Raw genomic sequence first — 72,089 nt, 5'->3', positions numbered from 1 at the left:
TAAATGAGATACATCATACCTCTACCTTCATGTCCCATACCATCAAGAGGTATAACACAATCCAATAGCATGTAGCTATAGTATGAAATGGTAGATGAGTAGATATGGACCTCTACACAAGAGACCATAGCATAAGCCTCCAAGCCCTCACATAAACTCATCGACCCAACCACCCCCAAGTCCAAGGGATGCACACATGAATTATAAATGAAATACATCATACCTCTACCTTGATGTCCCATACCATCAAGAGGTATAACACAATCCAATACCATGTAGCTATAGTGGGAAATTGTAAGTGAGTAGATATGAACCTCTACACAAGAGACCATAGCATAAGCCTCCAAGCCCTCAAGCCCCCCCTGAGTGTGTCCCATGCCCCTATTATATAGGAGACCCCTCAAGTGACTCTAACATAGCATAAGCCTCCAAGCCCTCAAGCCCCCCCTGAGTGTGTCCCATGCCCCTAAAGTGACTCTAACATAGCACACATAATGTACATATAAGATACTTCCCCTCTCTCAAAACATTGCACTCTTACAATGAAAAGAAGGAGAACTGCGCTGAACAATCTCAACCGACTCCCATGTCGAAACCTCTATTTTCCTATCTTTTGACCAAATTTAACCTCAGAGATTAGTCAACTACAAAGTTTCCTTTCCCTGAATTCTACCTTATCAGGTTCATGTGGAACATAGGATAATTTTTTGACTTCGACGAGTTCTTAAGGAGTAACTAGGTTATCCTCACCTCCCAGTTTCCCTTTCAATCTATTGATATGAAAGACTGGATGAACTCTAACATGTGGAGGTAGTTTTAAGTTCAAACGCAACCGTGCCAATTCGATATAATTCGAAAATGGACCACAATATCTATGAGATTAATTCGAGCATTTTTCTATTGACAAAGTTTGAGAATATTTAGGAACATTAAAATAAACCAACGCTCCTGGTTCAAAAGATCGAGATGAGCGTCCCCTATCAGTATAAAATCGTACTCTAGCCTGAGCACTCCTGATAGAATCCCGAGCTTCAGTCAGCATTTCCTGCATATCTCGCAAGAAATCCCTCGATGCATCAAGCTCGATGTCCTTAAGACCGACATCAATAGGTGCCTTGGGTTAATACCCATACATAAGTATGCACGGACTCACACCAATAGCCATATATTTAAAACTGGTATGGCAAATTCCATAATTGGAATATATTTTTTCCAATATGATGATTTTTTAGAGACATATGCACGAAGCATATGCTCTACAATCTGATTCATACGCTCTGTTTGCCCATCAGACTGTGGATGATCAGAGCAATTTAGATTCAAAGTAACTTCCTCGTTATAAACCATTTGGAATAAAGTAGGAAAACATGGCATTATAACAGCAGAAACCAAGGATTCATCGAGCGCCCCAACATACCCACATCTACATATGGAATAATCGACGTCCCGAGTTACCCATATCAACATAGAGAGTCATCAAGGTCTCGATGAGTCACATATGTCCATCCGTAAACCTATCAGGTTGATTGTATAAATCACCTAAAGTACAGAACTAGAGAAAGAAATGCCAACAAAGGAAGAATCCAAATTTCCTTATCCAAACACAACAAGATAAACTTGTTTGAACTCTAAAGAAAGAGATTTCAACAAGTGAATATGCCGACGAGATTACCCTTATCAAAACATGCAGGCTATAGATAAAAGAAGTTTATCTAGAGAATACTCACACTATAACTTCTAGTGAATTTAGAAAATGAGATTGTCTTTGAATGTTGAGGTCAACATAGTAAGTGATGTAAGCAAAGCAACAATCTTGAGCCCAAATTATCCCATAAAATAATATATGTGAGGGATCACTAGCGTCCCATCCCACCATGATACCACTCATACATACCTTAATAATTTGAAACTCCCTAGTATGCCGTTTAGGAAAATATGAATAAAATCTTGTATAAAAGGAATAAAATGGCCTTATCCAGACTTTCACATACTAAAACCTGTCTCTATATACCTAAGACTACATCAAGGAATAATCCTTATCGAGCACATCATTAGAAAAGAATTTTGAATTATTGGCGTCTTTCTAATGATAACTACCCAAAACACAATATAGTTAGGGTAGAAAAATAACTCACCTAGATACATAAGCAACTAGGTATTCGAGTTGGAATATGTACAAGAGTACAAGGAACATAGTCCAAAATTACGTGCAAAAAACGAAGGCAAATGCTACCTTCAAAGCACATGAAATTATCCACCAAAAGATCAAAAGATCTTATAAAACCATGGATAAAAGCATAGAAGCTCCTTGAATCTATAAAAACCATAGTTGATCATAAAAAAACAATGCATACCATCTAATGGACATTAATCATGCCAAAAGAAGCATTAAAATTGGTAGTCAACTCATCAATCCGGAGTATATGAACGTGGTATCATTCAAACAAAGCTCCAAAGTAAGCAAGTGAAACACATGTGTGTAGCACTCAATAAGAAACCCCTAGACACAAGTGATCTAGGCAGAACCTGATGAGTCCAAATAAAACTTGGAAAACATCCAATAAAATCCACCAAAACAAACCGATCAATTGACCCATGATAGAATTTATCTTAGGCTTAAGAAATTAAGCACAAACCACACTTAAGAAAGTGCAAAAAAAATTATCATGGAAAAGTGTCAAAGGTGAAACACACTTTGAACACAAATTACAGCCATCAAAAGAAATTAAGGAACATGTCCAAAAAGAATAGCTAAACAATGGTTAAAAATCATGAAAACATCGTTTAGAATTAATCCAAACAGATATAACTACTAATACGAGGTACAATCGTATAAATAATATGCGAATAACTCGCATCTATCTAATGTCAGCACTTGGAAATGTACTTCAACATTAAATAACTCTCGAAAATATTAAATTCTCAAGAAAAAGAATTATCAGGATTTTTTTCTAATTTTTCCTAATTTTCTAGAGCCTCAAAATATGATAATTTTGATCTCCACCAAACCTATCTTATGGCATTCTAATCCTATATTTTTCCAGAAAATTTTTAGCAATTAATTTTGCCAAAATACCATTGATATTTTAAAAATACCAATTTTTAGGATTTCTAAAAATAATTTCTGGAAAATTCCTAATTTTTTCTGAGAATCCCATCGTTCACGAAATTTCCAATTCCACCCAACAATTCTCAAACCCAAAGAAAATTTATAATTTTAATGGATTTTCTAATTTTTTGGGTCAGAAAATATATTTTTTAAGGAATTTGAATGGTCACGGGCACCCAAATGGACACATCACATGCCAAACACCAACCCCACATTTTTCCAAAATTTAAAATAACCTTTGTCTAATTTTCCACTAATTTTCATGAATTTTTTAAAATTTTTAAATCACCCCGAACGCATTTAGAATATGAACGTTCAAAAAAAATTCAGAATTCCAACGGTTTTCCCGGAATACGGAAAGCCAAAAATTTTCGGAAAATGAAGACAAAAAAAATCAGAATGTGAAAGGTCAAAAGTTTTCAGAATATGGAAGGTCAAAAGTTTTTTCGGAATTCGAAAAGCCAAAAGGTTTCCGGAAAACGGAAAGCCAAAGGTTTTCCGGAAGATGAAAAGCCAAAAGGTTTCAATAAGAAATTTTCAGAAATTTTTCAGAGAATTTTTATCTCAAATTTCACATTTTCTAGCTTTTTTCTAGCTTTTTTGAAAAAGATTTCAAAAGCTTTTTTTATAATAAAAACTTATTTTTAAAAAAATAAAAAAAATTAAATAAGCTTTAATTAAGCTTTGAGGGATTTGATTTTTTTAGGGGGGGCCGATTTTTTCGCGAGCTGGCTGCAGCGCAGCCCCCCCACCCTTGCGCCTGATGAATATGAGGGAGAGGGAGGATTCCCTCTCTCCTCTCCTTCTCCATTCAATTACACCTTCCTCCTCTCCCCTCTCTCCTCTCTTAACCAGGGAGATTAACTTTAATCTTTGGATAAAAGTTTTTAATTAAACATTACTTAAACATAATTAACATTGTTTATAATTAATGTTTAAAAAATCCTTTTTAAGAGAAATTCTCAAGGAAAAAAGAAGGAAAAATAAGAATTGAGAGGCGGAGAGGACCCCACGTACACGGGAGAGCATTTCATGCATTAACATGCTGTCCCCTACTGCATATCAGCAGAAAATTGACAAAAATTTGATCTCATACCCGCGGAAAAACCCGCAAAATTGTATTAAAAAATACATTTTTAATTAAAAAAATACTCAAAAAACTCCTTAAAAAATAGAAAAAAATTCCTAAAAGATCTAGAAATTTAGAGAATCCATTCTACCAAAAATATCCATCATAAAGTATGTGGTATTTTTGTAAAAATTTCTATTAATGCTTATTTTAAACTATCGAAAATAGAAAAAAATAGCATTAAACTCAAGTAATTCCCCCGCAATGTCGATTCGTCCATTGAATAGTAGTAACACGCGTTCCAATCGCCATATCGATGATACACATGCAAATCATCAATAAAAATCAACAAAATAACATTTTTATTAGTAAATATTAAAATTTACTTCAAAAAAACATCAATAACAATTAATTAGAGATTGCTCTGATACCACTGTTAAAACCCTAAGATCTCTCTAGATAAATGTTTTGCATAAACATGCATAAACTCATCCACCCAGCCACCCCCAAGCCCAAGGGATGCACACCCAACCACCCAACCACCCTCGAGCCCAAGAGGGATGCACACATGAATTATAAATGAGATACATCATACCTCTACCTTCATGTCCCATACCATCAAGAGCTATAACACAATCCAATAGCATGTAGCTATAGTATGAAATGGTAGATGAGTAGATATGGACCTCTATACAAGAGACCATAGCATAAGCCTCCAAGCCCTCACATAAACTCATCCACCCAACCACCCCCAAGCCCAAGGGATGCACACATGAATTATAAATGAAATACATCATACCTCTACCTTGATGTCCCATACCATCAAGAGGTATAACACAATCCAATACCATGTAGCTATAGTGGGAAATTGTAAGTGAGTAGATATGAACCTCTACACAAGAGACCATAGCATAAGCCTCCAAGCCCTCAAGCCCCCCCTGAGTGTGTCCCATGCCCCTATTATATAGGAGACCCCTCAAGTGACTCTAACATAGCATAAGCCTCCAAGCCCTCAAGCCCCCCCTGAGTGTGTCCCATGCCCCTAAAGTGACTCTAACATAGCACACATAATGTACATATAAGATACTTCCCCTCTCTCAAAACATTGCACTCTTACAATGAAAAGAAGGAGAACTGCGCTGAACAATCTCAACCGACTCCCATGTCGAAACCTCTATTTTCCTATCTTTTGACCAAATTTAACCTCAGAGATTAGTCAACTACAAAGTTTCCTTTCCCTGAATTCTACCTTATCAGGTTCATGTGGAACATAGGATAATTTTTTGACTTCGACGAGTTCTTAAGGAGTAACTAGGTTATCCTCACCTCCCAGTTTCCCTTTCAATCTATTGATATGAAAGACTGGATGAACTCTAACATGTGGAGGTAGTTTTAAGTTCAAACGCAACCGTGCCAATTCGATATAATTCGAAAATGGACCACAATATCTATGAGATTAATTCGAGCATTTTTCTATTGACAAAGTTTGAGAATATTTAGGAACATTAAAATAAACCAACGCTCCTGGTTCAAAAGATCGAGATGAGCGTCCCCTATCAGTATAAAATCGTACTCTAGCCTGAGCACTCCTGATAGAATCCCGAGCTTCAGTCAGCATTTCCTGCATATCTCGCAAGAAATCCCTCGATGCATCAAGCTCGATGTCCTTAAGACCGACATCAATAGGTGCCTTGGGTTAATACCCATACATAAGTATGCACGGACTCACACCAATAGCCATATATTTAAAACTGGTATGGCAAATTCCATAATTGGAATATATTTTTTCCAATATGATGATTTTTTAGAGACATATGCACGAAGTATATGCTCTACAATCTGATTCATACGCTCTGTTTGCCCATCAGACTGTGGATGATCAGAGCAATTTAGATTCAAAGTAACTTCCTCGTTGTAAACCATTTGGAATAAAGTAGGAAAACATGGCATTATAACAGCAAAAACCAAGGATTCATCGAGCGCCCCAACATACCCACATCTACATATGGAATAATCGACGTCCCGAGTTACCCATATCAACATAGAGAGTCATCAAGGTCTTGATGAGTCACATATGTCCATCCGTAAACCTATCAGGTTGATTGTATAAATCACCTAAAGTACAGAACTAGAGAAAGAAATGCCAACAAAGGAAGAATCCAAATTTCCTTATCCAAACACAACAAGATAAACTTGTTTGAACTCTAAAGAAAGAGATTTCAACAAGTGAATATGCCGATGAGATTACCCTTATCAAAACATGTAGGCTATAGATAAAAGAAGTTTATCTAGAGAATACTCACACTATAACTTCTAGTGAATTTAGAAAATGAGATTGTCTTTGAATGTTGAGGTCAACATACTAAGTGACATCTGTAAGCAAAGCAACAATCTTTAGCCCAAATTATCCCATAAAATAATATATGTGAGGGATCACTAGCGTCCCATCCCACCATGATACCACCCATACATACCTTAATAATTTGAAACTCCCTAGTATGCCGTCTAGGAAAATATGAATAAAATCTTGTATAAAAGGAATAAAATGGCCTTATCCAGACTTTCACGTACTAAAACCTGTCTCTATATACCTGAGACTACATCAAGGAATAATCCTTATCGAGCACATCATTAGAAAAGAATTTTGAATTATTGGCGCCTTTCTAATGATAACTACCCAAAATACAATAAAGTTAGGGTAGAAAAATAACTCACCTAGATACATAAGCAACTAGGTATCCGAGTTGGAATATGTACAAGAGTACAAGGAACATAGTCCAAAATTACGTGCAAAAAACGAAAGCAAATGCTACCTTCAAAGCACATGAAATTATCCACCAAAAGATCAAAAGATCCTTGTAAAACCATGGATAAAAGCATAGAAGCTCCTCGAATCCATAAAAACCATAGTTGATCATAAAAAAACAATGCATACCATCTAATGGACATTAATCATGCCAAAAGAAACATTAAAATTGGTGGTCAACTCATCAATTCGGAGTATATGAACGTGGTGTCGTTCAAACAAAGCTCCAAAGTAAGCAAGTGAAACACGTGTGTAGCACTCAATAAGAAACCCCTAGACACAAGTGATCTAGGCAGAACCTAATGAGTCCAAATAAAGTTGGTGGTCAACTCATCAATTCGGAGTATATGAACGTGGTGTCGTTCAAACAAAGCTCCAAAGTAAGCAAGTGAAACACGTGTGTAGCACTCAATAAGAAACCCCTAGACACAAGTGATCTAGGCAGAACCTAATGAGTCCAAATAAAACTTGGAAAGCTCAAAGTAAGCAAGTGAAACACGTGTGTAGCACTCAATAAGAAACCCCTAGACACAAGTGATCTAGGCAGAACCTAATGAGTCCAAATAAAACTTAGAAAACATCCAATAAAATCCACCAAAACAAATCGATAAACTGGCCCATGATAGAATTTGTCTTAGGCTTAAGAAATTAAGTACAAACCACACTTAAAAAAGTGCAAAATAAATTATCATGGAAAAGTGTCAAAGGTGAAACACACTTTGATCGCAAATTATAGCCATCAAAAGAAATTAAGGAACATGTCCAAAAAGAATGGTTAAACAATGGTAAAAAATCATGAAAACATCGTTTAGAATTAATCCAAACAGATATAACTACTAATACGAGGTACAATCGTATTAATAATATGTGAATAACCTGCATCTATCTAATGTCAGCACTTGGAAACGTACTTCAACATTAAATAACCCTCGAAAATATTAAATTCTCGAGAAAAAGAATTATCAAGAATTGTTTCTAATTTTCTAGGGCCTCAAAATATGATAATTTTGAATTCCATCAAACCTATCTTATGGCATTCCATACCTATATTTTTTCAAAAAAAATTTAGCAATTAATTTTGCCAAAATACCATTGATATTTTTAAAATACCAATTTTTAGGATTTTTAAAAATAATTTCTAAAAAATTCCTAATTTTTCTTGAGAATCCCATCATTCACGAAATTTCCAATTCCACTCGACAATTCTCAAATCCAAAGAAAATTTACAATTTTAATGGATTTTCTAATTTTTTGGGTCAAAAAATATATTTTTTAAGGAATTTGAATGGTCACAAGCGCCCAAATGGACACACCACATACCAAACACCAACCCCACATTTTCCCAAAATTTAAAATAACCTTTGTCTAATTTTCATAAAATTTTAAAAAAATTTAAATTACCCCGAACGCATTTAGAATACGAACGGTCAAAAAAAATTTGAAATTCCAATGCTTTTCACGGAATACAAAAAGCCAAAAATTTCGGGAAAATGAAGACAAAAAAATTCGGAATGTGAAAGGTCAAAAGTTTCCAGAATACGGAAGATCAAAAGTTTTTTCGGAATTCAGAAAGCCAAAAGTTTTTGGGAAAATGAAAAGCGTAAGGTTTTCCGGAAGATGAAAAGCCAAAAGGTTTCAATAAGAAATTTTGAGAAAATTTTCAGAGAATTTTTATCTCAAATTTCACATTTTTTGGCTTTTTTCCAAGCTTTTTTTGAAAAAGATTTCAAAAGCTTTTTTTTAATAATAAAAAAACTTGTTTTTTTTTAAAAAATAAAAAAAATTTAAATAAGCTTTGAGGGATTTGATTTTTTTAAGGTGGGGGCGATTTTTTTTGCGGGCTGGCTGCAGCGCAGCCCCCCCCCCTCCACGTTGCGCCTGATGAATATGAGGGAGAGAGAGGATTCCATCTCCCCGCTCTCCTCTCCTTCTCCATTCAATTGCTCCTTCCTCCTCTCCCCTCTCTCCTCTGTTAACCAGGGAGATTAACTTTAATCTTTGGATTAAAGTTTTTAATTAAACATTACTTAATCATAATTAACATTAATTATGATTAATATTTTAAAAAAATCCTTTTTAAGAGAAATTCTCACGGAAAAAAGAAGGAAAAATCAGAATTGAAAGGCGGAGAGGACCCCTCGCACACGGGAGAGCATTTCATGCATTAACATGCTGTCCCCTCTGCATTTTAGCACAAAATCGATAGAAATTTGATCGCATACCCGTTGAAAAACCCGCAAAAATGTATTAAAAATATATTTTTAATCATAAAAATGCTCAAAAAATTCCTTTAAAAATAGAAAAAAATTCCTAAAAATTATAGAAATTTAGGGAATCCATTCTATCAAAAATATCCATCATAAAATATGTGGTATTTTTGTAAAAATTTCTATTAATGCTTATTTTAAACTACCAAAAATACAAAAAAAGCATTAAACTCACGGAATCTCCCCGCAACATCGATTCGTCCATTGAATAGTAGTAACACGCATTCCAATTGCCATATCGACGATCCACGTGCGTGCAAATCATAAATACAAATCAACAAAATAACATTTGTATTAGTAAATATTAAAATTTACTTCAAAAAAAATCAACAACAATTAACTAGAGATTGCTCTGATACCACTGTTAAAACCCTAAGATCTCTCTAGATAATTGTTATGCATAAACATGCATAAATCAGGCATAAACTCATCCACCCAACCACCCCCGACGAGCCCAAGGGATGTACACATGAATTATAAATGAAATACATCAGATATGTTGAGTTCAAAGGTTAAATTGGTAGATCTTCTTGGGCTTACACATTTATGTTTGGGATCTAGCAGACATAGGAGATGCTGAGCTCAAAGGTTAAAATGGTAGATCTTCTTGGGCTTATGCATTTATATTTTGGATTAAGGTTTCGAAATAGTTAAAGTATGCAGGAGAAAATCTGAAGACATTTGGCTTGCTTGAGTACAAGTTGGTGGTTACACCCATGGAGGCTGATATAAAGCATTTATATTTTGGATTAAGGTTTCGAAATAGTTAAAGTATGCAGGAGAAAATCTGAAGGCATTTGGCATGCTTGAGTACAAGTTGGTGGTTACACCCATGGAGGCTGATATAAAGCTATCTACTACGGAAGATGCTTCTTCACTTATAGATATGGAGGAGTATACAAAGTTAGTGAGGAGTTTGATCTTTCTGTGTAATACATAGCCTGACATCACTATGTGTCTTGTTTACAAACTTGGATTTGGACTTGGATATTGGATCTGGTACTAGCCCGGTGAGAGATTCTTAGTAGGTTCTCAAATTAGCCTCGAGAGAACCATTGGAACATAGGGATATGGGTGTTAAAGTATATCAAAGGTACCATTGGGTACGGTATCACTTACACATTGGACAATACCTTGACCAGATTTTGTGACTTATATTAGGTAGGAGATCGTGATAACAAAAAATCTATTTTTGGTTACTACTTTCTTATTAGGTCTAGAATTACATCTTGGATTAGCAAGAAGTAGCATATAGTGGCACTTTCTTCTATAGAGAAGGCTGAGTATAAGGCAGCATGCCTTTGCTTCATGTGAAGCAGTCTGGTGGTTCAGAAGGATTCTATGAGACATGGGTGTTGCTCAAAAGGGAGGAGCGATAATGTTGCTATGTGCAATAATCAGTCACATCAATAACTTTATACTTTATGCTCGCACGAAGCACATTCAGATACAATATCATTATGTGTGCGAGCTTATCATGGGATGGAGAGGTGGATCTTTTCTACTACCCAAACATAGATAATTTGTAGATATTTTCACAAAGGCTCTTGGGAGAGATTTGCTAGAGTGTCATCTTCATTGACTTGGCATTAAACCAAAGAGGTAGTCACCTACCAGTGGACATTGAGGGGGGGTGTTAGAAAAATATTTGCTCAATGCTCTGTCCTCATATTGTTATTGTGGGTAATGGTTGTGCTCTATTTTTTAAGGCCCCTATAAGAAGTATTTGTCGTGGTGAGAACCCATGCAATAAACATTGGATGGTGGTCAAATGTGGCAAAATAGTTGGGAGATGACTTATGTAGGCTTGGCACTCTACTAAGTAAGATGCAGGTTTGCGTGTACTATGTGACTACATTAGTGAGTGCTTGCGTCTACTAAGTAAGATGCATGCTTGCGTGGACTATGTGACTACATTAGTGAGTGCTAGACAAACACACTATTCTTAAGTTGCATGTCCATACAATCTCAGAGGTGTGCAAAGTCCCTCTGTGATTATGTTGTAGTCTAGTGAATGGTAAGGAAAATGGTCTTTCTTTATCTTATTATTCAATCCACACAAATACGCATATTTTTGTTTTGCTTAGGGACTATCACAATAGGTGAAACCCATTCACTATAAGGTACCGGATATATAAGCCCCACATCTAAGAGCTTAGTGATTTCAGCTTTAAAAAGCTCCACATAGACTGGGTTTGTTCGTCTTTGTCACTAACAAACAGGTATTGCATTAGGCTCCAAGTCACTATAATGCTGACAAAGCTCGGCTTAAATCCTTTTGAGTCCTTTTGAGTCCTTATAGGACCATGCAAAAACACTCGAATGTAAACATCCTGTAAATCCTCTAAATACAATCATTTTAAACTGAGAACCTATTAATAAGGATTTCCCTTCAACTATTTCTAATTTAGACAACTCAGTTCTAGTATTATGTACATAAGTAGACCGATATCTTTCACTAGATACTCTTGGAATCTTTTGAGATATATGCATCAATATTTCTTCTAAAAGACCATGTCGATTTGACTTTGCTGTTTCTTTATCTTTATCTTTCGTTACAATAGTCACTGGTACATATGGCACAAATTATCTTAAGTACCAATGATGGTGAGGAGTCTGACACAAAGATTAGAAACGATACCAACTTCTCAGCTACTATGAGCAAAACAAAGTTGACAACATCAAGAGAAATAGTTGAAAGTGAAACGAACACTACAGGGAGTAGCGCTGAATCTGATATTGAGTCCCAATCTAAATTAGGGGATGAATTTCTTTAAACCACCAAGGAGAATCTCCAAAAATGGCGGAGACGTAAATGTTATGCGGCCAATCATCATAGAAGGCTACAAGAGAGGACAACTACTACTGCCCAATGGCTACAATATGTTAGTGCATTCGCACATCACAGGTTTATTGACAACTAGGGAGAGGAATTACAAAAAGTTATGTATTGCAATCCTCCTCCCACGGAGTTGATGGCCAAGATCGATGTCAGCAAACCAAAGCTTAATCGCTCCACTAGGCAAAAGAAGAACAAAGAGTTGGCCCAAAAAGAGAAGGAAGCAAAAGCTGTAGCTAAGGCAGTTGAAGAAAATTTCGAGCTAACACCAACTCGCCCTTTCCCAAAGCACTATAGATCCTTTATAATTGGGGACCGCAAGTTAGTGTTTGATAATGCTACACGAAAACCAACAAGTGAGGCAGAAGGAGTCTATGATGGTCTTGCTGAAGTAAAGGAAGTAGACTTGGCTGAACCTGGGGAAGACCCTAAGCCAGTCTTTTATAGAAAAAGACCTCACTCTGATCAAGAAACCGAACTCATTGATCTCCTCAAGGAATATAAGGATTGCTTCACATGGACTTACCATGATATGAAGGGAGTACTTGCTGAGGTTGTGCAGCACACAATCCCCATGGTACAAATGCTAAACTTGTCCATCAACGACCTTATCCAATGAATTCAAAAGTATGTTAAAATTGTTAAAGAAGAGATATACAAGCTCATCAAATGTGGATTCATCTATGAGATTGAACATTCGGACTGGGTATCACCCATTGTGGTTGTGCCTAAAAAGAATGGAGAATTGCAAGTATGTGTGATCTTAGTAGCAAGACGAGATCTTAGTAGCAAGACGAGATCATTACCCCTTGCCGTATTCTTGGTTTGTTTGCACACACACACAGAGAGAGAGAGAGAGAGAGAGAGAGAGAGAGAGAGAGAGAGAGAGAGAGAGAGAGAGAGAGAGAGAGAAGCATCTACAAAGGTCTAGGCCCCAACATACGATGAAAGGCCGCATCTAGGACTAGATGGAATAGATATTGTGCCATGTGATTAAAATACATAGGGAGAGAAATGATCATCTAAAGACATGTGCTAAGCATGTAGACAAATAAAGATTCAAAAAAATTGTATCTCTTTGAATTAAAAAAAGAAGTAAAACTAAGGCTTAATTCCACTTCAGAAAGCAAGCACCTGAAACAAATTTTCGGCTGCCTATTTGGCATGATAAAAAACTATAGGCTACCAAAATTCTTTTTTGAATTAATTTTCTTAGAATATACCCTCTATCAAGTAATGTTATAAACCTTTTAAGAGAGAAGATTTGGTAGATTTTTTATCATTGTGATGGGAAATTTGGCATGCACTTGGGAGATTTGATTTGATTTTTTGCTTTCTACATGGCCTGCATGCTGAGCGAAGGCTCTCTTTGTCTCCAAGAACGAAGGCTAGGTATCGCCCTCTCTCAAAACGATCTAAGCTTTTTCTCTCTCTCTCTCCACTCTATTCTCTAGTTTGGCACCATGGCATCTAGTCTCTCTAAGCAAATGGTGGAGGGTTGCATAGCTCTTTGCGTAGGAGGTGGAGCAAGGAGAGGGCTCCTTCATTTGTGCTCTCTCCACTATGTCCTCTAAGCAAACGTGTAGGGTTGGGAGAGGACGCAACACTGGTTGCATAGCTCTCTACACAAGATGTAGAGCAAGGAGAGGGCTGTGTTGCGTAAGAGGCAGAGCAAGGAGAGGATTAAAAACCTTACTCTTAGACACCTACAATAATATGACCTACAATAAATTAATAGAGAAAGAGTGAATAGGTACCTACAATAATATATGCCTACAACAAACCAATAGAGAAAGAGTTAATAGGAGGCACCTATAACAACAAATAGGCCACCGAAATACTGTTTTGCATTTCCATTAAAGATATTATGTGAGTTTTTCAAGAATAAGAGCGTTCCATGTCCTTACTATTTAAGTTCTCACAATTCTTTATATAAGGCCTCAAGGGCTCATTCTTTAGGAGGAGTCCTTAGGAGGAGGGGGGAAGGGGCTCATGTACTAATGGCATTTAATTAATCGGACTATGATAATTTGAGCGATATATATATATAGATACTGCTATAATTTGAGAGAATAAATATAACTCCTAAACTACTATCATTTGAGTGAATAAATATAACTCCAGTGCCAACCTTTATGTCCGGCTGTTTACAAACGAGATAAAGGGCGCCCAGCCGTCACAGAGGTCTGAACCCAGCGGCAAGGAGGGGCCACGTGTCAGCATGTCCATGACGTTTGAACTGGAGCCTGCACTGGCAACCAAGGAGGCGACAATGAACAGCTCTCAGGAAGCGAGGGCGGGGGTGGCCGAGAGATGGATTGCCTCCCACGCAGGTGGCGGCAGCAGCGTCGCTCACTCCAATGGCGGCTCCCCTCGCTCTTCCTCTTCAAGCCCCAAGTCACCCAACGCCACACTATGGGGGCCACCCCACACCACCGCATCCACCTCCACCTCCACCTCCAGTGCCTCTATCATCTCCCCCAGGCCCCTCTCCTACAACACCACCTTTGTCCCTCAAGCAACCTACCAAGGCTTCGCACAGCTCAAAGGCCCACCACCCCCCAGTGGACCCTACAAGCCGGTGGTTTTGACCCAGTACGCTTCCATCCCTGCCATCTCTAGCTCACCTGAGAAACCCTCCCCCATCCTTGACGTGGGATCCAACACAGCCCCTGACAGTGCCTTCATCCATGATGACCTGTTATCAAAGCCCTCCCCTGGCTCCCCCCAGAATTATTACCCCTCCTTTGGCAATGAGAAGCTTTATGAGGCCTACAATGACCTCCACAGCCTCGCCCAGGACTTCCACAAGCCCTTCGATGCCCCCGCCATCCTTGTTGTCGGCCACCAGACGGATGGCAAGAGCGCGCTTGTTGAAGCCCTTATGGGCTTTCAGTTCAACCATGTGGGCGGTGGAACAAAGACCCGCCGCCCCATCACTCTTCACATGAAATACAATGCCAGGTGCCTCGAGCCTGTTTGCTACTTGATGACAGATGATAAACCTCCAGTTGAAGAAGAAAAAAGCCTCGAAGAATTGCAGGTTGGGTACTGGTGCTTCTTCGCTTGAATTGTGTTTTTTTTTTTGGTTGTACTCGTGGTCAATTGATTGTTGTTTCTTATGTTAGTCACATGTATCCCAGCAAGAATGTGGACTGGATTGGAGTAATCATTGCCCATATTTTGATAGGTCAATAATGTGGCTTGGGTAACATGAAGAGCAGAAGCAATCGATGTTCTTATATGCGCAAACTTCTGCTAATGAAGATGCATAAAGCCACATAAAGCGTTGTGGAAGCATTAATTGGTAGGCTAGCTGCTCTTTACCACACAGCTCACAGCAGAGTGCTTATTTAGGGGGGACTAAAAGTGAGAGTCATTTCAGGATTTCCTTATCCCCAATCCCCCCCCCCCCCCCCCCGCCCCCGCCACCCCACCGTGACCCTAAGAAAAGATCCTTCCATCAGTTGCCAAAAATGCAGCCGAATCGGCTAAGTACAAGACCTAGTCTCGATCATGGGAGAAAAAACAACAGGGGATAGGGAGGGGATCTTCCTCATTGGTTACATTTCAGCGGGACTTCATTGTCTCACCTCTTTTGGGGTGTGATATGATTCTCGGCATTTAGTGGTTTAAGGAGTATGCACCCATTCCTGATTGGAGGCAAGACACTTTCATGATTGTTGATGGTGTTCTTGAGACTTGCTTCCATATTTAAGCATCAAATCTTACTATTTGCAAGTAGAGTTGATGACAACGGAAGTATTCGCGATGGAAGCATTTGGAGTGTTGAGATCTTCAATCTGTCCCGATCCTTCGCCCTATCTTGATTCTCGGGGATAGGAGCATTTCTGGCATTCCATTCATCTCCCATATCTAGACCCAAAGAGCCATCAGAAAAGGATCCGAATGTGCTTTGATATATGTTCGTAGCTAGCAATCTGTTGTCCAACCATCACTCTCTTTGAAGCAAAGGATGGAAGGTCTCCTCGCATAGAATCAAGATATTATGTTGAAGGATGATCTCCCGCCTGAGCTTTCACCTAGTCGTCATGAGGATCATCGCATTGAGTTAGTCTCTGGGATAGAATCGCCCAATAGGTCCTCTTCAAGAACTCCTTCTTCGCCTCAATAGAGGGGAAGCGAAGTATGAGAGCTCTTTCCTTTGATGTTTCCCCGTTGCCTCCGCTTTTTTTGCCCACTCTCCAGGCTTTTGCGTGTGCCGGACTGTCAATCCCCATCAACACCATAAGCTCTTTCACCTCCTCTTCAACTTTATCCCCGTCTTTAAGGCCGGTAATCCTCACATGCAAAGCACGTGTACGTCTTCGTTGTTCCTCTTCCAAAGTCATGTTAATGATTGTAGGTGTAGGGGTTGTTATCTCCTTACCTTTACCGTGCTTGGCGACCTCTATCCACTTCTCCGCTTCATCCATCTTCCTTTGAGTCTTGGTGATGACTTCCACCCATGAGGAAGTCTTTGCTTCGTGTTGCTTCTCTTCTTCCTTAATTGCCCATACTTGTTCCTTGATAACCTTGAGCTCTTCTATCATGGATGGCTGAATTTCACCTTCTTCAAGTCCACCATTTGCCTTAGCCTCTGCAAGCTCCCTCTGAAGAGCTGAAATTACGCCTTTGAGCGTGTTGACTTCCCCGTGAAGGTCTTTGACTTCTGCTATGAGGTCCTCCTCCTCCTCTTTCCACCGCTTACCCTCATTGAATACCATTTGGAGAAAGTTGGCTTTCTCGTTCCACCATCCCTCCATCTCCGCCTTCCATTCCTTCATCTCCTTTTCCACATTTGTTATCCTCTTGTTCGTGACCATAAAGGTCGCCTTCGTCGGGTTGCGCAAGGGGGAAGCCATAGAAGAAGCGAGAGAGTTATGTTGCTACCTTGGGGGCCTGAGCAAGGGTGGGTGAGTGGTTGGGTGGGGAGAGTGGGGAGAGGGCGGCGAAGAGAGAGAGAGAGGGCGGAGAGTGAAGCGACGGGCACAGGGCAGAGGAGAGAGGCGAACAGTGAGAGAGGGGGCGGCGGAAGCGAACAGAAGGCGCAGTGGGCGGCGAAGAGAGAGAGAGAGCAACAAACAACGACAGTAGCGAACAGAGAACAGCGGGGAGAAGGCGGCGACAGTAGCGAACAACGGCGGCCCAGGGAGAAGGCGGCGGCGAGCAGAGAGAGCCCAGAGAGGGACAGATGGAGAGGACACAGTATTGGGTCCCAAATACCCTCTGTAGGGTCTGTCACCATTTGGCCACCCAATTGGTCCACCCGTGCTTTCTTATCATGTATGTACATTGGACTGGTGTCCATGGCAGTTGTTTATGCCGGGGATTGATGCCACTCATGTGATACTGTGAACTTGGCTTTCCGTTGGGACTTGTGCCTCCGTGTACATGCCTGGAAATGCTTGGTGGATTTGTGTTCCATTGGGTCTGGTACCTCGTGTACTTGCCTGGAGCACATCTATTTTGGTAGTCTCATGAACGGGGATTGTCCATACCAATGCTGCATTGCATAGCATCTTTATGTGCTTACTTGCAATTGAAATTGCATGCTGTTTTCATGTTTGCTTGACCAGTGTGTAGTTCCGGATAAGGGGACGCCCCGCGAACCGTGCGTGTGAAATTGTCTGCTGACATGGTTATGTGGCATGTGATAGGTGGTAAGTATTGGTCATAAACTTGGCCTTAGGAGTTAGCGCTGATTTATAAGTGAGTGTGTACACACTTCATTAAGTTTTGGGCGACCAAAACTTGCTTATAAATTATGACCAGCCTGGTGTTCACACACACTGATGTCCCGAGGTGGACATAACCCAATGTCCACCGCCCAGACCTTATCCCCTTTGTGCAAAGGGAGTAACGAATCATGTGTCCACTCTAGCTTGCTCCACAAAGCACCTGCCTGCCACCTACACTGGACAACTCACCACCTCACTCCTCTTCCTCTCTCTAGAGTTTGGCACCTCCTTCATGAGGGCTGTTGGGCTGCATTTTTCTGCACATTCTCCTTCCCAACTCCATTTCCAAGCTTGCTAAGGTGATTTCTAAGCTTCCTAGAGTGTTTCCGGATGCTAATCACTCTCCTACACACTCCCAATGACTGAAATTCAGCAAAATAGCTCTCTTTATCGCTGTAATTTCTGGTCTTTTTGCTGAGAACCCTAATTTCAGCTCTCTTTTCTCAAGTTGAACCATAAGGGAAGCTTTCCCAAGGTTCCCTTCATCCTCTTGAAGACTTTTGTCGCAAAGAAAGGCGACAAATCAAAGATCTCAACACTCCAAGGACTTCCATCGCGAAGACTTCCGCTGTCATCGACTCTACTTGCTATTGGTAAGCTTTTATGCTTAAATATGGGAGCAAGTAGGAGGAAGGAGGAACCGGATTACAAGATCACATACCTTGTGTAGTGTTCTCTTGCAGATTGTTGCTACCATGTGTTGGTGGAACAATAGAGAGCAGATGGTAGGGAACATGGGCACTTGAGAGGGTAGTGTGGGTTGCAAGTCTACATCGACAACCACTTGTTTGCAATACTGTATTCATATGCATTGGTATGGAAATCTGGTCAGAAATGCCCATGACACTATGTACTTGATTCTCCCAAGATCAATATACTTTATTTGAGGGAGGGGTCGGCCGTTCCGGCTCATTGTGTGTCTCTTGTCAATTCAGCAATTTACTTCTTGTATTTTGAGCAAGTGTCCATTAAATCTTAGTGTATTTAAGTGTATTGATTAGCATTGTGTTCAACCAAGTTACAGGGTCCCCACCACAGATGGTGTATTTGCTTTATTAGAATGATGTAAATCTGAAAAGAAAATACAGAAACTTGACCTTTCTTGGCTGAGAAATCCCTGCCCTTGACCTTCAGTCCTTCACCCCTTTGCGTTAGCAAACCCTTGGCTGTCTTGGTCCCTTGGATTGCTTGAGCACTTGGTGAAATATGAGATAACACAAATGGGATTGTGGCTCTCCTACTTATACTACTCCCCATGAGCAGTCGGCCAGCTTGTATCCAGGCGGCCAGCATAGTTTTGTCCCACGACTGTAAAATCAGCATTAAATGCTGAATAATTCACATAAAAAGCTGCGCTTTTCTTCATGGCTGGGCATCATGCGCCTGAATCTCTAGGGGCTGACTCGTCCCGGACTGGGCTCACATGGGACCAGTTTACCATCCCAGGTCCTGCACCTGTTGTATAGGTATGTCTACATGGCATCCAAGTGCGGGATGCACGTGAGAGAGAGAGAGAGAGAGAGAGAGAGAGAGAGAGAAGTTGACACCATATTGGGTCCCAATATGCCCCCTCCCACAAGCAGGAGTATTTGCTTTATTACTTTGGAGAACTGTTACGATGCAGAGAACTTACTAAGTATGATTGACGGAGACTGCCAAATGCAAGGACGTTGTAGACCGGACGTCTACTGAACCATCAAGCGGATTGAAAGCAATTTTGAAGCCACTTCAGATACGACATCAGCATTGTGGACTGGAGATTATTGTGTTTTTTGTCTAACACATTTAGAGGATTTTCCTTAAATCACCTGGGTTTGGTCGCATGGCTCATTCGTTCTCAGGACCCCCATGTTCTATGAGGGCGTACATACAGATGGTGTACTCTTCGCTACTTGTAGGACAGTAACACTCCACAACTCTAGCACAAGGTTTGGTAGTCTCCAGCTGCATCATATAGCAGGGGGAGAGATGGTTAAGAGCCTGGCAGCATGACAGATTTGGGGGGTTAGATGTACAGAGGCCATTGGGGGTACTGAAACATTTCATATGCTGCTGCCATCAATAATTTGGTTTGATATCACTCACACTCTTTCTGCTCTCTGGAGCAGTATTCAGGCTCACTTTAGGTTGGTGGAGAGGCTAGAGGGTCTGCTTTTAGAAGCATTGGTGTGACAATCCTTTCCTTCACTTTCTGCCACAGTGATTACATGGAAATGTTGTCTTCCACAACAGCAATACTATCTTCCGGATCGGTTTCGCCATTAGTGATTAATTCTTGAAAAGTTCTCCATCTTTGGATGAATTCTGACTCTCTTATGTTCTGTTCTACATATTAGAAGGCTCCTGTGTGGGGAATTTCATGTAGTTATGTATGCTTTGGATCAGTACTTAACTTTTTGATAGTGTATCTTGAAAATGTTGTGTTTCTCTCTGACCACAGGCTTACATTGAGGCGGAAAACATGCGGCTGGAGCAAGAGGCCTGTCAATTCTGGGCCAAAGAAATTGTTGTTAAAATTGAGTATAAATACTGTCCAAACCTGACCATTATTGATACCCCTGGTCTCATTGCAGCCGCCCCCGGTCGCAAGAATCATCTATTGCAGGTATTCTCAGGCTTTAAATTGAGTTGTTCATTCAACATTCGCTAGGATGGATTGTTATCTTGTATAAAGATTTACATACTTGGAAGAACTTGTCACGAAACAGGCTCAAGCAAGGGCCGTGGAGACACTGGTGCGCACGAAAATGCAGCAAAAAGAGTTCATCATTCTTTGCCTGGAAGATTGTAGTGATTGGAGTAACGCCACCACAAGAAGGGTCGTGATGCAGGTACGGAAAGAGCTTAAAAGATGGGGTGATGGCATATGCATGGTGAAGCATTTTGCGTGAAGTTTCATGACTGCTGTTCTTACAGAGAGTTTTCTGCATAATGTAATCCCAATCTCTCATTAACCTGCCAGATGGACCCAGAGCTCTCAAGAACGGTGGTTGTGTCCACAAAGCTGGATACAAGAATTCCACAGTTTGCCAGGCCAGCTGATGTTGAGCTCTTCTTGAGGCCGCCGCCTCGGTTGTTGGACGGAAATATATTGGGCGAGACGCCTTTCTTCACCTCTGTACCTTCTGGGAGAGTTGGCACCAGTCGTGATTCTGTGTTTAGGTCCAATGATCAATTCAGGGAGGTAAGAGTCGTTGCGACAAGTCATACAAGTATTAAGGTCTATAAAAGAAAAGGGAAGGATCTTGATACTGCATGGTTGTGTGTGAAGTCTTCACTTGGAAGCCTTTGGTACTCTTTGCACTTTCAAAATAACGGAGATGGGCATTGTGAAATGTAGGCTGTTGCACTCAGAGAGGCACAAGATCTATCAGCATTGGAAGAAAAAACGGATCGCCACTTGTCTCCAAATGAGCGTGCTCGTGTGGGTGTGAGTAGATTGAGATGGTTTCTTGAACAGCTCTTGCAGCTACGGTAAAAATTATCATCAAAGGCTCAATAGTCCAGGTTGTTGAAAATTGTAGGTGCCTGCCTTTTACAAAATTTCTTAAGACTTATGAGACCTCAGGTTTTCAGGTATATGCAGAGCGTGCCATTGATTGTACCTCTGCTTGATAGAGAGTATCGCAATGCAACTAGAAAGCTACTTCAGACAAACCAAGAGCTGGGGTAGCCTCTACTGTCTTGAGTTTCTTGCTCTATGTGGATGAAAGGAAAAAGTAGATAAAAGAATGCACCAAATGGGAACTCTGATGGCTTTTAGGCGAATGTGGGAGACCCTTTATGTCTTATCACACTCGCACTCTCACTTACGTCTCATATATAGCAGTTCAATATATTCTAGCCTCCATAGAGACTTAAATCAAGATGTGCAGGTTCAACCATAATCATGAGAAAATTAATATAACCAAGACCTCCCCTCCTCAGAAGTTCATTCATAATCATGAATAACATAACCAACGATTATGATCTCACCTCTTGATCTGGTTCTTCATCTTTATATAAGTCTCACTCGCATAGTCGTATCACATGAGAATCAATCATGATCTGAATATGAATCTACATCTCAATCACATGTTACTCATGAAGAACACATAAAATACTCTTTATCACTCTTTCAATCACTATAAGATTTTTACATGGGATACTTGTATAAAATGATTCTAAAAGATTATAAATGTAGTTAAAAAAATGGTTCTAAATGGTGGATGTTTATGTATTTGAGTGCTGGGAAGGGCTGTAAACAGAACCTTACGTGTGGAAGATACATAACAGAGGTCCTTTGAGCTATCTGGACCGATCTCATCCACACTAGAGGTGAATTGCAGCTGGAGCACAGGCTTCTTTTCCCCTTCTTGCCCAGTGGCGAGGGTAACATCTTTTGGCACAGAAGCTTTTAAAGAGGAGAACATGGAATTTAGCCCATGTATCTTGAGAGCCCCGTTTTTCTTTCCTTTGAGGCATTCATTAGACTCTTATCTAGATATGAGACTGAAAAGGCTAGATTTGATGGCTGTGAAGTGGCATTGCGATGCCAAGAAAGTAAGGGATACCCAATTGTTTTTGCACTCAGTCAGATTATCAAGCCACTTGTTCCTGTACGGTAGTCTTTGAGGCTTTTTTTGACTTTTTTTTGGGGATGAGGGGGGGGGGTGGTGAAGCAATTGAAAGGTGACATACTAGCAATAAAGTAGCCATATAAAAGCCCATCTTAGCCACTCTATTCACTGTAATGGTGTGAATACTGTTCTGCTAACTCTTTCAGTATTTTGCTTTGGCTTTGATGGTCTGCAGGGATCTTGATGAGACAAAGCTGAAGGAGAGGGGCAGGCTTTTCAGAGATTCTTTTCTAGCCAAGGTCTGACTAGATAATGAGATTGACCTCTAGTTGTTTTGTGCTGCTAAACATGTTTAAGGCATGATAAACTGATGTATTCGAGTCATTTTGCTGAAGACTGCTTATGTTTTGTGAAGTAAATATAAGTTATCATTGTTTTGCAGCTTTCTCTCCTGCTCAAAGGGACAGTTGTTGCCCCACCTGAGAAATTTGGTAAGACATCTTGACCTTTCTAATGTGCATGTTATCGCTTGATCTTATGTTGGTTTGCACTTTCCTGAGTGGCTATCATGCCCAGAAGTGGGTGTGAGCTCGATCCTGGAAACCTAATTTATAATTTATAATGCGCTGCAAATGTAAATCTTCTCAAATTGGAGCACTGTTGCAGGACAGCAGGATGCACTTTTACAAATTGCATGAGATGATTCCTTGGATTTTATCTCAACTTGTAGCGTGATTACAGGAGAGACATTGCAGGACGAGCGCACAAATGGTGGCGCATTTGTAGGAACAGATGGCCTTCAGATCCCCATTAAACACATGCCTGTAAGCAGTTTGCAGACTTCTTTTTTCTTTCTTTTTCTATGCAAGTATTACAGTTCTAGAGATGATGTTTAAGCACATGAACGCAAACATTTGATATTACGCAAGAGATAAATGGCAGCTGTTTTGGTGGATGTCAGAATGCAGGAATGCGTCTTTATGGTGGTGCACAATACCATCGAGCTATGGCAGAGTATCGCCTTGTTGTTGGAAACATAAAATGTCCTTCAATTAGCAGAGAGGAGATAGTAAATGCTTGTGGCGTTGAAGATATTCATGATGGAACCAACTACTTCAGGTATTCTTATTGTTTGGAAATAGCAGGCAGCCTGTGTAGCCATCCAAGATCAACATGCATTGAGGACGCCTTACCATAGCACACTGATACATGCAAACAGACATGAAAGGAATTTTTTGAATCACCAAATGTTCAAATTAATTTATATGGTTCCATTGCTCAAAGATTGTTTGTAGTTGGTGAATGTAAAAGGTGTGAAGAAGGATGAAAAAGTGTAGACATGGGATGATCTCATCGTTGATGTATTGGGGTTGACGTGATGGTTCACATGGGTCTAGCCACATGGGTAGTGTAGGTGGCAGTCTACAGCATGTTGACTTCAAATCAACGGCCAACCAAATCTAGAACAAGCTAGAAGGTATCTTTGGGAACAAAATCACTAATTCCAAAGTATTTTTGAAGCTTAAATTTTATGGTCTTAAGATGGAAAACAATGAAGAATTAAGTGACCATCTTGCAAATTTCTACTCATTAGTTCAGTAGCTCACTAGCTTGAAGTGTGAGCCTGATGATGAAGATAAAATGGTTTTCTTATAAAAAGTATGCAAGATGTTACTCAATTCCAACCATCCCTTGAAGTACTATGCCTAGCTTCAACGACATTCGAGGACATGGTAGCATTGCATATTGAAAAAGACCAAAGAATCAAAGATGGCTAAGCATCTAGCAGCAGCCTTGGGGACGATAACGCCTTTGCTAGAGCACTGAATTGGAGGTCCAACAAAAAGATAAAGTGCATATACTATCAATGTTTGGGACACAAGGAGTCACAATGTTTTAAAAAGCTTGAGAAAGAGCAGGAGAAGCGCCATGCAAATCTGATAGCTGAAGAAGAGAGCGGATCGAAGAAATCAGCATAGCAACCACCCAAGTCTCCCTCAGCGAGGAAGACTATGATTGGGCATTCTAGATGTTTTTTATCTTGTGCGAGTTTTTTTGGGTTCCGTCCCCCAAAATGAGATTAATAATCGTGTGTGTGTTAAAAGGCCTTAATGTTATAAAAGACTATGTGCTATCTTTTATCCATGTTAGAAGTTGGGGGGAGTGGCAAAGTGCTGACCTCGCTACCTCGGTCCAAAATTGTGACGTGAGAGACTCTATGGCTGGCACGGGAGGTGACACATGGTGAGTCTTGCTCTGAGGCAGCGTGGATGGGGTAGGTGGTAGCATCTTTTCTTGAAAAAGGGTCTCACCACCTTCACTCTGAAGGGGGGATTGTTGGGTGTTCGGAGTCTCACGTGTGTGAAAACGCCCTTGTATGTGTGTGTGCACACACTTATGTGAGTAAGCGTGTAAGAGTGTGTGAACAACCTCTTGTAGCCACTTAAGTGTTTATGTGATAAGCAATGATGTCATGGGCACTTGCCATGTGTCATTGCCCCAATGTGTGGTGTGTCAAAAGATAAGGCTCTATAAAAGCATTGTACTCTTTGAAGCTTTAGTATCATTAATAAAAGTAACATTGAGTCATGCAATCACTGAGCCCCTATGATTTCAGTTTGTCACGACTCACATCTCTCTCTCTTTACTATACTCATCTTCATGTATCCTTTTAAGCCTCTTTGCTAACCCTAACAGCCTACATATTTTGGATGCTTTTTTATTGTAAGCGTTGTTTCTTTAAAAGGCTTGGCTCCTTCTTATCTTACTTCCCTACTTAGAGCCGAGGGGGTTGTCTATGAATCGATTGATGTAGGCATTATGTATGGTCAAGCTCTTGTATTAGGCCTAACATGTGAGTTTCAGGTGTTGGAATCATTGTGTTCTTTTGTATCACATGATTGCAGTGTAAAAGCCCAAATCATAATACTGAAGGTCTCTCTCTTAGATGACACTCCTTCACTCCAAAGGGGGGTTCGTTGAATATTTTCGGAGTCTAGTAGTGTGAACACTCCAGGTGTGAACACCCTCTTATTAAGAGAACATAAGATGAGGCTTGATGCCGATAAAAGCATTGTACATGGACGGAAAAGTGAGATCTTCACAGAATTTATCGAGATAAATCTCATGGACATCCCCAGGTTGCCAGCAGCCCTGCAGTAGGTCCAAGCTCCAGTCCGGCACATGCTGGTGGCCCATCCCATAGCGTCCCCCAAAGGTGCCAGCAGACGGGCGGCCAACCTTGAAGATGAACCCTTCTTTCCACCCATGAGTCATAGAATTTCACACCGCTGGATCCAGCAAGGTAGTCTCACCTGAGGGTGAAGAACTTCTTCCAAGGACTCTCCCATTCACAAAAGCCCACTTCTTCCAACCACTCTTCCATTCACAGGGCTGCCTGCAGGATTTCCCTGCTGCCTTCTCCAGACCTGATCTCTTCATCTCTCCTTCTACTCACATCCTCATCAATGGCTGAAACCATGTTCACTAATATGGATTTACCTAGCAATCTTTGGCATAAGTTTCACCAACTTAGTCAAGGTGAGCCTTTACAAAAGAGTACAGATATTATGTGAATGGATTTGGTTCAAGGAAGCCTTTTTAGAAGGCCTATGCATAATTTTTGATGAGGTTGGCCCCTTCTTTGAGGACTGATTCTTCTTCATTGCTTGCTTTGCTTACAAATTTTTGCTAATGATGATCTCTGGCAATCCTTTTCTTCATGATTAGGCTTTACTCTTGGAAAGCCCTTTGTTGATGCTTTTGTTAGAGTAGAAGTCTTGATCTTCATTTGGCAAGCAAAGAGAATATTGTCATCAAAACTATCCAAAATCATGGAATGAGATGCCATTTTTTGATATGGGAAGGTCTTACCAACTGAGATTAGTGTCTAATCCCTTACAACAAAGGTTTAAGGCTTAATGACATGACGATTAGTGCAAATATCCCCCTTGAGAATCATGCACCAAATGAGAGGGAAATGATGCAAATCAGAGTTAAAGAAACTCATAACCTTGTGATTTGAAGCTTGAAACCCCCAAAAAACTCAAAAGGATTAGTGCTAATCACTTGCTTAATGACGGTGGGCTGAAACTGACAAAACGCTTGTTTCTCCTCAACTGGTGGATATTGTGCTTCAAGATTTGGTGTGCCAACTCCATGTACACCCAATTGTTGATGGCTTAAAGGAATTTGATCAATTCGAACTCTAGGCACTGATTCTGCGTTTTTACTGTTGCGTTTTTCTGCTGAAAAACAGCATTTTTTGAAGCTGTTTTTGCTTGAACGAGGCCGAGCCCTTTGATGTGGTGGAAGCCCTGTGAGGTGGCTGGAATGCGCTATGATTGATTTTCAAAGTGAAGCTCTAAGGAGTAAGCAACAAGCAGATTAGGGAAAGCTGTGTTTTTTGCAAAGAGGGGAGAGAGATCGTTATGGCTAATGGAGTTAAATTATGGCTTAATGATGATAGCTAGACATCATGACTATGATAGCATGTTGGAGTTAGGTTTTGGAGAGAGCCTAAGGGGAAAAGAAGTGGTGATTAAGCATGGTGATCATTGCTAATGAATATGATGAACACTTAATAATACTAGCACAAGATGTGGACACACATGAATGGCAAAAGTGAGGATGAGCCAAGAACCACAAATGTGATTTCTCTATAAGTGGCTGAGCCTTTTTTAGGCACCAAAAGTACATAAAAGTGAGCACCCAAGAATTGTTGAGATATCGAGCTCATCTAGTGAGGCGGTGGACACTGATGACCCGCCTGGGGGATAGGTCCCACACTTACACCACTGGCATGGTTGGTGAGATCATGGGTAATATGCGGCCAGTGTGATGACAGGCTGTGTGACAGCCATTCTAGAGACTGGCATAGTTATAGCGCCAGCTCACTTAGTTGGATTCACACTATAGAGAACCCTAGTATGTATTTAGTTGAGTACCTTTTCATATAGTGTACTCTTATCTTTGTATATAGTGTGTTGAGTATTAAGTGAAGAAGAAGAAGATTTTCAGCCTCTCATCTGTGTGTTCTCTTTTAGGGTTTTGTGAGTGTGTGTGTGCTTGCAAGAGCTCAAGCTCTCTTCTCCCCTGCATCTTTTCATGGTATCAGAGCCTGGTTCATGCTAAGGGCTGAGCTGCAAGCAAGAGAAGCACAGGAAGCGGTACGAGGGTAAGAGCTTCATCTACTCTTCCCTATTTGTGTTGGCGACTACACCCTTGTCGGGAGCTCTACGGGAGGCATTGGCAAACGATCTCTGATTGAGGAGCTTTCTTCGCGGGAGTAAAGCTATAGGGCAACTATATAGTCCTATCGGATAAAATTTTTGGGGCCAAAAACGCGTTTCGGGCACGTTACGACCTCCGTTTTTCAGAAAGCAGGCGATTTTGAGCATTGCGGGTAAATCACCGATTCTCTGCAGAACTCAGTTTCAAGAACTGCAGGAAGACAGATTGGTTGTGCAGACATTGTGTGCTGCAAGGAGGTCAACAGGTGCCATTGGGTGTATGTATGCACATTGAGGTCACTGATTGTGACATTTGAGTGTAGTACAGTACCGTTGCAGAAAATACAACAGTTTGTGCTGGACAAACCAGAGTGCTGTTTCTGGTAAATTTGTGTGTTTGGCAAGATGTCAAATGATGGCATAAACCAGATTGTTGCTGAGAAGCTTGATAAGAACAACTTCCATGCTTGGAGGTTCAGGTTGACAAATTTCTTGATGGGAAAGGGTTACTGGGACTACATAGAAGGTGAGCATGAAGAGGCACCGGAGATACCGGAGATTAATCCGATTGCTGCAGATGTGAAAGAGTTCAAGGATTGGAACCAAGGAGCCAGAAAAGTTATGTATTGGCTCTCTATCAGTATACAGGACACCATGATTGGGCACATACAGGATGCTAAGTCCCCCAAGGAGGCGTGGGACACCTTGGTAAAACTCTATGAAACGAATACCAAGGCACGAAAGATACAGTCGAAGAATGAACTTCATATTGTGGAGAAAAGAGTATGTCTGTGAATGACTATGCATTGAAGATCAAGGATATTGTGGAATCCCTTGCATCTATTGGCGTTTCAGTAGATGATGATGATAAGGTGGAAGTCTGTCTACGTGGTCTCGGGCCACAATACAAGGCGTTCAAAACGTCTATTCAGACTCGGAAAAACATTCCCAATTTCACAGATTTGGTGTCTATGTTGATTATAGAAGAGAAGAGCTTGGGTGAAGACCAACAGTTTTCACAAAACAAAAACAGCTCAGAGGAGCAAGAGGTCTTCTACACAAGTTCAGGAAGAGGACGAGGTAGAGGAGGCCGTGGACGCGGCCAAGGAGGTGGCCGAACAGGTAATCAGAATTATGGCCAGCAGTAGCAACAATAACAGTCCCAGAATTCACAACAACAACAACACGCAGGTGGAAGAGGCCAATTCAGAGGCAGGGGGAGTCAAAGAGGTCGTGGAAATTGGCAAAGGCAGTATAGTGATACACGTGGATGCTTTTATTGTGGTAAGCCTGAACATGTGTAGGCAGATTGCTATAAGAAGTAGGCTGACATGCAAAATGGGAAATTGCAGCAAAACAACTATGCATCTTCGAGCAAAAACAATGAGGATAATGAAAGGTTGTTTGTTATGCAGCATGTCGTTAATGCCATGTTTGAAAATGTTGAAGCAGCACATAAAGATGATGTATGGTACGTTGATCGAGGTGCTTCGAACCACATGACAAGTCATGGCGAGTGGTTCAAGGAGATGAAAAACCTTGAAAGACCAGGTTTTGTGGAAACAGGGGATGACACTGCTCATCCAATTGTCCATGTTGGAGATGTGCCATTGTCTATGTAGGATGGCAAAGTGAAGTACCTTGCAGATATACTTCATGTTTCGAACATAACAAAGAATCTGGTTTCAGTTGGCCAGATGATTGAGCAGGGTTTAAAGATTCGGTTTAATCTTGATGGTTGTTATGTTGAAGACTTTAAAGACAAGTGCAGGTTGGTTGCAAAAGGCAACAGAGTGGGCAGAATGTTTACATTGAATGTAAACATACCTGAAGTGAGTGTTGCGATGTTTGCAAATGGTTCAGGAATTGTTGCAGACACAGACATTTGGCATAAAAGAATTGGACATGTGAATGTGCAGAGAATGAAGTCTATGCAGACTAAAGGAATTGTGACAGGACTGCCAAAATTTAAAGTTGAAGGTATGCAGAAAATATGTGAAGCATGCCAATTTGGAAAGCAAACAAAGCATGTATTTTCACGTAACAGAAATGTGAGCAGAAATGCACTAGATGTTGTGCATTCAGATGTATGGGGTCCTACGAAGACCATGTCTATGGGAGGCTGCAGGTATTATGTGACATTTATTGATGACCATACAAGGAAAGTGTGGTTATACTTCATGAAGGAGAAGGGTGAGGTGTTCACTCATTTTCAGAATTTCAGAGCTATGGTTGAAAAGCAAACAGGGAAATATGTAAAGTGCCTAAGGTTAGATGGAGGGGGAGAGTACTTCTCCAATGAGTTCTCTGAATTTTTGAAGAAGAATGGTATTCGGAGACAGTTTACATGCAGATACACTCCGCAGCAAAATGGAGTTGCTGAGCGGAAAAACAAGCACATTGCTGAGATTGCGCGAGCATTGATGGAAGAGAAGAATATGCCGCATAGCTATCGGGCTGAGGCTGTTTCTACAGCAGTTTACATCATGAACAGAACTCCAACTGCAGTCATACATGATGTAACTCTAGAGGAGAGGTTTACTGGTAGAAAACCTGATTTGTCTCATCTGAAGGTCTTTGGATGCATTGCATATGTGCATGTGCCATATGAGTTGAGAACTAAGTTGGATCCAAAAGCTGAAAAATGTGTGTTTATTGGGTATTCCCTTGAGTAAAAGGGATACAGGTGTTATGACCCCGCTACACGTGAGTTGAGAGTAAGCAGGGGGGATGTTTTTTATGAGATGAGCAGCTGGTATGTTGCTGAAAAAGAAGCTGTTGGGGCTGATGTGAGTGGAAATGTGGTTGCACAGAATCCAAGTCAGCAATCATAGTCTTTGAGTGGACCAGGAGAGTCCTCATCTAGTGGTTCAGTTGATGAACCATGGCGTGGCAGGCTGCGTCATAATACCAGCCCTGCAAATGTGATTAGTACATCACATAAAGGCAAAGAGAAAGTGCTTGAGCCTCTTAGTATGCTTGACATTTCTGCAGGGCATTCTCATGTTGATGGAGAGTCTAGTGGCTCAGAGATGAGCCTTGATGAGGATCTTGGGATACCAGCTATGAGAACACCTGGTGTAAAGAAGACTATGGAAGCCATGAATGCAAAGCTGCGAAGATCTGGGAGAGTGAAGAATCCTGTGCAGAGGTTTACCTATGATGATTATGTGGCACATCACTATGCATACATAGCAAAAGTTGTGTAGGTTGTAGAGCCCACATGCATTGATGAGGCTGTTGGAAATGTGTGTTGGGAGAAAGCTATGGATGAGGAGATGGATGCACTATATGGAAATGAGACTTGGGATTTAGTGCAATTGCCTGAAGGCAAGAAAGCCATTGGATGCAAGTGGGTGTACAAAGTAAAACATAACAGTGATGGAAGCATAAGCAGGTACAAGGCTAGATTGGTAGCCAAAGGATATGCGCAGACATATGGCATTGATTATGAGGAAACTTTCAGCCCAGTTGCCAAGATGGCAACAGTGAGAGTTGTGATAGCAGTGGCTGTGTCAAAGCAATGGTCTTTACATCAGATGGATGTAAAGAATGCATTCTTGTATGGGGATTTGCAGGAAGAGATGTATATGTTGCAGCCACGTGGTTATGAGGATGTGAGTTATCCCGAGCATGTTTGCAGGTTGAAGAAGGCCTTGTATGGCTTAAAACAAGCACCAAGAGCATGGTCTGACAATATTTGTCAATATCTTGTCACTATTGGCTTTCATGTAGTCAATGCAGATTTCTCGTTGTATGTGAGACACAGTGATAGAGGGGTTGTGCTTGTTGTCATCTATGTAGATGACCTGATCATTACGGGGGACCATGATGCAGAGATCTTTGATGTAAAGATCTTACTTAGACAGAAGTTTGAGATGAAGGATATGGGGGAGCTCAGATATTTCTTGGGCATTGAGGTGATTAGGTCACCACATGGTATTGGATTACTGCAGAGATAGTATGGCTTGGACATGTTGTCCAAGTATGGTGTGACAGGCTGTAAGCCTGTCTCAGTGCCATTGGATCAAAATGGCAAGTTGAGTGCAGATTCAGGTGAGATTTTGGAGGATCTTACTATGCATAGGTGCATAGTAGGAAGCTTGATCTACATGACGATCACCACGCCAGGTTTGAGCTATGCTGTTGGGTTGGTGAGTCAGTTTATGCAGGTTCCTCGGAAGCCGCATTTGGATGCATTGAGACGCATACTGAGGTTTGTGAGGTCTACTTTGCATTGTGGACTATTTTATGAAACTGGGATAGAGATATGTGTACATGGGTACACAGATGCTGATTGGGCTGGTAGTATCTCAGATAGAAGATCTACTAGTGGCTTCATGTTTTCTTTGGGGAGTGTTGCTGTGTTTGGAGCAGCAAGAAGGAGCCTAGGGTTGCTCTATCCAGTACAGAGGCCGAGTACAGAGGTGCTGCTATGGCAGCATGTGAGGTAGCTTGGTTGAGAAAGCTACTTGCAGATTTGGGTCTATCAGTGGATAGACAAGTTGTCATTTTCTGTGACAACATCAGCAGTATACAGTTGGCTAGGAACCCAGTTTTTCATGCTTGCACGAAGCATATAGAGGTCCACTACCATTTTGTCCGAGAGAAGGTTTTGATAGGAGACGTTGACCTTGTTTATGTCAGCACACAGGATCAGGTAGTTGACATCTTCACCAAAGCATTGGGTACAGAGAAGCTCCGCAGATTCAGGGCTTCGCTTGGTGTACATGAGATGGAGTTGAGCTCGAGGGGGAGTGTTGAGATATCGAGCTCATCTAGTGAGGCGGTGGACACTGATGACCCGCCTGGGGGATAGGCCCCACACTTACACCATTGGCATGGTTGGTGAGATCATGGGTGATACGCGGCCAGTGGGATGACAGGTTATGTGACAGCCATTCTAGAGACTGGCATAGTTATAGTGCCAGCTCACTTAGTTGGGTTCACACTAAAGAGAACCCAAGTATGTATTTGGTTGAGTATCTTTTCATATAGTGTACTCTTATCTTTGTATATAGTATGTTGTGTGTTGAGTGAAGAAGAAGAAGATTTTTAGCCTCTCACCCTTGTGTTCTCTTTTAGGGTTTTGTGAGTGTGTGTGTGCTTGTAAGAGCTCAACGCCCCAAAACCTTAAAACCTTAGAACCTTAGAACCTTTTGCACACTATTTGTTGATGTATGATTATTTGCTTATTACTAACATGTATGTCACTCTTTGAAAGTGTGCATCTACCATAAGAGGGGAAGGGTGGAGGTGGTCCATGTGAAGCCCCTCTGAGAAACTGGTAGGTGACTAGCATACCATACCCTACTATACCCCAGTTGTTGAGATGACTCCAAAGCAAGCCTTGACAGTTATTCTGTCCGAATTTTGGAGGCAGTGTATGCTTGCCCACCAACTGGAAAAGTGCATCTACCTACTACGAGTGATGCTATGTGGAACTTTGCAAGGAAGATGGTGCGTGGTACTCATGGTATACTCGGGATCATGCATGAGAACATCATCTGAAGCCTCTCAATCCTCCAATCCACCTTCTCAAGGTCTAATTCCAAGAAAGGAGCCCCCATACATCACCGTTGAAGTTACTAGGGTCTCAAAAAGCCATTTCTCGGTATTAGGTTTCTAAAAGTGTGTCTAGATGCACTATCTCTCAAGGAGGGCTAGAGCTGCATAGCCCCTTGTCAAGTTGACATGGGCTGTTGGGCACATGGTAAAATATGGCTGGAGAAGATAACTCCCAGCTATACATAGGATGTGACTATATCCATCGGATCACCTAGGTTGAAATGGGAGGACCATTACATTTGCGGATCTCCATTGTACTATTTCATTGCCTATTTAGAGAGGGAATGGGCCCACTGTCCAGGATCACTGTTTCTCAAACTAGCAATGTCTATGACTTTAGAGAGTGGAGCCAACTCTAGGACACCTCCCAATTGCCCATCATGAGTTTTTCCCAGATAGCAAAGGGTAGCACCCGTCCATGATCTTGAGAGGCATTGGAGCTTGAAGACATCTCAACCACCACCAAACACACATCCCCCCCCCACCCGCCCCCTTCTTCTTCCCCGGTGGGCCCAGCGTCTCCAAGAGGACCTGACACCATACCCAGCCGATACATGGCCCATCACGGAGTCACCATGGATAGGACCCACCAGCTGCAGTGCACTCCACGAGCAACTGTCTTCTTTGTTGAGTACCATCTGCAAATGCTGTCAGTAAGTGATGGCTTGAAATCTCAGCGCAGCCTCTTCTACTGTGCTTTACTCATTAGATAAGGTTGCTTTGTTTTCTTTCGGGAGTTAAAATCCTAAGGAGCCTTGTTTCTGGTGTAAAGAACCGTTAATAGAACCTAAGTCTTTAACTTTTTAAATTTTAATTCAAAATTGCAAAATATGAGGCAGTTAGAACCCTTGTAACATTTATCATCACGGCTCCATCATCAACATAATGGGCTTCATCGACCTTCATCGCTTAATTTTCAACAAGATGAATGGCACCAACAAAATCTACATAGACAAATGTCTTAAATTATTTGTACTTAATTAATGCACTGAGGTTTCAACCAGTTTCCCCAGTGACAGGAAGAGGTAATTTGTGTACTTAATCATAAATTTGTAATTTTGGATCATTTATCGTTCCTTATAGTGGGAGTTAGGGGGAGGTGTTTTCTGTGGATGCCCTTCCCTCACCTGTTGTGCAAAATGGATATGGATGAGAGGGTGAGTTGGGAGTGTGTGTGCAAAATCTCTCGAGCCATCTTGTGATACAAATGTAATATAGGAAAATGCAGGATTGTCTCTCTGTGATGGAGAGTGGGAAACCTAACCTGAGGTGTTGTGTTTGACCTTACTTTTGGTGTAACATTTTCTAAGCTGCTGCAGGCATTCTTAGCAGGATGATTCTTCAAGGTGGTGTACGACCCCTAGTGTGGGGTTAGAGACATCATGTCAAGTGAATGCATCCCCAAAGTAAAGGTTTTAAAATTTGGGTTTGCATTTCTGTTCTTGAGGGGAGGCTGTAATTCTCTTTGCATTTGTATTTTGAGGAGGCAAGAGTCCTCTATTTATATGGTTCAACTGCTCAAAGTTTTTCGTAGTTGGTGAATGTGAAAGGAGTGAAGAAGGATGCAAAAGTGCAGAGATGGGGTGATCTCATTGATGATGTACTAGGGTATGGGCACATGGTTTTCCATGGGTCTATCCACATGGGTGGTGTATGTGGCAATCTAGGTGTCACTTTTAGGGATAAGGCTACACATCTATAAAATGTACTTGGAAGCTCACATGCGTGAGATGATTTGCAATGCACTCGAGCTTTGTTCTTTTGGGTTAATATTGTGTTGATCTAATCTTCAATTAGTGTTTATTCAAGAATGGATTTGTATTTATACTTAGATCCACCCCAGCTCTCTATCAAAATTCAAGCCTATAAGCCGAGCCTAGGACCACCTCTAGAGATCCCAGGAGGTAAATGGAGAGTATTTCCATGGACTTCATTGTAGTTTGGCCACAGACCAGCAGAGGGCATGATGCTATCTAGGTGGTGGTAGACAGATTGACAAACATGGCACGATCTTTACCTACAAAAGTGACAATGAAGACAACCGAATTGGCGCAGCAGTCTGTTGAGCAGCTTTTCACATTGTATGGACTGCCTTTTGATATAGTCAGTGATAGGGACTCAAAAGTTTTCTAAACATTTCTAGCAACTAGATTGGAGACTACGTTGAGTATGAGTTCCTCTCATCATCCTCAATTTGATGGGCAAACACAGAGGATGAATCAAGTTCTAGAGGTCATGCTTCATACATACATCTCCAAGAGACCATCAGATTGGGAGAAGTACATCCCAATGATCAAGTTTACCTATAACAATGCTAAGCATGCAACTACTAGTTACAGTCCGTTTATGCTGATGTACAGGTACCAACCTAGATCTCCAGCTTACCATTTTAGTGTAAATTTGTGCTCATTTTGATGTACTTCCAAAGTAGAATAAGTGTAGAGTAGAAAAACTTCTTAAAAAAATATTTTTAAAGTGTCGTTCCCTCCCCCATCCCCGTTCCCTACTTATGGCCATCCCCCGTCGTCCGGTTCCCATTCTCGTCCCCTGTTACTGTCCCCCGTCCCTTGTGACTATGCCCAGCCGTTCCTAGCTCAGTTCCTCATCATGGGGGAGGGGGGATCTCAGCCCTGAGGATTCACAGCACCACGTCCCGGCCTCTGAGGGTCCCAGTGTAGGAGAGTGGCAAACCGCCAATCTGAGGCAGAACCACCGTCAGACTTCCAGAGCACACCAATGCTGCCAAGCACACCACTCTGACAAGCCACAGGAGGATATGGTTCTGTAAACAGTTACGAGCACTTATCTGAGCAGTCCCTGACGGTGATACTGCCCTCCCCCCCAACACCAGTCCGACAGGCCACAGGAGGATATGGTTTTGCCAGAGAACAACTACGAGCACTTATCTCAATAGCCCCCCGATATTGATGCTCCCCCACCACTCCCCACCCCCCCCCCCCCCCCGGGGCTCGCCAGAGCACTTCTGCCAGCCCTGCCTAACTCAGAGAGGAGGCAACAGGAGCATTCTTGACAACATCTTCACTTATTGGGAGGTGACTGCCGTCCATGGTGCTGACAAGAGCCTCACCTTACTCACCTTCTATATCAGACCTCATGGCAGACTTTAGAGAGCAAAGCCCCTTTGGAGGATTTCATTGGATGCACCTTGCAGAGGGTGAGGGTGATTGGTTTCCATGCGCATGAGTGGCACATAGACCCTCCACCGGCCCAAGGTAGCCTCAGAGAGATTCTGGCATTTGTGGATTTGGGAGGGCCGCCCTCTCACGCATCTCCAGTGGGACCCAAGGGAATGGACATGGCATGATCCCTATGACAATGAGGAGGCTCCCAGAACCCCTTTCTTTGCTTACACTGCAAGGCTGAGCCGCAAGATTCAAATGCCAAAGATCGAGGGCACTCAAGCAGCAGCACGGCATTGGCAGTCACAAGACCTCCCTCCTCAGTTTCTCTCATATTTCTAGAAGAGGGTGTGGGATAGTTTTCGGCCGCCAAAGATCACTCTCTTTCTATGGCAATTGGCACATCGGAGCTTGGCGCTTGGCACTTGGCTAGCCATAGGAGGTAGGCCAGAGGTCTGTTCGAGGTGTGGCCACCTCTAGGAGTCCCAACATCATTGCCTTTGGGATTGCCCAAAGGCTCAGTAGGTTTGGCAATGGATTCTCTGCATTTTCACTATGGACCAGGGCCCCTCCCACACAATTACTTGGGGCACATTTGCTTGGGCCACTGAGGCCAAGGCCGCCATGGCATGTGAGGAGGGTGGGAGACTTGCTCTACGTGTCTCTCATCTTCATGTTTCTGCAGTGCCAATTTCAGCTCCCTGATCTTTGGACCCCTAGTTCCAACCAGAGATAGGAGATTTGCAGCAGTATTGCATTGTGGCACATTTGAAGAGCTCGCTATAGCAAGGCTATCAAGAGCACCCTTACCCCGCCGGTGTAGTCCATCTAGAGCATTTGGCTTGATATCATTCATACCCTCTATGGACAGTGGGGGAAGCTTCAGGGTGGCTCTGACCATATGCGGAAGCGCCGTGAGGCCTTTATGAGGATCTGGTGTCACAGTCCATTTCTCACTGACAATGGTGGTGAGCCCACCTGGCACTATAAACCACCTATGTGGTTGTTCCCCTCTCCCCCCATTGTATGAGATAGCCTTCTCCCCCCAGAGCAGCCAGCCGAAGGAGAAGAGCATCCTTCCCCCTTTTTTTCTCTTTCTTGACTCTCGCTCCGCTCTATGGAGCTGAGTTTGTACTTAGCCACTATGGTTGTTTTGCTCTGTAACTGATAGAAGGATCTCTTTCCCTTTCTTCTTTTTTTTAATAAAATTGATCCCCACATCAGGGACACCTCAGCAAAAGGTCACTCAGGCATCAACAAGACATCAGATCCAAGACAATCTGCACTCCATTTCAGCAGAGGAGCAAAGGTACCAACGTTTTACTGCCATACCACAAAACTAAGGTATTCCAAGAACCCCATTCAGGAGGCCATCTGTATCCGTAAAGGACCCATTTGGATTCAGAAGGATCTCTTTCCCTTTCTTCTTTTTCTAATAAAATTGATCCCCACATCAGGGACACCTCAGCAAAAGGTCACTCAGGCATCCAACAAGACATCAGATCCAAGACAATCTGCACTCCACTTCAGCAGAGGAGCAAAGGTACCAATTGTTTTACTGCCGTACCACAAAACTAAGGTATTCCAAGAACCCCATTCAGGAGGCCATCTGTATCCATAAAGGACCCATTCGGATCAGCAAGTTCCTGTCGTCAATTCAACCTGGATACACAAGCTAGAGCTTAGCAAAGCAAGGAGATATCTTCAGGTCAAGGATCAAGATACACATTGTACTCATTTCAAACATTGTACTCATTTCAACTTCATGATAAAGCAAATACACCAAGAGGTAGGGGCCATTCAATGGGTATTGGGACCATAGGAAGAAGGCTTCCGCGTGTGACAAAAAAGTAGCATGGGTTAGCAGATAGCTATAAGAATAGTTGAGTGAAAATCCCATTACAACTAAAATATTAATAGCATCTAGGGACTATATAAATGAGTGTGTTATATATTTGAGTGTCGAGCCAACCATGTGGGTTTGGGTCTCCATCTAATCTGACTCTATAGGTGGATAGTGGGCTGCCAAACCCTCTAGTGATTCCCAAGTGTGGTACGGGACGCATGGAACAGACATTCGAATTTCGTGGTCTTGAGGGCTCAATACTCTAGTGTTCACACTAATCTAACTCTCTTGTGCTTGGGGTACCTCCCTTAGGCAAGACTCAAGAGGAGAGGCAAGGGCCAAGGCAAGAGGGCCACTATGGACCCTTGTGACTATGGGCCAAAATGGCACAAACACGCCCCCAAGACGGTGTCCCCCAACGGCCAGAAAATGGTCACAAAAATGACCGTTGGAATCCGCAACGCCTAGCTGCAGTCCCCCACAGGAACCGTCCCGGCTCGGAGCCGTCCCCGTCCCCCTGTCCCTTGTGAGGAACGCCTCCAGGGGGATGTCTGTCCGTCCTCATTTCTGCCGCGTCCCAGCCTCCCGTCCCGTGCGTCCCCTGTGACTATGCGGCTGGGGGGTGGGACAACTAGAGGCGTCCTCCTAGATTGACGGCCGGGGCAAGCTCTAGCAAGGTGTCCCATCCGCCGGGGCAAATAAAGCATTGGCCGGGGAGGCCAAAGGACTCAACTTTCTGCAAAACAGGAGCTCCTCGGAGGCAAGGAAGCGATATGACAGGAGTGTCATGGGAAAGCTTGAGATGCCAGCTAGAGGTTCGGATGCTGGGTTGAAGCCGTGCTGCCACCTTGCAAAGAAGGCTTGGGCCATGCACAGTGTGACAGGGCTCAATTGCATGACTTTGTCTGATGCTACAGGCGAATCAAACTCGACGTGGTAGTATTCTCGCCATGAAGGATGGATATCAGTGATCTTTCCAGGCTTGCCGATAAGGCTTGCTTGCAGAAGATCCCTGAGTTGTCCATGTGTCAGGTGGCTACCCACAATCTTGTAGATCAAGGTGGAGGCCTCCAGGGAGGCAACTGTCGAAGCAAGGAGCTGGAGGTCTGCTTATGAGAAGGAAAGACAAGGGACGGCACGGGGATGACGGAGCGGTTGCCATGGATTCCTGCTGGAGGTGTGAAGACCAGAAGATGCCGACACTTGCCGAAGAGAAAAAACAACCCGAAAGCTGAAGACACCTGCCAAAGGAGAGGAAGGGGCTTGGGCGACGAAAGGCTCAGGCGGGGGGGTGTTCTGACTGATGGGGGCTGGAAGGTGAGGAAAGCAAAGCAAGGAGGGGCTGGCAGAAAGGAAGAGTGGGAAAAAATTGAAGATGTGGAAGGAGGCGGGAGCTCAACTGGCCAGAGGAGGAAGGTGCATGAGGGCTGGGGGGGGCGAAGACAGGCTGGAGACAGGCGAAAGCAGATGGCGCAGGAAGGGTAAGGCGGGGGTGCAACAGGGCGGAGGAGGAGGCGGAGGACGGGAGCTGGGGGGAACCGGCCAGCTGGGAGGCGGAGGGCTGAGAGGAGCTGGGCAATGGCGAACGCAGTTGGCGTGTAGACGGGGGAGCACCAGCGCTCACGTTTGAGATGGTGCGCTCATGATGCAGGCACAAAGTGGGGATCAAATTCTTGATGGTCTGCTTGACCTGATCTGGATCTGAGATCAGATGAAGAATGAGGGCAGAATTGGGGCCTTTATATAGCCCAACCTGTTTGACCTGCTCCCTGACTTGCCTGACCAGCTGCCTGAACTTCCTGGCCTTCTGTCGGACCTGCTTGTTGTCTGGTGTTCGGCACTTGGCATAATAACTTCTAGGATATTTGTACAGATGTCAACTTCAAGTGGGTTCCAAACTTGTGCAGGACTTGCATACGTACAACTGCCTGGACTTACCTTGGCCTACCTTGATGGCAACTGGTGGCATGTCTTTGGAACAGGGTTCACAAAAGCACAATGCTTATTACTAATCCAGAACTTGCATAGTACTGGTACTGTTATGTCACCATGCTCCCAATTGCGGGGTGCATTTAACAACCTTGCATGACCCATAGAGTCATAACCTTTTACCCCATAGCCAATACATGCCAAGGATGTAACATACTCCTTTAAGAACTGGCCTCCATATGGACAAAGCCAATGGGATCAACCCTTCTAGGTCATCCATCTATGGTTGGGTTAGTGTGTCTGTCAACTGCTTTCCATGTCTGTTTATGTGTATGTTTGTGTATAGGTGGTTACAAGGGCTGGTAATGAATGTAAGGTTTCGTCCTTAGTTTGAAGTCTAATCAACCAAGCTAACCACATGTGTATACAGGACTTCTTGTGTTATTGCCGTTACAAAGGCACGGGACATTTTCGAGCCTTTTCTTCATCAAGTATGCAGTTCTTTATCATACTACCTTGTGCCCATTAAAAAAAAAACTGAGACAACATTTAACTGATGAGCTTGTAAACAATTTGTGTACAGAATACAGTGGTTTTCAAAGATGGGTTTTAAGCATTTATTTTCATTTACTTTCACCTCTTTAATACACAGCTCGGTTTTCGGCTTTCACACATTCTAAGGAGGCTTTTGCCTGTTGCTCTCTACCTTCTACAGGTTGGTTCTGTTTACAATTGAGGACTTTAATGGAGAATGTTGCTTCCGTAAACATGAAGGTCCCATGCCATTTGCTTGCTACTAACTGTTTTCTGTGATTGAACTGTCCCTCCTCTATTGCAGAAGGATGGTGAGTATCTGAGTGGCCATAACATGTTCATGAAGAGGGTCTCGGATGCCTTCCATACATTTGTCGAGTCAACTGAACGTGCTTGCAGAGAGAAGTATTTATTTCTTGTCTAGCAACTTCACTGTGTTTGCAACATGTTCATGGAAAGGGTCTTGGATGCCTTCCATACATTTGTCGAATCAACTGAATGTGCTTGCAGAGAGGAGTAAATAAATCTTGTCTAGCAACTTGACTGTGTTTACAACCACACACACTTGTGCACGTGCATGCACCCACACACCCACACGCATTCCAAACATGGTCCTTGAATGATTGTGAAAGCAGTCAATTCAAAACATGCTCGCACACATGCACATTTCAAGTTCTTTGGAGCATGGCAAGAGGATGTGGGAAGGGGAGCAAGGGAGACGAAGAAGACTCAACAACAACAAAATTTATGAAGCATACGAGTTCTTCCATTACTTTTGGGCGAACACCCTTTTTATTACAAATTTAGCTAAAGATAGCCATGACAGCATGAGACTCTCATTGCTTCTAGTTTTGCACAGCTTTGAGAACCACACAACCCTATTTCATATTTATTTATTGCTGAATCTTCAAGGCCCCTCTAAGACTGACGCCCCATTACTCGCACTTGCATTTTTCTTCCCTGCAAACCTGCACAAGTACTTCCACAGTATGCTCCCAAGCCAAACGACGAACCACGATATATGCTTCTCTCACTAACACAAATTCGAGTTTCCTTAAGATGCAAGAGAAGGTCACCGCTAGAGATCAGCACCCTTCTTGAGATGCCTTTGTCAATTCAAAACTTATATAGAGTCTACCATCAAACACATAGCAATACCCCTTGACCACAAAATTTTCTTCCTTCTTGTGCATGTAAACACCTGCTTAGAAGCACTGCAGTATGAAAACCTCTTCTGCTGCATATGAATTGCCCCTTTTAATCCAACAAAAATATTGGTCACTTCATACTGTGGGTATAAAAGGGCCCAAGTGTGGTCATCCTAAGGTTGTAACCTTAGTGATAAATGTGTTCAAAAAACAGGCATCACACAGGCCTGACTATGGCTGCTCTATCGACATTCACATGACTGAACATCTTGATGCTTTGGCTTGCTAAAGTTGTCAATTACCAACCATGATTCGTACTGTGTGCAATACAAAACAACAGCAACCGAAGGAGATGACTGAGAACCAGTTTTTTTCTCTTACAGCTTGATCTCGCCTAGCTTCAATTCAGAAGATGACTGTCTTTGTTTCCTTGTCTCCACTAAGAAGCTTTTCATTAGGGCCCTAATTTTCTGCAAACTCAAGTAGGTCCACCCTCCACGAATGGCACAGAGGTCCTTCTTTCAAAGAGATGGTGTATTTTTTGAGCTTCTTGGTAAAAAGATTTCTCAACAGATTATATGGCCATGTATACCTTACACCCTATAGTAACTTTAGATCATGGTGCCGAGGATCACCATCCTCATCATTGTAGATACAAAGTGGGTGTAGAGGATACGGGGGTGTGAGTGTGGAGAGGGAGCCATCCTTTGTTGTGTGGTAGGGGTCCATAAAGGATGTCCACCATCGGGGAGGGGGTGAGGATGGCCCCTAGATCTGTAGGGTCAAGGAGAAGTTGGGACGAGGTAGCAGCTACAGATGCTCGGTGGCGGGCGAGGATCTCATCAATCTGGGGCTGGTGCATAGTTGCCAGGCGTTTCAGAAACGGCAGGTATGAAACGGGTTTCATACGTTTTGAAACGTTTCATAAAAGGTAAGAAACGGGTACAAAAAGGTTTCATACAAAATAGAAAAAACATGTATATTTTTAACTTGAAATATAGAAAAGAAAAAACTGTTGACATAACTTATAAGAGACCACATTGAATTCATTTCAATAAAAACAAAATACATGTAAGATATGATGATATCACAAATCACGTGGGTGATCACTGATGACTAAGCAGAAATCAAAAGGATCACCACGTGGGTGATGAGTCATGACTCAAAATCCAAGATCAAAATAAATAGCATGTCCAAAGTTCAAACTAAATAACATGTCCAAATAAAATGATACTGGCAGCAGCTGCTAGCTACTATCTGCATCCTCATCTGCATCCTCATGCTCATCCTCATCTGCATCTTTTGCCTTTGCAGCCTCACTCTCAAGGTCACTGCCGGTAGCCGAGTCCTCAAATGCCTCATCCTCTAGAGGTGCAGGTGCACCACTAGTACTAGCCTCTCGAGAAGATCGTGTAGTGCGAGCCGGAGCCATGATTTCCTCATAGAGCATAGAATAGATGTCTCTCTCCTCCTGAGGAATGTCGGGAATCTCCTTGCACTTCATGATATCAATCTTATCTGGATTCACTTGGCGAGGCTCAATGGGATGACCCTTTTGTTCTAGCAATCAGAGATTGCAATGACAAAAGACCAGCCTCTCCAATTGTGCTGAGGAGAGTCTATTTCTCATTTTCGTGTGAAAAAGAGCCCATGTACTCCAGTTTCTCTCACAAGGCCCTGAACTGCAATCCTGGGAGAGAACTCTCAATGCAATCCGTCTCTACATTGTACACAAAAAAAAAATTAAAAAAAAAATTAAAAATAAAAAAATAAAAAAAAAATAAAAAAATAAAAAAAAATAAAAAAATTGGATGATGAAAAAAACGCGTTTCATACAGGACGAAACGTTTCGAAACGTTTCGCACGTTTCGAACCTGTATGAAACGCGTTTCTATGCAACTGTGGGCTGGTGAGCCTGGGGTGCTCGAGGTCCAGGAGGGTGAGACCGTCTGGCTCTCCGAGGTGCGGTGGCATGAGGTAGGGTAACTCTAGTCGAGGGGTGAGTTGGTGGGCTCCTCATCTCGCTACTGTGGTGGTCTCATCTGTCTGAGTGTCCTCTTGCTGGCAAGGGCGGCGGGGCTAATGCACTAGGGGCTTTGCGATGGATTGGAAGGGAGCTCCAGCCCAGAAGGCACGGCCTTAAATTTTTTTCCCAAAAAATAGATCCTTCCTTCCATTAGTTAAAAGAAAATCCGCCAAGAGGCGTAATACAGCCCTATCCAAAAAGCATGGCCTTTTAAGTGTAGACTTCCCATTCATTGACATGTGCCATTTTGTGTTGGTCATCTAGGTCTGTCTGCCCTTGGTTGTGGCTCAAGAATTCATCTAAGAAGCTATAAGCTTATTTTCTTATAACTCTTCTCAACGTGTGCTCGGAATATGGTAAAGGATAGTGATTGCGGACAGTTTTGGTGTTTACCTTCTCCAGGCTTGCACACTCAATTTTTCGTTTTGATTTTTGGAATGAGCACTATGGGGGAAACCCATTCTCTATGTTGAGTTTTGTAAATGTGTCAATGAGCTTTTGGAGCTCATCCTTGATCATTTAAGAATATTGAGGGGGTACGGTTGTTGTTCAACAGGCCTCGTAATCTGATGGAATCACAGTGCCATTGCCTATGGGACTGCTCAAAGGCACAATAGATTTAGCGATATCTTTTTTTTGCCTTTTCACATTGTATCGTGGCACCTGCCAATTCATTACTTGGGGGACTATTGTGCGGGCCACTGAGACAGGCCTGCGCTCGTTTATGAGGAGGATGGCACTGCTGCTTACTCACTTCTGGATTATAGCCCTTCGCATCGCCTTGGCCTTGGTGATTTCATGGACCTTGCAGACAGGAGGTGGGAGCTCATTGTTCAATGAATTATCTAAAAAACCTACAACTAATTGTAATGTCCATGCTCCTCAATCACACAACTTGCCATAACCACAAATTCTAACACGGCATAGTTTTTCATACTTAATGTTTGCTTCTATAATTAGATCTTTAATAAGAAATTCTTTTCGGTATGGGAAATAACTGGAAATTTCCATTGGTATATCTGTCTTATTAGTGGATATACAGATTTTTTGTGAAGTCTTCATTCAAGTTGCACCTAGCTAATTTATATTAATTCTTTCTATCCAAAGTGGTGCAATTGCCCAACCAACTACCATGTGGGTCTGTGTGCTCTTTTGTGCTAGCCTTCACCATGGCTGAGTCTGCCCTTCACCTCTGAAGAAGTGATAGAATATCAGTTTGATGGTTTATCTATGAAGGTTTGTCTACTACAGTGACATGGCTGAGTTTGCCCTTCACCTCTGAAGAACTGATAGAAACTCAGTTTGATGGTTTATCTATGAAGGTTTGTCTACTACAGTGACATATCTTCATGCACGAACCTGCACCTTTTTTTAGGTGCTGATGACATGAGTGGGAATTTCCTAGCACGTAGGTAAGCTATGCAAGCTGGAGTTGATGATTTTCAGCTTTGTGAGTAGATTCTTATTTAGACAAAATTGCAAGTTTGGGAAATGCAAGTTTGGGAAATAATGTGAACTTTCCACAGGTGCATACATTGTTTTTGATGTTCCAATTACAAACTTGCTGATTCAAAAACTGCAATGTTTTTCAGATGCATGGAGGATCTTATGAGTACAACCCGGTATGTCACTTGGTCCTTGCACACCAAGGTTCGTACTTGTATTTTCTTTCTCATCTTTGTTTCTACGTCATCTTCACCGGATTCTGGATCTTGAATTTCTAGCTTTGGAAGGTTGGACGTGTGAGAAGTGGAGCGTAACAATATTTTCCACATGTAAGGTGGAGATTAAATTAAAAAATGTAAAGTCGAGATTTTTTGACAGTTGGATGTGTGGGAAGTTGGCAAGTGGAGGGTGACAATGTTTTTCCACATGTAAGGTGGAGATTTAAGTTAAAAAATGTAAAGTGGAGTTTTTTGAGAAGTGAAAGGCTAGAAAAACACATGGGTGGGTGGAGATTTAAAAAAGTGGAGATTTAAAAAAGATGAAGCATGGAGATGGTTTTGGCAGTACTTTTGACTTGCTACATGCACACAAGCATCAATCATGGTTATGAGAAATGTGGCATTTATGTAGTTTTTAATACATCACTGGCCAAACTTGCAGAATCGAACAGGATTACACCAGTTTCTGGATAACTTTTCTTCAAATGAAAGCTCTAGTTTGAGTGCATCAGCTGCTGTTAATGCTGCTCCTTTGGATGCCACTGTTGGAACTGTTGGAAGCGGCAACAAGCAGGATAATAAGCAGCGACAAGAGTTCAAGGGAAATGCATCAGCACCAAACTCAGAGTCAATCAGTACTCAGACAACTCAAGCCAGATTGGTGGACTTGCTGGAGAGCACACTATGGAACCGTAGATTAGCCCCTTCTTCTGAAGAGATTGTCAATGCTCTTGTAGGTCAGATTTTTGAAGGCATACGTGATCACTTTGTTACTGCTGCAGAATTGAAGGTATGTGCTTGTTAGAACCTATTCTTAAAATTTGAGCTCTCCCTAGAAAGGTCATATCAGATATACCATTTGAAAAGCTATGAATCCGATTCCACAGTTTTCAAGGTGCTAGAGATGCAGAAATAAAGATAGACAAATACAAGTTTTTTTGCCTGCTTGTATGCACATACTAACACACATACAAGAATGCATGTTCATATACTTGGAACATCTATTACTTATGCCTTATGCATGCACATTGCATTTTCTTGTAGAATCATGGCCATGTATGTTGAGAGGTTGGGTGTGGTGTAAGGGACCTATTTTTCTCATAACAAAATTTGAGCTTGCAGGAGCTGATTTTGGACAGCTTTTGTGTATCTAAAATTCCCCTTTTGTTGATTACATTTTCTCCATGGGCATGGGACCTGGTTCATAATGTAATGAGCTGCGAAGGAACTACTGCTTTTGTTGCTGCTGCTTGCCATCGCCATATTGAACCACTGCCTTTCACCAGCTCTGTTGCCTCACGTGTTTCTTGCCAAACCTCACGCCCAGCCCCTCTGTTGCTATCCGTATTTCCTGCACAATGATGGCCGACTTTTGGATTTCTTTTGCACCTCTCATCTACTCCCCCCCACTTCTTTCTCGCGACGTCTCACTGCTTTGTGCGTAGTTGTCAAAACATGGAAATGTAAATGCACACTTAAACGATTAAAATAAATGGACACACCATGTGTACACAGAACCTTGATAAGGGCAATTCTCCCAATTTCTCAGCTTAAAAGAAATCAGGAGAAATTAAAGCTGCCTTCCTTCTCCTCTCTGTTCATTACTACCTTGCGAACAGAGAAGAAGGGGGGATTTCAAATCCCCCCAATTTCTTATCAAAGAGCGAAGAGACAGAAGAGGGGGGTCAGTTTCAATTTCCCCTATTTTGTCTCTCGGCGAAGAGACATCAAGGGAAGTTAATTTCCCCTTCTCTCTCTTAACTAGGACGCAATGAACAGAGAGGAGAAAGGGGACAGAAACAGAGATGGGAAACGAGATCAATTGAAGAAAGAGAGAATTGAAGATGATATGCACAAACCTTTGAAGTTTGCAGAGAGCAACCAAACACCAATTGGACAGGTAACAACAGCCTGTACCGAACCTGAGGGTGAGGAAGAAGTGAAAGAATGACAGGAAGACATAATTATATCTGTTCCGAGTCGCTTGTGAGGTGCCCCTATCGCCCATGAAGGATGTGTATGGTGTCCATAGAGATGAAGTGGATAGTCTCCACGAGCAGGGTGATGGATCCATCTGTGGTCTTGCTGTTCTGGCCCGCTAGATGTGCCAGGCAGCAATGCTGCTAATCCAACTCTGACTCACACTGACCTCTAGGATTCATTGGGGAACCGGTACCGAGAAAGTGGGGATGGCCAAGGTCCAAAAGTGTGTGAGCTGAAGGGCGAGGTTTATGCCATCCGTCTCGTAAAGAAAGTAGAGCTGCACCCGTCCAGGCAAAGGTTTCACGCATCGAGAGCTGACAGCATCTCAAACACCCGCGGGGCCTCTTCGTGCGCTCCTCCGCCCCTTACCCTTGCCCCTTCCCTTTTGCCCTCAACCTCACTTTTCTTTTCCTGCTGTATCGCCTGCTTCCCTGCTGGTCTCACAGTTAGCGCCGCTTCCCTTCCCTCGCTTTTCCTGCTGTATCCCTCGCTTCCCTGTCTGACCCACCCTTGCCTTCGCTTTGCTGCCCTAACTTTTCCTGCCATATCCCCTGCTTCCCTGCCCCACCCACACTTATCTCAATTCGACGGTTGATTGTGGAATGCCAAATGCAAGGACAAGGTAGACCAAACATCGACTTAACCATCAAGCGGTTTGTAGACAACCTGGAAGCCACTTTGGGAGTCAATATGCACACCCAGATCTGCTGAGGGGATGCGGGCCCCCTTCGTAAGCAGGAGTATTTGCTTTATTACTTTGGAGAATTTCTTTACAATGCAAGAAGTAAACTTTATGACGGTTGATTGTGGAATGCCAAATGCAAGGACAAGGTAGACCAAACATTGACTTAACCATCAAGCAGTTTGTAGACAACCTAGAAGTCACTTTGGGAGTCAATATGCACACGCAGATCTACCGAGGGGATGCAGGACTGATGGCTGGCTGAATGCTGAAGATTACTTCTGGCTGCCTTGAACTGTAGTGACACAGAGAGTACTCTGCTGAAAGATGTATGCACAAGCCAAAAGACTCAAGCACACATTGAAACTGCTTTGTTTCGCTGCTGAACGATGAAAGAATGAGATGATTTTTGGATAAGACTGAGGGGCGCCTTATATATGCTAACCCACTTCAAGTTGGTTTGCAGACATGTGGTTGGCCTGTCGATAAATGTCGACGACTTGCTGAAAATTACATTGTGTGGCTTGTGGGCTGCTTATGCTGGCCGATGGGCCTCTACTAGTCTGGCCATGCTATGGCAAGGGCTGGCCACTATGGCAAGGCTCAAGGCTGGCCCCTTTTGTGGCTCTTGGGCATCCCATATGGGGGATCACCTATGGCTGGCCATAAGGCTAGCCTAAAGCCTATGATACGTATATGCTTTGCTACATGCATCTATCCTAACATGACCTACATACTCTATTCTCCAAGTGGGTTAATTGACACATACCGACACCTAAAGGTTCTATTGATGTACAAATTTAGCATTGATGAGGAGACAGTGTGTCACATAGCACCTTAGTGCATGGGTGCATGTGACATTCCCTCCTACTTAGCTTGGCGGCAGGTGCATGGCTTCCAATTAGTGACTCAAACCATGCTTCCACTTGTGGAGGAGAATCTGCTCGGGCTCAGTGACCTTTGCCTCGTTGACCACTTCAAGCTGCTGGCTGATCCGAAACCTCTCGCAAAAATGGTTCAGCATAAGGCTTCAACCATGAGACATGGAAGACATCATGCATAGTCCAACTTTTGGTAACTTCAACTTCGTGGAGATATCACTGAGCTTCTTCACAATGGGAAATAGACCAAAGCTTCAGAAAGGGAGCTTGGGACAACGCTTGCCCGCTTGCTTCAACCGTTGCTTCATGATTCAAAGAAAAACCCAATCTTCCTCCTTGTAGTTGACATCTCTTCTAGACTTGTTGGCATGCGTGGTGTATGCTTTTTGTGCTTCTATCAAACCATTTGTTGGTGGATGAGATGCACTGAAGCCCACACATAACCGTGTGGCCTTATGTGTCTTTTGGATAAACTTCTGTTCTAGCTCGCCCTCCAATGCCTTGGACAGGTGATAGGGGAACATACTCAGAGGTACTATGTCTTGGACCAACTCAATCCGATGATGCTCAGAATGAACGGGTGGGAGCATGGGCAGGATATCATTCCTCAACCTGATGTCTTGAAGTGTCGGAAGGAGACCTACCATCTGTTTCTCTAAAGGTTTTGATGTTGGAACAACGAGTTGTTGATAGTGGACATGTGTCATGGATCAACACACCATTAGCTCCACTTCTGACTGCTCGTTGGGCCTGGATATGAGAAATGAGTGGAAATCTAGGAATTCTCCCATCCTCGCGAATCATGATAGGCTCAGGTAAACCGTCAACAATAGTGAAGGTGTCTTGCTTCCAACCAGGAATGGTGCGCCGCAAACTCTCTAAATCACTGGACACTGAGAAGCATGTCACAATCCAAGAGATGCAAAACAATGAAGTCTCGTTGGAAGGAGGCAAACTGCTGAGATTTTTGAGTGATATGTGTGGGGTGATCAGGTGTAAACCTGCCGACAACAAAATGATATGGTACTACGGTACAACCCATCTTAGCAGCCAACTCTGGAGAGATGGCATCCTCTGAGCTGCCCATGTCGAAGAGGACAATGAATTGCCATCCCTTCGTTGTGCCATAGGCACGGATCTGAGCTTTCTTCTACTTTGCAGCCTCACCCTCCTACTTATCATCAAATATCAGTGGATTTAAAGTGGGCAAAATCTGAATGGCATTAGAGATTTAGGTTGAAGGTATAGGGGGTATAGGTGCAGCTTTGGCGGTGGCCACTGTAGAGAATGGCTGCTTGGCAGCCTTCTCAACCTACTATTCGGTACAATCCCTCTTACTATGCCCCTCATGATGGCACAAAAAAGATCGGTTTTTCTGCTTGGTACCGCTTTTTCTCTTTTGGCTGGAGATAACCTCTTTGTAATGCCCTCCTTGGCCTTCTCCTCAAGCGTCTTCTTCGGTTTGAATCTTTGTCCTGTTGAGTGTTTGAGGTGCTCCCAGACTCTTTCTTATTGTCCTTGTTGTTTTGTGCTTCCTTACCCTGTTGGGCGACTGTTGGGGTTTGGAGCCTAACGGGGCTTGCTTGGGCTTGCCTCCGTTCTGCATCATCTCTTGATTGTGAGTGAGAGTCAAATCCCGACTGTAAGATTGAGGCTTTAAATTCCGTACTGTAAACTTGATGTTGGTATCCAATCCCTTGAGGAACCGCTCCAACTTTTCTTCCCAATTGTTTTGCCATGGTGATGACTTTGTTGAAGTCTAGCATGGGTGACCCATCTTGGGAGAGTCGGTAAAACTCATCCTCAAGATTGGTACTGAGGTGGGAGAAATCTGGTTTTGAGGTCAGACTCAAAGGTGTCCCATACATAATTCAGTGCCGTGTGGCCGAATGTACATGAGGACTCCATCATTGTTGCCACCACGTAATGGCCTTGCGAGTGAGATGTGATGCTGACAGGTGTACTTTGTCTTGTGTAATTGTAATCTTAGCCAATGAAAAACATGCAACAAATTGATGGATAAATTGTGTAAATGGAGAATGATCACACTTACCATCATACTTACTTAAGTTCGGTTGAGCACGGATGATGGTGGTGGTTGCGGTGGTGGAGGAACTAGGACCAGGTGTGCCATTTGGGCGAGTACTGCCATCAGACTGGCTTATAAGGTTGCTAGTGTCTATTGATGGTGGAGTTGCATGGCTTCCCGGTCTAGGTTGTGTTGATGCTCTAGAGCCGCGAGTTGTGCACGGCGCCAGTCTTCTTCAACCTTGCGTTTGGCTTCCTCGGCCTTCCGTTCCTTTGCAAGTTCTTGATGTCCTTCTTGCTCCATCAAGAGAAGCATGCGTTCAAATTCCGTGGAACCTTGCTCTTTAGGCTTTCCTGCCTCTTTTTTCTGTTGAAGTTGTAGCTTTAGCAGTCTTTTGCTCTATGAGCTCCTGGATGAAATCTTTGTTGCTTAGGGAAGCGTCGTTTCTTCTTTGGTGGTGTGTTCTTGGACACTTTCTTCGGTGGTCTCCCTTCAAGATTTCTTCTTCTCCTGACATGGTGTAGCATGCAACTGGTATGATTGTGTAACACAAGGCAAGGCCTTATTTGTACCTTCATGTTTGAGTGAGTTTAAGCAATCCACCTTAATTCTTGAACAAGGAGATGGAGCTGTAGAGATAGAAGATGGAGAGTCGACTCCAGATGGGGTCCCAACTACCCCAAGCACAAGTATTTGCTTTATTACTTTGGAGAATTTCTTTATAATATAGACTTAACCGAGAAACTTACTTGACGACGGTTGATTGTGAAATGCGAAATGCAAGGACGAGGTAGACCAAATGTCGGCTGAACCTTGAGTGGTCTTTAGACAACTTAGAAGCCACTTCGGGAGCTAATTTGCACACCCAGATTGTCATGTGTGTCCATTAATCCTGATGCTTATGGACATGATTATACTCGCTAGCAAGTTAATGGGAAAATTTAGGGGTAGATTTTGACCTGATTTAGGGCCCTACCAGCACGTGAAAGTGCCCAGAACATAGGCCCATGGATGGGACACCTTTTGTGTTAGAATTTTGTGCATCTCATGTGTTGTGGGAACTTGGCCTTTTATTGGATACATCTATTTTTTCATGTTTATTCTAGTTGTGGACTGTCGGCCAGCTTCATGGTGGCAGCCGGCCAGCTCTTGGCCTCCTTTATAAAGGCCTCCTCCTCTCATCACTCTTGTAATCCAATTCCAAGCACACATTGTAATGCCCATCTGCTGGTTATCACCATTGTAAGCCTCTTGTTGCTAATCAATAAAGTGATCTTGTCTACAATCTCTATCTCTCTCTCTCCGGCGATACAGAGATGCCAACACAGGACATGTGGACATTGATGCCCTTTACATAGTTCCTGAGGATGATGATGAGACCTCTCCACCAGCCACCCTAGCTTGATGTTCCTTGGACCTTGAGTCATCGTGCTATTGTATTCCTGATGATGTATTCCTAAGGATGCTACTTGTACTTGCAGCTATTTGTAGCTAGTAGTCTTTTTCCCAGTGTTTTATTTTTCTGTTTTACCAAGATCAGTGTAACACTTGGATGCTTGAAACACCTTTTTGTCTCATAGAAACACCTTTTTTGTCTCATAGACCCTCGTGGTTTTTGAAGCCGTTAATAAAAGTTTCTTTCTTTCTTTCTTTCTCTTTTCTTTTGTCTATGCTTCCGCATGTGCGTACTCCAACATGGTATCAGACGTCTAGGTCCCGGCTGCCATCATCTGTGTTTTGATCCGCTCCTTCCTCCTGCATTTTTTGATGCTGCTGCTGCTGCTGCTGCATTCTCAGTGGCTGTGTTTTCTTCAAGAGGATCTGCTGCGTGTTCTGTATGCCTCTCCTTCATCATGCTGCCGTGCTCCTACCCCTTGCGTTTTCTCTCACTGGGTGCGAAGGTGATGTGTTGGAGGTGCTGCGTTTTGCTTTCCTCAGCATTTGCAGCAACTTTGTAAGGAGTGTGGGCTGTTTTTACGGTAAGGACAGCATTTAGAGGTGGTCTATTCGCGTGTGGTGCAGCCCACAAATGGCCTCGACAGTCCTGCTGCTTCCCCGACTTCCCCCTGTTGAGAGGTTTTGGAGTGCTGAGTTTTGCGTTTTTTTGCAGCGTACTTTGTTGTTGTGGATATGGCTCCCCGGTGTATGAACAAGGAGGACAAGTTGGATGGAACCAACTATGCTCAGTGGAAGGTAAATTTGTGGGTCTGGCTCATTCATAAGGGTTTGTGGGAGATTGTTTAGGGCAGTGAGAAGAAGCCTGAGTGTCCTTAAAACTGGAGGCGTTGGACCCACGTTCAGGAGGATGAATTCCTTGCGGAATGACAAGACTGGGAGAATCGTGATTCGAAGGCGCACTCGGTGCTTGTGCGGACCATTACGAAGGAGGTCTCATTGGCCGTGCAAACTCTTGCTAGTGCACATCAAGTTTGGTCCAAGTTGGAGGATCTCTACGCACGAGATTCCTCGATGAGGGTAGAAACTCTACAAGGACAACTCTACAGTCTGGTAATTTCTACTGGTAGTTCGATGCAGTCGTTTTTAATGAAGGCCAAGGTTATCCATGACCAATTACCGGTAATGGGTGCTGCCCTCTTCTCAGTTGGCTGCACTTATCCTCATAAAGCTTTCTCCGGAGTATGTGGCTTCTCGGGCTTTGCGGTGCCAGGTCACAGAAAGCAAGTACAAATAAATACCTAAAATGGTGCTACTGATGTACAAATGTAGTGCTGATGATGAGGCAATGTGTCACATAGCACCTCAGTGCATGGGTGCATGTGACATTTTGTTGACAAATTGATAATGTTGAGCACCCATAGAGACCATTCTTTTTTTTCCCCTCCCCGCCGAAGAATAGTTCCTTCCATTAGTCAAAATAAAATCCGCCAAGAGGCATAATACAACCCTATTCATGACAATAAGAAAACTTTAAAAAATGAAGGGGGGCTCCCTCCATGGCTGGCCACTCTCGGAGGGAGGTTACTTCGAGAGAGGGAAAGGAAGGGGAGGGGGGGGGGGGGAAGGAGGAGGAACAAGCTGGTGGCTTGTAATGGTGAATGACCGTGCTCTCCTCTCCAAGAGAAGAAGGGTCCAGTGCTCCAGGTGCGGAAGATAGCATAGTGTCATCTTTGCATGCGCTTTGAGTCCAGGTGATCCAAGTGTTACCACAAGGTGTGGATGAGATCAACCCAGATAGCTCGAATGGTGGAAGCTATCTATTGGTTTTCTATCTTGCTGGCGGCACCCTTTTTTGAAGAGAGTTTTTATTTCCTTTTGAATGATGGTACCCATTGAAGGGACATTTTTGCTTAGGCTTGAGCACATTGGACGTTCATTAGGTGTTTGGCTGAACAGAAAAGAGACTTCTTCACCATGTCTTGCCTTTCTGTTTTGTTTTAGAATGTTGTAACATGTATCCTGTGCTATCAAAATGGGACAAGATAATTACCTGCATTAAAGAACCACTGTTTTGGGCTTTGATTTTGCCAGTTCAATTGCTTTTTCCTCATGCCAGTCGTGGACAAGTTTCCCGCTCTCCTTCGTGAAGATCTCGAGGTTGCATTTGAGGAAGACTTGGACAATGTGTTCGATGTAGCACAGGCACGCCGGGCTCTGGAGGAACAGAAATCAGATATAGAGTTTGAATTAAAAAGGGTGAGTATGATGAGCTTTAGTTTTTTCTCAATAATGTAGGACAAAAAATGCATCTTGTATGGGATTTGGTTTGGATATGGTGTAACGAAGGGGTTTTTTTGTGTAATGGAATTTCCCTTTTGCAGGTAGAAAAGCTTAAAGAGAAGTTTGTAACCATCCATCATAGCCTCAGTACTAATACTACAACTTATCTGCCCCAAAGAGAGATTTCTGAAGACATAACTTCCCTCAGGATCGGTAAAAGGTGGTAAAACATAGCTACTGCTTTAGTATATTGATAAAATTATTTTCCTTTTTCAATTGATAAAGGTTTGAGTTAGCTTCACAGTAGGAATTTTTGCTAGGGAGGGTGGACGTTTATCCTTTGTCAACCGTAACTGGCCATAAGATAAAGACAGACATGCCCTGTTGGTGGGATGGGCCTTGCTGGAGTGGCTATGGCATGATGCTCAAGAGGGGGACATGGGTTTGAACCCTGACACATAAATATAATATTTAAAAAGTACAGATACGGATTTCTAGTAATCGTTATGATTCTTTTGATCTGTCTGAAGGATCATTTCAATTGTAGTACTGATTTGATATTACTGGTGCTTGGAACCAGGCCTGCATCGAATATTTGAAACATGGAGGCATCCTTTTGAAGAAATACCTGCAGGAAATTCAAGTCCCCAGGGATTTCAGCAATGGTGTGGAATGTTAACTGTACAATACTATTGTAGCACATCAGGAATACAGTATTGTTCTCTATCTCTTTTATTGTGCAATTTAAGTTTAGGTTTGTGCTGTGAAAGATCCTACTTCTTGTGAATGTTGCCTATTTGGGGTTGCATGCAAGCTACCTTTGATTTGATTGCTTTCTTTAGAACTTCATGTACTACTCATTCTTTGATGTATATGCACACAATATTGCTCTGATATAGAATATGAAGAGCGGATAGAAATGACAAGATGTACCTTCTCATTATTGAGAATTGCATGGGTAAAGAACTTACAGTCCATGATATTGTTTAAAAGAGCTGAGAAGTGTATGATGATGCACGCATCATTAAAATGCTGCTGTTATAATCAAGTTTAGAACTATCATCAAAGATGATGGTTTATGTACTACATGATTGATGGCTTTTGTCAAAAGATTGCATTGTTGTCATTGTATTTGTTAGGATATTGCACCTGCCAGCGCTTTGTCTCTAACAAAATCATGAACTGGAGCTGTCATGTGCATGCCCATGAACATGCCTAATCCAAGGCTAATCCTGATTGGACAGCTGCTAATGCTCAAACCCTGATGTCTTATCTGCCGCCCAATCAGGACCTAATCAAGCTGATTGGGCAGCAGCTAAGACATCAGGGTTTGAGCATTAGCAGCTGTCAAATCAGTATTAAGGCATGTTCATGTGCATGCACATGAACATGACAGGAGCTTCCCCTCTAACGACCCTTGCACATGCACATGACAGGAGCTTCCCCTCTAATGACCCTTGCACAGCAGCAACACCCCCCCGGCCCGTCCCCCTTCGCTCGCCTTCTGCCCACCTTGCTCCCTCAACCTTCCCCCTGCCCTTTGCACCTCTGCACCCTCCTGTCCTCTGCCCTTCCCGTCGCCCCCTACCCCCTCTCCCCCTGCAGCGCCTTCTGCTCCTTCCTGCTATCCTACATGACCTCCCCCCCCCTCCCCAGTTTTTACTTCTTCTCTGCGCCCCTCATTACTGATCCAGGCATTGTATTCCTCATCCTGATTGTCTTCCCTTGCCTCGCCTTCCAGTGCCTGGCTGTTTGTGGCGCTCCCTTCATTCGGCACTTGCATAAGGCCCATGTCCTTCTCTCTCTCTCTCAATATACTATGAGATCCGCAGGAGGTTTCACTGTCTGTTTCACGAGGGATTTGGTCCACTCTCCAGGATCATTGACTACCTGGACCAGCGTTGCCTAGGCCTCTTCCTGCTTGAGCTCCATAGACACAGGGACACTTTCTTGAGAGAGCTTCAGCCCCAGCCACCCCACCCCCTCCCTCGCCAGCCAACCATCACCAGTTTCTTCTGGACTTAGGAGGTGGAGCACACCCATACAGTCGAACTTTGGGACCCACCTTGAGCTGCTCCGGACCCACCTCGCCCGAGAGGAGTTTCCTTGGACCAAGCCTCTGTATTCTAGCATGCCTGACACCACCGTCCCCCTCACGTTGGCCACAATCCTCTCATCAGATCCAGATCTAGGACATGCTCCATGGCCATCAAGCTACCTTTCCACGTGACATAGTTGAGGGAGACCTCTCGGCCATACTCATTAGCCCCATGCTTGATATTTTGGAGAGTGGTATACCATCTATTGGGGGACTGATGATCCTCTCATGTTACACGTTCCTGGTATTCCATGATGAGTTTCCATGGACAGTTTTGTATCACCCCAGTGAGAGAGCTATGTTTTGTTTCTGTTTATTTTCCATTCCACTTTGGTCTCATAGGCCCATTGGGTCTTTAGTAGATGCTTAATATATCTTTCTTTCTTTCTCCCCCACCTCTGCCCTCCCTCCCCCCCCCAAAGCGGACCCCATGCAGCCGCTCCATCTTCCTTGAAGCTGCCCTCTTCTGCACATTCTCCAAAAGCGGACCTCCATCTCCTTTCGTCCGCTGTTGCCTCTTTGGAGGCTATCACCCACATCATTAGCTTTGCGGGGCAGTAGTCCTGCCCAAGGGAAGATTCGGGATTTGCTGCAATCTGCATTGGTGGGTGTGCACGGCTGGACTTCCAATATCTAGCCCCTTGGTAACAGCTACATCAGGGTTGAGTTTGAAACAGCCGCCCTAGGGAACAAAGTTCTGCAATCGGTTCCAATTGCAGGAGGTCACAGTGCAAACAACCATGTACTTTGCTAGATGGCAGCATGGCCTCACGCACGATCTGATCCTACAGTGATTGTATGCTTCCTTGGGCATCCTAAAGGAGTATTGTAGACTGCATGTCATAGTAGTGATATGTGAACTCATCTAGGACTAGGCCAGGGCACTTTTTCTCTCTTTAAGAGGTTATTCCCCCCCGACTGTGTGAACACCCTTTTATCCACATTTTAGGGTGTCTCATCTTTTGTACTTGGCACATATTTTATTATGAATCAATCTACATCGAGTTGTGTGCTCTCTTCCCTCTCACGCTTCTCTACATCTCCCATGACTGTGCGCGCACGCGCATTGTTGTTGCTGTTGCATCCCTGACCCCAACATTTGGTATCAGAGCTGTCATGGTTCCAGCCCCCTGGGCATGAGCTCCACTTCTATTCGCAGCACGCCACCTCCCTGGGAACCCTACGTTCATGTTGTCTCCATGGGCCTTGCTGTCCAAGCTAGTCGTTGTCCCCAAGGGCCCTGCCATCCGCCACTTTGCCGCCCACCTGTGGTGACCCGATGGGTCTATTGCCCAACGATCCACCTCCGCCCGCTCCGCCACTAGCGGTACCTACCTGAGGAACCCCGTTTTTTGCACACCCCACCTCCCCTCCCCCTTCCCCCCCCCCCCTCCTCCCTTCCTCCGCGGCAGTTCCACCCGCACCTCTATTCACGCCCAACCTTTGGCGCTCTCGCCTCTGCACCCTCATCGACCTTCTGCATTGACATTGGTCTCTTGCACCACTAGCATCTCCTACTTCTTCGTCAGCCTTGCTCAGACATCGTTTCTGTCCCTGAGGGCCCTGCCGTCCGTCACTTCGCCGCCCACCTCTTGACCCGGCAGCTCTAGTGCCCAATCATCTGCCTCCACCCGCTCTGTACCTACCGTAGGAACCCGTTTTTCGGCCCCTCTTCGCGTCAGCAGTTGCATCCACACCTCTATTCATGCCCAACCTGCTTTCGCTCCTGCACCCTCCCCTCGCCATCGACCTTCTGCATCGACATTGATCTTGTGCACCACTCGCATCTGCTACTTCTTTGTCAGCCTCGCTTAGACATTTCCTATCAGAGAATTTTCTCTTCTCCCTACACTGTTATTTTCAATACACTTGCAGGTGTCTTCCTTGAGGGAGCTACTCGCAGCCTTATGGTTGCATTCAGTGGGCAGTCTATTTGCACTGTGTTTGACAAGTAGCATTTGTTGGTGTGAGACATACTACTTTTTTGTAGGCAAAACAGGCTGGAAATGTTGTATTTGGAATGGTTGGTGCTGAGGATAAGTTGGATGGGACCAACTATCGACTGTGGTCATACATGATGAGGCATGTACTTGTTGCCAAAGGCTTTTGGAATGTGGTGATTCGACTTGAGGCACACCTTGCCTCACCGGTGTGTCAACAATCTACTAGGTTTTTCGGAGTTAGTCTACAGTCCAATCAAGTGTCGTTAGGGGTGTGAACACACTAGGCGTGAACACCCTCTTATTTAGGGTCAAAAGATAAGGCCTTGGTGCCTATAAAAGCATTGCACGTGGTGTGAATATTACTACATAATACTATCACATAATACAATCATTCTTGTGTGGTGCAAACTTGCTCTCTTGGCTTGAGTATCTCTCTTGTCCTCCTGTCAGACCCCAACCACCCCTATCTCATTAGCCCCAGATCCTGGCTCACCATCGAGCAGCCTCATCCTCACAACAGACTATTACATAATACTATCACATAATACAATCATTCTTGTGTGGTGAAAACTTCCTCTCTTGGCTTGAGTATCTCTTTCATCCCGTCAGACCCCGACCACCCCTATCTCATTAGCCCAAGATACAGGAGATCCTAGCCTGCCGTTGAGCAGGCCTGCCTTTGAGCAGCCTCATCCTCACAACAGACTATCAACATCTCTAGCTTTCTTGTATCACCCATGATGGACATCCTGGATGAGGCCTTGCTTGGCATACAGGGTTGATTGACTGTTTTTATTCAGCTCTTCTATATCGCATCACTTATTGTACCCTATACCTGGCATGGTAGGATCTAGATTTTTCATCTTGTATAGTCTCAAAGTCTATGGTCTTAGCTTTCAGGTTTTAGTTTTAGTTTACTGTTGATTTTCCTTATTTCATCCATAACGAGATTTCATTTTCATGGGCGCTATGTACACATCATTTTGGTCTCATAGGCCGTTTGGGTCTTTTGAAGACGTTAATATAACTTTATTTCTTTATTTCTTTCTCTGTCTCCTTGCTTCATCTCTCTTCTCTACACACTCCACCATGATGATGATATTTTATCCTCCATAGCTGCACGTATGATCTCCTGTGATATCTCTGACCAAGGTGAGAATGCTTGGGGCCAATATAAGGGTATATTTATAATTCTCACCATTCATTCTCTTCTCTGCAGCATAGAGTGCTCTTCTTCTCCATTCTCTTGCTCCTTGTCTAATCTCTTACCTAATCCAATTAGAGCTATTATATGCTCATTGTGTATGTGTGAGAGAGATTGAGTGAGAGGAGAGTCGAGCTTCCAATTAGAGCTATTATATGCTCATTGTGTATGTGTGAGTGTATGTCTGTGAGAGACATTGAGTGAGAGGAGAGTCGAGCTTCCATTGGAATGTGGCGGTGGCAGTGGAGTGGAGCTCTCAGGTGCTCTTGCAATGACGACAACCACGAGAATCCCAGCAACCAGCATTCAACGAGGTGAGTGGCACACCCATGTTGGCATTTTATGCATTAGGTCATGGTAAATTAGCTTCTCAATTGAGATATTTGCACTCCCGAGTGAGACTGGGTGAAGCCCCACGATATTTGGTCGTTCCTTATGCCTTTACCCTAGCATAAGGGCCTCCAACACTTCATAGGTAACCAAACAACAGAGGAAGAGACAAAAAAGATGAACTAGACACAGACCTAGGGGGAAATTTAAATAGAGGAAGAGGAGGGTCAATTGGCAGGCCATTTGCTCGTCCTCTATCATGTGTGAGATGAATATAAGGGAAATGATCCCATTTACTGGAGCGGCCCATGGCTCGAAGGGGGGTTTTGATTTTTTTTACATCATGCACAAGGACTTGCATTTAACTCCAAGGATTACAATCCTTTAAACGGTTTTTAAAAATATCAAAAGCTAATTGATTCTAAGGGCTTTTAAGGGTTAAAAATATAAAGGGCCAAATTCAAGCACTTATGATTGATTCCAAGGCATAACTTTAAGGGTCACACACAATTAGCTTAATTTGAGATTTCTAAAAGGCTTTCACCTAGACGCTCTTTTCGAACAAGGTTACTGCAATAATGATAAATCAAAGTTTCTCATCTTTTTTCCTGAGGTTCATGAAGTGCTCTGAAAAAAACTATTTTCCCAAAACTTACAAAAACTTCACCTACAAATATGAGAAATTATTAATAATATTTTTTTTAAATTTGAAGATTTGTTTTCTATAACCTCTCCAAGTTTACAGGTATTTATACATTTAAATTTTAATTTTGAAAGTATTTTTAAAATTTTGAAGATGCAATTACAATGTACCCAGGTTTTTTTCACACATTGGGTTCACGGCTCTAGATTACTACTATATCCATCACTTCTTAGTTTTATCAACAAAGCTTTAAAAGAATTTGCAAGACGATCATAAATAATCAAAGAATCATAATTTACACATGCTATCTAAGGATGAACTGGGGAGGGATCTTACAGCTTTAGTGGCTTCAACGTATCTTAGCCACTGAGCATCATTGGTCTACTCCTTAGGGTGTTATGGAGTTGAGCTCGATAACATTTTTGTTTCAACCACCACTGTCTGAGGCGCACCCCTCTAGATTTGTTTTCTTTTCCTAGATTGCTCAAGTTTGATGACTCAGAATCTATTTCTTCATCAGTGATTTCAACACTCATCTCATTAACAATGATGTAGATAGTCCTTGATTGCTCAAGTCCATATCCACATATTGTGTTCCCCTGCGCATCTATGGTACATGCATCTAATTTTCACTAAAATATGGAGGAGGAAGTGATGTGTACATATCCTATCATCTTTCTCTTTTGCTCTTAAGATAGCTGTAGGTTCACACACCTTATATGAGGTGGTGTGCTTGGTTGTGATTGGCTCATTCCCAAACAAGTTGCCATCCATAGGATGCACTTTCCAATTTTGTAGGTCAACCATTAGAATTTGGTTATCTTTTTGTAAATAGATATGATCTAAGGCCCAATCATACACCGACTTGGTTTCCCTCATGAAAGGCATCCCAAGTATAACATCATATGAATCGGGTTGTTGCAAGAAGTTCATCACAACAAAAGTGTGATGATAATGAAATGAAAAGATTTGCAACTTCATGCTCTAAAAGACTTCTATGGGTCTTGCTGATGTTCCACGATTAGATCTGTACATTCTAGTGTCAAATTTTTCCACTTTTTCCAACATTGTTTGGTGATGATGCTAGCTCCCACACCACCGTCAAAGATAAAAATTTCCTAACATCCATTATCAAAGATTAGAATCATAGCATTTGTGTTATCACTTTCATAGTAACACCTCAACTGATTGATAGTTATTTGAATATACCTTAGGGATTTACTATTATCTTTTGGTTGCAAAGGAGCTTCAACTTCTAGCTGGATTGTCTCATTAGTTAGGGTAGCTTGTGGTACTGAGCTACCTTCCACCCATTCCTTTACATCTACCCATAGGATAGGGTTGCTTTGCAACAATGTCCCTATTGGTATTTTGACTTCAGTGATGGAAATGACATTAGGCTAGCCACATCTTGTGATCAGCTAACTAATCTTGGTTCCTCAATGGTTAATTCAACATACTCCCCATGAACAAATGATCTAGGTGAACGAGCTTCATCCTCGTTTACAAACATTCGGTTCATAAGATTGAGCTTCATCCCCGTTTACAAACATTCGGTTCATAAGATTGAGCTTCATCCTGGTTTACGAACATTCAATAAGCTCATCACTTGACTCATTGGAGCTAAGGTCCTTCTTATGTAGTGCATGGATAGGCTCTAGAATTTCCAATGCCTTATCCTAGTAAAATCAAAGTGTGGATACATTGTATCTGCAACTTTTCTATCCCTTAGTCTCTTTTCAAATTTTTCTTGTGAGTCACGAACTAGGATTTTTGTTGTTTCCAACTTTTCAATTTCCTCTTCAGCATTTGGGTGTAACAAGGTTGGTTTGATTTTCATGTTTGCTAGACTTTCCCTTAGCCTTTTGGAAGAAAGGATCTTCTTCAACTGGACTGTGTTGAACTAGTTTCTATGGTGCCATCCATCTTGAATGAGTACCACAGAATCACCCTTACCCACTTTCTTAACTCTCCATCTTCTACCTGGTTTAGAGGCTGAAGTAGGTAATGATGCATCTACCTTGTCTTTACCTCGTTGTTGAGTTCGGGCATGTGCTAGAACATTTAGTGGGGCCACTATATGTCTTGGTTGTACACTAAGCAAGTGAAGACTTGTGGCAGGATTGGTGGAAGTAGTTGCTTCTCCACCTTGCTTGTAGTAGGGACAACCCTTGATCAAATGTTCAACTCCAAATTTTATACATGTATATACAAGAGAAGTGGGTGTTTGCACAAGAGATTGCTACTATGAGTTAGCAGCTAGCTTGAGTGAACACTAAGCAATTTGATGTGGTCCTTGACAATGAAAGCACTACAAAGGAGGTCTCGAACCGTCAAATTCATGTCTCTTCCCTTCCATTGAGCTGAAGTTTGAAATACTGGTACTGGAGTGGTACCATGCATTAAAATAAACTCTAGAGGGATATCATGTTTCTCATTACCATAATCATGTGATTCTATACTATACAAATACTCATCATCTCCCTAGTCATCAATCTCCAATTGATTGATTTGAGTATACTTTGGTGGAGGTGGTAAAACAAGTGGAGGTATAGGTAAGTCAGATACTCTATACATTCCCTTGCTTGGGTTTTACACATTTGGAAGTACATGGGTCACCGTATTGGGAGCGGGTCCCGGTGATGCCATTGGTTGTTGTGCTTGAGTCATCCCATGTGTACTCAAGTTCACTATAACCAATCCCCTTGGTATCAAAAGGTAGACCACAAACCTTTCATAGTGGCACAACCTTAGGGAGCTCCTCAGCCCATCAAGAAAATTGATTTGGCATACTCATCCTCTACTTGGGTTCTTGGATCTTCTATGAATTAAATCAGCAAAATCCTGAAAAAGAATTGCAGAACAACCACTTAGGAGAACCGCCAGCAATGCAAAGAGGATGGAAGGCCTAGCCTGGTCGATGATGGTCTCCCCACCTCCGATCCTAGTGTCCACCATAAGTGGGGGATGAGAGAGACCATGGGGTGAAGTGCCCCATATAGGAGGGCTATGAAGGCTAAATCCCTGAATGTGGGATAATCATGCTAACATGGCAGTAAGGAGAGAGGTTACGATTATTCTATGATTTCTTGATCAAATATAATTTCACAATTTCTATATTGTACATTGCACATTATTTAATGCATGCCCTATATGTGGGCATGGATTAGAGGCTCGATACTCCATCAACATCTTTGAGGAAGGTTTTCTACGAGGGCCAAAAAAAGTATCTCCTCGACAACCATGAGTTGGAGAGAGATTTCTAGGGAGGCTTCCTCGTGTGCTTAAGCCAAGTGATCGGAGGAGGGAATGGGAAGTGGATCCAAGTTGTTCACCCCCCGGAATGAAGTAGCTATCCATCTTCCATCTACTCCCATACTGGAGTGATCTTTTAGTCAATCATCTTCTTAACCCTATGCACATATTCAAGAACATAGCCGATATGCTTTGGAAAACCATCACGGGGGCAAAAGAGAAAAAGGCACAAAGGGATGATCTACAATAGGTGGATCGCATGCAACACTTATGGGCATGGACGAGTAGACCTGATGGAAAGGTGATTCTCCCTACAACACCTTGAAAGAGAAGTGACATGTAAAGAATTGCATCAATGAGTTTTGTACTCCCACTAGTTTTATGCATTGCTTGTTGAAGGGAGAATTCACAAAGGATGAAGAGCATAGTGGATTAAAGTGTCATAACTGGCACAAAACCTTACAATTTGTGCTGCTTATAGCCATTAAGGATTGCCTCACCGAGGACATCAGAGCGAGTTGTACGATGGATATCAAAGAAGGATATTGGAAGAAATACATTGGAAGTAGCTCATCTAAAATCCATTGAAGCAGTTACAATGGCAGAGAAATTCTTTCTAAAAAGTTTTTTGACCATTCAATTGCACTTACTGGTTCATGTGGTTGACGAGGTTACTATAGCAGGTGTTGTTCATATAGCCGATGGATTAATTTATGAAGAAACAAAAAGGTTTTATTCATCATCAAAGAGATTGCCCTAAGGGAAGTATGGAAATGGGATGGCTTGTTCAAGAATCTCTTGTATACATAACAAATAGTCTTAGTACATTAGACCCAAATATGTTCTTGTCTAGCTTCTCATTGATAATCTGATTGAGTCCGTTAGACATGTTTTCCTACAACAATAAAAATTCTCTAAAACAGATAATTTCTGTAAAACAAATAATTTCTATATGTAACCTGTAACATAATAGTATCTTCTATGTGTGTGACTGCCCCACAAACAATACTTCTACACAACCTATATGTTACCAGATGTGACTAGAGTACATTTACATACACCCAAGACCTACAATACATGTACAAACACTATCTTCGCTGCTCCAAGAAAAGATATTTCTAAACTAGAACTTCTTGGAACTACCCGAAAACACCTTGGAGTAGCTAACTGTGGAGCCCGAAACATGCCCGAAATGTGAGTATACCTGCCAAAATTTAGTACGAAGTACTCCACACCTTACAAGAACCTCCATGTGTGTGAAGACAGCTCCTTAATTGGAGATGTGTAGCTCCTAGAGCTACCTACGGGGTGTCATACCCAAACAAGAAAGGGAAGAGATGATGATGCTCTTACCCATGTACCGCTTCCTTTACCTTTGTAGCTTCCTTTTATTGCCCCTTATCTCCTCAGCTTGAACCATGCTTTGATCAACTCATTGGGGAAGAGCCTCAAGGACAAGGCCTTCAGAGAACAATGGATATGGCATTGCAAGAGAAGATCAATAAATTCTGCATCCTCAACTCATGTGCTATGGAGAAATGGATTGAGAGGTATAACCTAGCAAAGAGTGAAAGAGACCAAGATCATGTTAATTTTAGAAAGAATTGAACAACCTGAGTATTTTCATACCCAGATTCACTCACTCAACTTCTAGAATTTCCTTCTAGTAGATAGCTTCAGCAAACCATACAATAAGCAAAACATAGTGGGAGAGGTTATAAGCGATAAGGAGGAGCTTGCATATGGTTGTGATTACCATGTAAGTGAGTTTTTATATGTACACAAGAAATTGTAGGACATAGTCTTATATAATTTTTCATTTTTTATACATTTTCATGATCTTGTTTTTCTTACAGTATCGCAAATTTAGTGCTCTTTGGTCACGCGATCGTCACTTTCGAGTGGAGCAAATAGATAAGAAGAGAACAACATTTGATTATGGTTTCAAGGTAAATTTCATGCAAGAAAGTCGTTCAAGTGCAAGTAACTTGAGTAGTGAAGTTGGAATGCTACTTGATTATTGTGGAACGATACAAAACATTATCAAGCTTCAGAACACCATATTAGTGAATTTGGGAATTTTCCAATTCCCATTTTTGAATACTTAAAAAAGGGGACATGGATAACATGTTTGTAAGTTTCTCAAAACCCTATTATATGACCTATCGTTGGAAAGCGCTTGAAAAATGGAATCTAAAGAGCTATAAAGCGCTCATTTTGGATTAGTGGTGTTCAAGTTATGGTTAATCCAAACTTTTGACCACGTGTCCCAAACTTGTGGGAAATTCCCATATTCCCCAATATGTGGTGTTAAGGTTGGATTCAAAAAGTTTTCTATGTTCCTTTTTTTATGTGAAGTGGTTTAAGATGGTTACTCAAGGACCATAAGCAACCATGCGGCAAAGAGTAAGAGCGGATTTGTTCAAGTAGACTCCACAAATATATGGACAAACCAAAGGGACACATTTATGCTACCAGAGCATTGTGAGCATGTTATTTTCAAGGCAGACCCAAGAGATCATAGGTGGTTGTTTGTAATACAAATTGATCCACGCAGTAAATAAATATTTGAAGATATGAAAATATCAAATGAAGTAGATGTTGAGAAATCCACTCAAGAAGCACAAGAAGTAGATATTAATCCAATTGAACAACTAGAATAAGGATCAAATGAAGTTATAGTAATTGAACAACTCGAACTTGAACTAGAAGCAAACACAACGGCTAATCTGGAATTCGAAGAAGAAATAGAAGAACAACTTTCAACACAACCACCTCCAATGCCTGAAATAGAAGAGGATGATACAGATGAACTACCTTCTACTCCTAAAACAAACAAGGATGCACCCATTAACGATACATATGAACTACCTTCTACTCCTAAAACAAACAAGGATGCACCCATTAACGATACATATGAACTACCTTCTACTCCTACAACAAACGAGGATACACCCATTAATGAAGATGTAGATGGAGAGGTCTTCCTAGAAATAGATGTATTTGGAGCCATGGATCTGGATGAGGATGAGAGAGTCGATGATGAGCTATTACATCTTATTTCTTTTTTATTTAACAAGAAATACTTCGTTTTTGTCATAGTTTTCTGGACTATTAATGCAAGCTTTGGCAGAAAATTGTTAGAATTTCTTGTAAATATTACTACATATATCCTTGTATTTGGGATCATTAGTGTACACTTTGGGGTAGACAAATATCGTCATATTGATTTTTTATAAATATTATTACATATCTTTGTATTAATTTGGAAAGTAACTAAAAACTAGGTTGATAAGAACTATGAGAACTAAAAACACCTTAAGTTTTTTCAGAAATCACACCAAGCAAAAAAACCAAATAAAAAAAGTGTTCGACACCTTTTTTGATACTAGTATCGATGTCATCCCACGACACTGATTTCGATGCTTATTCGGACCTAATCATAGACGGTTATTTCAACTATCATTTTGATGCTTATTTTGATGATGCGAGTACCGTTGAAACTGAACGTAAAAGACTAAAGATCTTGTAGTACTGGTGAGTGTGTGTGTCCTTGCAAGAAGAGCTCAAGCTCTCTCTCCTCCCCCAATCTTTTCAACTATCACTTATCCTTCTTGGCTACTTTTAACATGTCTTCTTGATTTTTTAATTTAAAGATTTGTTGACTTGGAAGATAAGCTCAACCCCACCTTGATCCCACATAAACGCCCCTCAATTACACATTTCCAAAGTCTCCTTAGTCTATATAGGACTTTTAGAAGGATTGTTCTATATTATGCATACTTCCACACTCCTCCACATGCTCCACACACCTCCATAATCTTAGTATGTGTTATGCATTTTATGTTAGTAGAATTACCATTCCATGTAGATATAAGGCCCACTCCTATTTTATGACTCATCACTAATTCTATATTCATTTAGCACTATAACCCATATAAATGTATTTATAAATCATAACATGGTATTTACAATAAACACTCCACTCATTCTCACACCCAATATAAAATATTACATAGAAATCCTTGGAATCATCCATGTGAAACCAAATATTTGGAGCCGAATCATCATAGATTAGTCACCAAACCGCCATGAAGCTGCCAACTTCTTGTACAAGCTTCCTGAGTTTCCATCAAACCCTATGAGAAAGTATTCATATAAATCTTAGCTTCTTGTACAACCTCCTTCCTAGTGAGCGTTATTGCCATACCAAATGCAGGTTGCACATGGATAATCACCACATATATATTTTATACATTGCAATAAAGAAGCCTCAACAAAAGGAAATTTTTGATATTACATCTCCCCTAGACTAAAATGGAAATCTATCCTCAAATTTCAACTGTAAGAACATATACTGAATCCTTTTCCAATTAGCTTTAAGATCCATCATGTAAGCCATCACCTTTTTGAAGCATCCCATGGATCCTTTAAATTACATTATTGAAGTAAGAATCTCCAAAACACATGGATATAGCATAAGCTCTCCCTTTGAAATCTTCCACACATTGGTAGAGCATATAGCCATAGCTCATCCATTAATTAAACCAACCCTGAAAGGTTATCACACCTATAAAAAGGCATCTACAATAACATCCATGTGATCTTCATCAATATACGTACCATCCCAAGATAATTCATCATCATTGCTAGACATTTCCTCATGGGATAATGCATCATCCAATATTTCATCACAACTTCCATAATGAATGCTCATCACAAAATCATAAAAATATGCATTATCTTTATCCTTATCTTTGTCAAAATCTTTGTAATCATGCATGTCCATCTGTTCTTCCACAGTGAGGTCCACAAGTACTTTTCTCATAGCATTATAACAAACACAACCATTAATACCATCATCCACATGAACATCCTCATGAATACCTTTTCCACTTATTAAAAGGCAAGAGTAAAAAACACCAATCATATCATTCATAAAGCCACCATCACCTTCCAAACCTTTGTCACTTACAACATGATTAAGAGCACCATAGAGTAGCCTTTGCACAATATTACCATTAATATCAAAGATCATAAGCAAAAACATTATCATCATCAACACCACATGTTGCCAATTCTTGTTCCAAGCATACCTCCTTTGAAGAAATTTCGCAAGAGATGGTTGTAGTAAAAATAACTAGAATGACTAGTCATAGTCTTCCTCATTAAGGGAGACTTGGGTTTCTGTTCAGTTGGTACCTCCTCATCTTCAGGGATGAGATTTGTGTGATGCTTTTCTTGCGCTTTTTCAAGTTTTTTGAAGCAGTTAGCCTCCTTGTTCCCCATCTTTTTGTAGTACTTGCATTGAATCTTCTTATTACCTCTCCATTTCTATGCTCATACAAAAGATTTGTCATATTCAAGACTAATACTTGCTTGTTCTTCTTCTTTGTTTCTTATATCTTTAAGCCGCTAGGTCTTCAAAGCTTGTTGTTTCCATATGAGGGATTTTCAAAATCTACTCAAATTGAGTGACCCCTATCATACTCTTAATGAGTACAACCACCTGGTCTTTGTCCTTAGATTTGCATTTAAGGCTAGCAAGTCATTGGGTTATTGACCCAAACATGGCTAGACGACCACTTATCTCTTCATTTTCATTCATTTTAAGATCATAAAACTTGAGCTTAAGGAAGACCTTAGAGCTAGTGATTTTGTTACCAAAGAGACCTTCCATTTTTTCCCAAATATTCTTGGCTATTAACTTAAAGTGTATGTGATGCACCAAAGAATCTACAAGACTTAGGCTAATTAAGGTGATGGATTTCTCATTTCTTTATCATCATACTTTTTGTTTGTCTAGAGCAATACCTTCTGGATCTTTGTCCAAAGATTGTCTCCCATACTCCCTCTTGCATTTACATCTTGGTTTATTGGGTAGGGAGTGTGATTTTTGAGGGAGCTTGGTGGAGAGAGCCTTGGAGGAAGCTTTTCTCGGATGTCCTCTCTCTCTATTTGATCAATCTTTCTCTAACTATTGCCACCACCATCTTTGCCCACCACCACCACTACAAGCCATTGGGGGGTCTAGCGAGGGGGTTTAAATTATCTAGCGTCGCTTATACAATGACGAATGCGTCGCTTAAGCGACGTCTAAAATTTTTTTACAAAAAATTTCGTCGCTTATACGACGTTTTTGAGGCATCGTTTAAGCGAATGTCTAAAACGACTGTTTTAGCGACGTTTGCATACTGATATACGTCGCTTAAGCGACGGCTAAAAAATTTATATCCCCGGCCCAACCGCCACGGGAGAGAGATTTGTTTCTGCGAGGCGCGCGCGGACAGAGGGTGTCTGCATCAAGAGAAAAGGAGGGCAAAGAGAGCAAAGGAGGGTCAAAGCAGAGGGGGGCAATTGCATCGAGAGCAAAGGGGGCTATGGCATTGCTATGACAGTCGGGATCACAAGAGGGGAAGGGGGGACCACACAAGGTATGCTAGTGTTGAAGCCTCTCTCTCTCTATCTCTACCTCTCTCTCTTAAAGAAGTAATGGTGGTGAGCTTGCTTGTAGCTGGATTCTCATCTCTTTCTCTCTCTACAATGCATTACGTTCAATTGCATGTAATGCAAGCAATCAACACTCGATATGATCTCACCATTTTCCAATTCAAAAGAAGCTCATGCATTTCAAATTTTTATGACATGGCATTAGGGGATGCGAACATATAGCATCCTTTTTTTAAAAGAAACCCCAATTCGAGCATCTTGCGCATGCTTCTCCCTAGTAGTTCTTTGTTCTTCCCTACCTCTCCCCTATGATAGCTCGTCTTGACTGGCTTTGATAGCCCTTTTAGGGTGCAGTGCCCCCATGGCACTTGAGCACATTGTGTCCTCAAATAGGATGCAAATAACGTAGATAAAGTTATGGGACAAAAGTCGATCCTATAGATTAACCCCAAATGGAAGCCTCAATTGTTAATAGTAGGGATAGATACTTCCTTGGAATTAATGGATGATGTTTGCTTGTTTGACCAAATGGGTTTCTTGATGCATACATAGAAGATTCTCTATTAAAACCTACCAAATGCTTGCTTGAATTGTTTTAGGCAAGGACACATCATAAAGGATTGCTCTTTATTGGAGGGGGGAAGCGAAAAACTGATGGTTTCCAGACAATTAAAAAAAAACAGCATGTTAAACCTAAAGTGGGCTCTCAGCCTATCCTTAAAAAGCACATCAATAAATATGCTCCTTTTCTTGTTGAAGTTGAAAATTCTATGGTTGATGCCCAAGAAGAGGATAACAATGGGGGACAAACCCCCAACACCTGTGATATGCTCAAAGACCACCAGTAGTAGGTACATGTCTCTCCTATTGTTCTTGTTCATAATAAGGATAATGAGTTGCCTCAATTCCCCAACCAAATCTCATCCTCTAATTTTGAGGAGCAAGATGAGGTTATGGTAGAGGACTCTTAGCTAAAGTCCTTTTTTGATAGGATTGAGAAAATTGATAATGATAGGAAAGCTTCCCTCTCCTCTTATTAGAAGTCTGTGGAAATCATCATGACATAGGTAGAGGAAGATACCTTACCAGTGTTTCCTGAAACATCTAAAGCCAAAAGGAAAAAAGAGAAAAACATTGACCCTAATAGGGCTTAAATAGTGTTTAATAAGCCTCCTAAATCATCTAAAAAACCTAAGTCTTCAAGGGTGTTCTTTTAATTGTAAGGGGTTTTGTGATCCCATCAAAGCTGTAGTTATCACAAAATGGATAATTGACCATCAATATAAGTTTGATTTTATATGCCTTCAAGAGATTGAATGTTGTGGTCCAATTTTGGATGCCAATCTCAAAAGACTTGGGGGAGACTTCACCTAGTTTCCCTCCAGTCATGCCTTTGATAAGGGAGGCACTGCCATTCGGGCTTGTGCAAAAATGTGG

At 42.3% G+C, this 72,089-nt stretch overlaps 1 protein-coding gene across 4 annotated transcripts; it reads left to right on the top strand.

Moving 5' to 3' along the window:
- The first annotated feature begins 14,278 nt into the window (after positions 1-14,278).
- Positions 14,279-55,721, top strand: LOC147637174 (dynamin-like protein ARC5). 4 transcript variants are annotated; one of them, XM_086800782.1, is made up of 19 exons: positions 14,279-15,133; positions 20,272-20,436; positions 20,540-20,662; positions 20,794-21,015; positions 21,172-21,305; positions 21,408-21,500; positions 22,626-22,689; positions 22,833-22,881; positions 23,132-23,214; positions 23,352-23,509; positions 40,535-40,595; positions 40,757-40,819; positions 40,943-41,043; positions 45,135-45,224; positions 45,405-45,462; positions 45,919-46,266; positions 54,541-54,705; positions 54,831-54,949; positions 55,310-55,721. In XM_086800782.1, the coding sequence occupies exons 1-19, from the start codon at positions 14,312-14,314 to the stop codon at positions 55,326-55,328; spliced, it is 2,937 nt and encodes a 978-aa protein (XP_086656908.1). In that variant the 5' UTR covers positions 14,279-14,311; the 3' UTR covers positions 55,329-55,721. The 4 variants fall into 4 exon arrangements, with proteins under 4 accessions (XP_086656908.1, XP_086656907.1, XP_086656910.1 ...); XM_086800781.1 differs by having other exon boundaries at positions 14,282-15,133; positions 54,541-54,709; positions 54,835-54,949; XM_086800784.1 differs by lacking the exon at positions 45,135-45,224 and having other exon boundaries at positions 14,302-15,133.
- The last annotated feature ends 16,368 nt before the right edge of the window (positions 55,722-72,089 follow it).

Source organism: Cibotium barometz, chromosome 7, assembly GCF_041138505.1.
Source record: "Cibotium barometz isolate CiBa-2024 chromosome 7, ASM4113850v1, whole genome shotgun sequence".
NCBI lineage: Eukaryota > Viridiplantae > Streptophyta > Polypodiopsida > Cyatheales > Cibotiaceae > Cibotium > Cibotium barometz.
The sequence above is the reverse complement of the archived record's forward strand: the minus strand, read 5'-3'. Positions and strand labels throughout refer to the sequence as shown.

Excerpts from the sequence above, each read along its gene's own strand:
- LOC147637174 (XM_086800782.1), top strand. The coding sequence starts at position 14,312 with ATGTCCATGACGTTTGAACTGGAGCCTGCACTGGCAACCAAGGAGGCG. Across the intron at positions 22,690-22,832 it reads GAGATTCTTTTCTAGCCAAG|CTTTCTCTCCTGCTCAAAGG; the intron begins GTCTGACTAGAT and ends ATTGTTTTGCAG. Across the intron at positions 22,882-23,131 it reads TGCCCCACCTGAGAAATTTG|GAGAGACATTGCAGGACGAG; the intron begins GTAAGACATCTT and ends GCGTGATTACAG.